General features: G+C 43.0%; 1 long non-coding RNA gene across 1 annotated transcript; it reads left to right on the forward strand.

Annotated features, from left to right (window-relative positions):
- Nucleotides 1-6,709: 6,709 nt before the first annotated feature.
- LOC140698511 (uncharacterized) lies at nucleotides 6,710-43,072 on the forward strand. The gene is made up of 3 exons (XR_012076321.1): nucleotides 6,710-6,764; nucleotides 7,098-7,178; nucleotides 42,784-43,072. It is a non-coding gene; the product is annotated as an uncharacterized lncRNA (long non-coding RNA).
- The last annotated feature ends 29,017 nt before the right edge of the window (nucleotides 43,073-72,089 follow it).

The raw sequence follows: 72,089 nt of genomic DNA on the forward strand, positions 1-72,089 counted from the left end.
GGTTTATCAGCCGGCGCCTTCACTGCCAGGAATGGCTCTACTGAAAACCAGACCCAGACGTTAAATTAAGGAACTCAGGGGAAGGGAAGAGAAGGCCCAGCAAGGTGAGGCGTCCAGGAAGGTAGAAACTGGAGGGAGAAAGGAGGGAAGCCCCAGTGTCAGCAGACAGGGTAGGGCGTCCCCGGAGAAAGAACCAGGCATGGCTTTTTCGACACAGGAATAGTTGCTTTGTAATCTAAGCCTGGCCACAGTGCTTGCCCTTGAACAGGGCTCAGTGATGAACCGTCTTCAGGGAACAAAGGAAAGTAGGAACAAAGGAAAGCAGTTAAGAAACAATAGTTCAGTGACAAAACAGAGTCCCAGTTCCTCCTCAAGGGACACATTTAACACTCGGATACGGATCTTTGAGCTGTTCTGCAGGAACTCGGGCCCCCAGCCAGGGGGAGGATGGTAACTAGCGCTGAGACCCCAGACTGGTCAGAACCTAAGGGATGACGGTTTTGACCTTTTCTGACCCTTGTGACATCAATCAACTAAAGCTTGAACACTCAACCTTTGCCCCAATTCTATGCGAAATCTCTCTGCTCAAGCCCCGTTGAAGGAGAATTAATAAAATGGCCGCGTTTAGGCTAACAGATTGCTTATTCTTAACGCCTGCCCTTAAACCAGTCAACTGATCTGACTGACCGGTTGCTTCTCACAGCTCCAGGCCCACTGTTAAAATAAAGCTGTTAATTTTACTGTTTCTGCTTTATTCCAATAATCAAAAATAATAATCATACTTGGTTTCTGAGTTGTTCTCCAGGGAGAAGGTCATGGAACTGTAACCTTACAAAATAGCCTGAATTACCAAGAAGACCACACCGTGGGCGCTCATGGGATAGAGATCAGATCGAAAAAGTGACAGCCACTAGGCTCTACAGAACTGGTCAACTGGAGACACCGTGACACGACTCTAAGTCTTATGACAAGAAAATGATTCTGTTCATTGTTATCGATGTTTTATTGTTTGAGTTATGGCTACACATCACCCCGCCCCATCCCCAAGGTGGGTTCCGTTTTGAAGCCACTGGCTTGCTGGGAGTCCCTTGTGCCTGGCAAAGTTATAAAGCTGTCTCTTTTCTTCTAAGCTTTAAGACCATGTCTCTGAGTTTCAATTTGGCTTGTCAGAGACGGGGGCCAATCTTCCGGCAGCACCTTCATGAGAATGCACATACCCTTAGCTTAAACTTGCCCAGATTTGCTGGGGAGACGCTGCTTTGGGAACGATCCCCGGTGTTCTGCTTCCTCGCTGCAAGTAATAATAAATCCTTCCTTCTCCCCGTCTTGGGCTTGGTTGTGTCTTTTGGCTCAATCCCCACCCAGAGGTGAACCCAAGGTCACCCTCAAGGCTCAGGAAGAGCACTGATTGCTCACTTGGAACATCCCAGGCAGCTTGTAGGTGACCTCACTGGTTTTGACCCAAGTGTGATGGGGACCTTTACCTGCACCCAATCCACAGCACGCTGAAGATAAACAACGTGCAGAGGCCTGTGGTCCTGCACAGAAAGCAGCATGGCCTCTAGGAAGTCAGGAGAGACCGGGAGGAGATGAGAAAAGGAGCGAGTCCCCGGGCAGCTCTGGGGAGTCAGCACAAGCAGATGTAGGGGACATGCCCTGGGGCTGCCTGGACTCCCCGTGGGCCCCACTCACTCCCTCCTGTGTCCCTTTCCCCTGTGAATGGTTCTTTTTTAATAGCACTACACATAGGTTCTCTGGGCACTATGTAGCTCCTAGCTTATTCTGACTCTCAAATATTTTCCTTTTTTGGTGACACATCTTCAGAAGTGTAACCTAGTAGTTAAAAGCGCGGGCTCAGAGCCAGATGACAGGGGTTGAAGCCTAGCTCTGTTGAGCATGGGGCAAGTCACTTATTTCTCTGCCTGTTGCTGAACCCAAGTCCATGTGCCTGGCACACAGTGAGGCTGAACAAACCAAAACGGAGTTTGGAGCAGAGGAAGGTCTCTCTCAGGGCTGAGCAAGGAGAGTGGGTGGCTTGTGCTCAAAACTCCCTGATGGTTTTCAGGGAAGGGATTTAAAGGCAACAACTGGGGTGAGGGTTGCAGGAGCATGCAGGATTAGCTGGAGGTGAGGTGACAGGGTGGTGTTCCAAAAATCTCAGCATCAGCCTTCTGACTCCAACCTGGGGTCTACACGCTCATGCTCAGTTTGACCTCCACCTGGGTGGGGGCCTTAGTTCCTACAGAACAACCCAAAGATCTGAGTCTGATCCTTACGTATACCCCTAGGGCTGTTTTTCATCACTGAACTATTGTTTGACTGCTTTTCTTTTGTTTCTGCATTCCCTCACTTTCCTGATTAGTATCTGCTTAAGTCTGCTCTTTGGAACTCAGGCCTAGGAGACTAAAGGCTTTTTCTACAAAAGAGAAACAGGGGCCAAGGGGGGGCTTTTGTATCCAGGAGGGTCCCATAGGGTCCTGCTGTTTCATGCTTCAGCATCCCCCTCTGTAAAACAGGAATAATGGTAATAGTATGTGCCTCATAGGGTCCGGATGAGAATTTCATGAGTAAAAACAGTGGCTGGTACATAGGAGTCACTCAGCAAACGTTTTGTGCCATTCTTAGATAAATTGTACTCATTCTGTACCCTCAGTTGTAGAGATGTCCTAAAAGCTACTTCTTTTTAATTAAAGCACATATTATAATAACCAGGGGGCTAAGGGATTGTGCTGTTGGGAGTTTCTCAGCGGTGTGTAAGCCCCACCTGCCCTGGGGCTGTGGTCGCCCTCCAGACTGAACTGGCTCAGCCAGCCCCACCCGGTGGGTCACTCAGGCCATCCTGACCGATGGTGGCACTCAGGGTCCCTCTGAGGGACGGGCCTGGGAGAGTGTTACCGAACCGAACTTGGGACCGCTTGCCCGCACGCAGGGAAGCCCATCTATTGACACTGGGTCGTGGTGAAGGAAAGTGCAGCGTTTACTGCAGGGCGCCCAGCAAGGAGTGCAGGGCAGCTAAAGCTCAAAACACCTGAGCTCCCCGATGGGTTTCAGGGAAGCACTTCTAAAGGCCTGGTGAGGGGTGTGTGATCAGCCTGTTCACAGTTCTGACTGGTTGTTGGTGAGGTAACAGGGCGGTGTCACGGGGCTTAACATGGTCAGTCCTCATGCGCCTTAGTCTGGGGGCCACGTGCTCATGGTCATCAAGTAGCTTTAGCATCTGTGCATCGGTCAGTGTCATCCAGGTCCTTCAAAGAGAAGCCACAGCACAGGATCTGGGGAGGGGTCTGACACAGGAAGGCCCCCTAGGGTCCTGCTTGGTTACAAGGGGAGGAGATAGGCAGCATCCACAGGCTTCCTGAAGTTCGAGTGAGGAAGGAGGTCTGTGTAACCTGAGACCTGCGTCACCCCGCAAGCCAGAGGTTCGTTCTGTGTAAAGAACACAGTGGACGCAGTCTTACCTACTTCACAGGAAGGTCCTGAGGACAAAGAGGGAAAACTACATGAGCACTGAGACCAGGGATTAAAGGGTCAGCGTGGTGTAATCTCAGCTGTGGCCTTGCAGCCCTGCTGGCTTCCCTGGCTGCCTGGGCTCCCAGGAGGGGTTGGGCTGTGAGCGGGGACTCTGATGTGCAGAAACCTCGGGATGAAGCGGGGGGCCGGGAGGATGCTCTGAGCTCCTGCAGACCACGGACTCCCGAGGGCTGGGAGGACCAGCCCAAGACAGCTTCCTGGAAAAGGTGGAATGAGCCTGGGGGCTAAAGCGTCTGCCCCACAGAGGAAGACTTCCTCCAGGGGAGGCCAGGGGTGCTGCAACAAGTTAGCACCTGGCTGCTTCAGGAGAGCTGGGCCCCAGGGCTGAGAGCAGGGACGCCCCTGTGGCCAGAGCACCACAGGAATGCAGCCAGGCAAGGGGCCATCACAAATCCCTGCTCGGCCTGTCCTGGCTCAGCCTGGAGGGGACACTCTGTGCCCAGCCCACGAGATGGGCCACCCCCTCAGGGCAGTCAGTCAGGCATGGCCTGGGGGACACAGAACGCGCCCCTCAAGAGCCCCTGGGAACCTTGCCTGGGGGCCTGACACCTTGAGGACTGGCCCCTGGCCCCTAGGCTCCCAGCCTCCTCCTCAAAGCCTCCCGCCTTTCAGAGTTTAGGACACTAGTCAGGTACAGGTGCAGGGGAACCCTCTCTTGAGGACAAAATAACCGAAGCAGCTTTGACAAAGAGCACTTCCGAAGCCGAGGGAAAAACTGAGACGGTGCCTGATGCAAGGCGTTATGTAAATGCAGCACATTAGAGCAATTACACTTGTCAGAGAAACACAAACGGGCAAAATGTTTTTGAAAGCCACCTGATTTAAGTCTTTGAACCACTCACAGGCACCAGCCAAATGCAAACAGCATCAGTTCTTAGAATCTGTGCGCTTCCCTGTACTTGTGAGACTTATTATGTAAGGCTTCCCAGAAACTCCAGTCTTTCCACTCCCTGTAATAAAATGACAATTTTTGTAATTAATCTGATCATTACAGTGGATTTATTTATTGTATTTCAAAGCCCTAAGTGTGACATCTGGGGGAAAGAAAATAAAGGAATCTAGGGGCTCCCCCGCAGGAAATGAGGATTGTGAGACGGGAGGTGGGGGTTCATGTCGTAAGTGGCAGAGATGGGGCAGCACCCGGAGTGTAGCCACGGCCACCACTCATGCCGCCCAGGGACGCCTTCCTGCAGGTCTGACCGCTCAAATACTAGTTCTCATAAGTAATTCTCAGGTCAGACTGCCCGGTTTTAGGCGTGGAAAATCTGGCTCCTGAGAAGGGGTTAGTTGCTCATGAGGAGAGGGAGGGGCAGAGCTCAGAACTGGCCAGGGCGGAAACCCCTTATCTTGGCTAGTGAGGGTTTTTCCTGATCGAATTCATGCAGCCAGTAATGAAGCCCATGCTAAGACTGGACCAGCACAAGTTTTGTTCAATGGCCAAAGAACGGAAAAGTGGGAACCTAGCTCGCAAATCAGAGTACTCAGAACTGCGATCAGAACTGAGCCAGAGTCAACACAAGGTCGATGAGGACTGTCACAGATAGACCAAGACCAGATCTCTATCTGTCTCTATCCGTCTCTATCCCCGAAAACCAGTTCACCGTGGCCACTGCAGACATGGATAACTGCAGGGACCTGAACTCGGTCTTCCTGAAATCAACTGCTCTGCCTACTTTGGGCGGAGACACCAAATACATAGGAGGGTCAAGGTAAAAGGGGGAATTTGAAAGAGTGGAAGGAATATTTGTGAGTTATTGGAGATCAGGGGTGTGGTTTGGGCCCGGAGCTGATGCACCCCTCCTTTTAGTCCTTGTATGGGCTTGCCGGGTTGTTGTCATGGCAACTGTCAACTGTCATGGCCTCTGTGGGTGTGCCACTTGGCAGCTAGTGCATTACAATGAGCATATAATGAGGCTCGAGGTCCACTGGAAGTCAAATCTTCCACCACCTTGCTATTTGAGGGAGGGGTAGGGGTACAATTTCTGGGGCGACAGCCTTGGTAAGAGAAACACTCACTGTTTATCCCCAAACAGTGGGCAGTGGAGGGGAGGGGTATAGCTCAAGTGGTAGAGTGCATGTTTAGCATGCATGAGGTCCTGGGTTCAACCCCCAGTACCTCCTCTAAGAGTAAATACATAAGTAGATCTAATTACCTCCCCTCACCAAAAGAATAAATAAATTAAAAAACAACCAAAAAAAGATAGTGGGCAGTGGCTCTTGCTTTCCTAACAATCACCACCCAGAACAACAGAGCTTCATGCGGCCTCCTCGGAGATTAGCTAGTCCAGCTGCCCGGTTTACAGCTCAGGAACCGCACCCGGGTTGGTGTGCTGCCCAGGTCACCCAGGTGGGGGCGGGACGAGGACCAGAACCTGCATCTCCAGACACCAGTCTCAAGAGCTGCCCCATTTCTGCACCTGCTCCCACCCCAGCAGCTGTGGGGAAGGGTTTGGTACTCTCACCCGCACTCACCCAGGTGTCAATGTCTGTGACTGAAAGTGTCTGAGGAAAGGGCTGATAAGGACAGCAAGTGGGTTAGCAAAGGATTTAGGGAGGCAAAGGCCCAGGCATTGGAGATGGAGAGCCCGAATTCAGGTGCTGTTCACTAGCTGGGCGTGTCTTTCCAGCAGCAGTAATGATGCCCTCTGCAAATGTTTGCTCATCTTTAAAGAGGGAAACAAGATTTTTGTGAAGTCAAAATGAGATGTTTTTGAAGAATACTTTAAAACCTAGTCAGATATGAAAATACAAGATATTATTAACTAAAATTTTGAAAATAGCTGAGGGAGAAGTAATAGTTTAGACCCCCCCTCAGGGTAATCCTTTATCAGGAGCAGCCAAGATTCTTCTGGGCCAGGAAGTTCTCTGGGCAAGGGATCATCACACCACCACTATTATCATCACCATTTTCATTATTATCTGGGAGGAACTGCCACTAGGGATGCAAAATGGTTTCAATCTAAAAATCCCTGGGCTGCATGTTCAGGTAAGTGTATGATCTTGAAGCAAGGTGGCTGTCGTGGCCTTTTCAATCCTCATTACAACCCCGGGCTGTCTCAGCGAAGACTGGCGTCGGCGTCTCTCTTCTGAAGAGCACTGGCGCCCTCTGGTGGACACTGCTGAGAGAAACAGTGCAGCGCCCGGAGGCGCAGCGGCTGGGAGGCCGCTAGGGGCGCTGCGGATGGGCCGGACTGCTGGAGCCAAGTGAGGGCACACGTTAGGACAGTTACCAGGTACACGCAGTTAGGCAATTTTGTTGTTGCAGATCCGAGCTTCATTATTAGAACGATGTCATTTTTAGGATAGAATTGATAGATTTTCTAAAATGGCTTTAATATGGCATAAAACTTTAATATGGCATAAAACTTGACTCAGCTGTCTGCCTATTTATCTGCAAAATGCATTTTGAAAGGAAATACACAAAAAGGATGCAGGACAGACACGAAAGTTGACAAAATATCCAAATAAAAATTCCTGACAGAACCACCTGAGACCTAGAAAGCATTTTAATACTATCCTTCAAATGATTAAGAGGTTTAAGAGAAAGAGCACGTCTGTGTTTACAGAACCAATGGAAATCACACTGAATGCAGAACAACTGCAGAGATCTGCGTTTCCAACTTTTCCCACCGTGATTCTCCATCAAGGTAAACTGGCAGTTAGGTTTCTGTCTGTTGATGTGTTTATAATGGGGCCCTGTGTTTATAATACAGGGAGAACTTGCTAGTTTGGTCCTAATAATTTAAAACGTGCCATAATCTCTGATTATCAAGGCCTAAGTTCTCTTTGTTCCAGCAGTAGTAAAAGCGTTTGCTAAACAAATTAAACCTATGATCCCTTCACACTCAGATGTCTGTTCTTAAAGTCCCTGAATGCCTTGAGAGGGAGTTTGGAAGAAGCAAGAGGAGAGGGAAGAAGGTGTTGGCAGGTGGGGTGGGCAGGAAATCTTATGTCCCGCTGGGGCCTCCTCTCCTACGGTCGCTCACCGAATGTCCAGGGTGGGCTCTGGCGCTGGTGGGAGGCCATCACAGGGAGGATGTGGCCGCCCGTCCCTCCTGAAGGATGGGTGACTTCTGAGCTGCAGCAGAGCTGCAGTTCCTCCTGCAGACTGAATACCCTGGGTGCAGGAGGGGAGGGGTCTCTTTCGGGTAAGGCCTGGCCCATCTTGACCCGTGGAGGCTCCTGGTGCTCACAGAAGTCTCTCTTGATCTGCTCACTTCGCTCCTCCAGCAAGAAAAGAGGTGTCTTCTTGGGCAACTTTCCAGGGGTCAGAATCCAGGACCTGGACCCTGTACGAGGGCCTCACCCTCTGCTCCCAGCCCGTCCTCAGTTCCCTCCCCTATCCTTTCACCTGACCCACCCACAGAGGGCGCTGACCCCCCTTTCCGGCACAATAGGCCCTGATGGTCCAGAAACCAGAGCTCAAGTCTATGCCATCCACAAATTCCTTCCCTTTTTCGCCAGCAAAGGGAGAGCTGGGTCATTCCTTCCTGCCACTAGAGTGAGCTGAATCCTAAGGCATTCAGGAAAAGAAGTGAAAACAAGGTAGCTGATCTCCAAATTAAACTAAATTGAAATTTATACTAAGTAATACTATTGATAATAAAAGAAAACTTTATCAAATGTCTGCGATATACCGGGCACTTCTGATTCAGTATTTCTAATCCTTAGAACAGCCCAGCAAGTTAAGTTTTATTTTCTCTATTTCCTCCATGAGAAAACTGAGAATCAGAGATGTTAAATGCCTTGCCCAAAGCCGCACAGCTATAGATACCAATCAAAATAGGCAGGTTAGGCTGCAGTAATAAATAACCCCCACGTTCCAGTGGCTTCTGACAAGCCAGTAATGGTTTATTTCTTGTAAACATTTCAAGTGCATCACTGACTTCTGCGTTGTCCTCGCCCTGAGGCCAGGACTGTTGGAGCTGCTGGCCTAGGGGCACTGCTGGGCGCTGAGTGCTGGGTGAGAGGCCAGAGAGCTCTGGGGGGTGCCTGCCAGCACCTGTGTGTGAGCCGCATGGGCACTGGCCCATAGCTCCCTGCCGTGATGGGAGCTCAGCCCCGCCAACCGCAGTCTACTCATGCCGGGGTCAGAAGCCAGGGGTGCTGCGTGTCAGCCCTACAGACAGGGACCCGGTGGGTCTATGCCCCCTCTCGCTCTGGGTCTCACTCACTCTCCACTTTCTCTCTCCCCTCCTTCCTTCCCTGTCTCTACATTTCTCTCTGCATCCTAATACAGCTCACAATTAGCCAAGCAATAAACACAAGTTCTCAGGGGGTCTCCCATTCATTCTCAATATTGCTAAGTAAAACTGACAATGGTTGAAAGTACACTTGATAGAATTTGGCACTGACTGAAAATTCACAGAACAAGTCTACTTGGGCAAGTTTATTAGATGTGATTAGGGAAAAAAAATGGTCATAAAAGAAAATTCACAATTACAGATACTCTAATAGGTAGAATATATGGATCACAAGGTGAAGAATCAACCTTATGATGTAAAATATAAATGGGAAAGAATGGTTGCCAATGAAATAATCTCAAGTTTATAAAAATGAAAAATGGAAAAAATTGGAAACAGTTCAGCTGCACAGTAGGGAAAATGCATTATTAAGAAGTTAAATTGGATTCAAGGAGTCAGTGCTGATAATGCTTGCTCACTGAAAATCCAGTGTGTCCATCTTTGGTGACCTCCGTGTCCATGTTAGTGACTCTTCCTGGCCTATAGCCCCTGGTGGCTTCTGTGAATGTCACTGACCCCCTCTGTCCCTTACTTACATGCAGAACAACTCCAGTGCCACGAACCAGACCTGGAGCTACACCTGTCTGTAGGCAATCTCTCTGTTGTCCACAGCCCAGTCTCTCTCCCCTTTCACAGATCACTTTCTTTCCCTCCCTTAAGTGCTTACGTTGCCAAGGGCCCATCTCCAGCTCACTTCTCTTTCCATGTGCTCTTCCCGGGCAATTTCATACTGTCTCATGTATGTTACTACTGCTTTGTACTGAGAACTCCAAAATTGATATCCTCAACTATAAACAGTCATGCTTTCACATAACAAAAAGGCTGGTTGACTTGAGCGAAAAAGGGAAATTTATTGGAAAGATAGGAAGTTTCTCAGGAATTGACCAGAAAGCTGAAGAGATTAGGCTTAGAAAATGAGCAGGTGGCGACAAGAAATCAGAAGCCAGAACCCCCACCAAAGTTGCAACACTGGGGTGTCAGGTCAGGACCTACTGTCTCCTTGGGACACCACTGAGTTACCTGAGAGGTTCTAACTGCCCTGCCTCTTTGTGGCACTTGCCTGAGAGCTGGGCTACACTTAGGCCACCTGTTCACGCTCTGGCGGCCAGAGGGAGGGGAGCGCCAGCCTCTGGTCCTGGTGGGGGGAGGGGCCCTTCCTCTCACCGCCATCTGCACCGGGCAGATTCTGCAAACCTAGGAAGGGGGATCAGGGCCACGGAGCCCACAAAGCCCAAAATATTTACCAGCTGGTCCTTTACATGAAAGTGTGCTGACCTCTGCTTTAGAGGTTGAACAGTCACAGACTTGAAGGTTGATCGGTCACAAGAATTTTCAGGCCAGGCTTGTGTTATCTTTGGCCCCCTGTCTGTTTGCTTCTGGTTAGTTCCAGGTGCAAGTACCAACAGCCAACTCTCTTGTCTAGACAGATTTTTTTTTTTATTGAAACAGTTGATTTACAATGTGGTGTTTCTGGGGTACAGTAAAGTGATTCAGTTATATGTATATACATGATTTTACAGATTCCATTTCATTATAGGTTATTACAAGGTATTAAGTATAGTTCCCTGTGCTATGCAGTAGGACCTTGTGTATCTATTTTATATATAATAGTTACTATCTGCAAATCCTGAACTCTACATTTTTCCTCCCCCCACCCCCCCACCATAACCATAAGTTTGTTTTTTATGTCTGTATGTTTCTGTTTTGTAAATAAGTTCATTTGTGTTTTAGATTCCATGTAAGTGATACACAACATTACTTGTCTTTCTCTGAGACATAGATTTAAGTCTGAAGGCTCTGGCTGTTTACTTACAGATCTTTGTGCTCAAATCATCCCACGCCCAGTTTAATGCTGGTTATCTTGAGGCCACTGGAAATGACTGGTTTGTAGGGGGAATCAATGCCCCTACATCCTGGGCCACTGAGTGGTTCTCCCGTCTCGGAGAGAGATCTTAAAACATGCTTGAGGAAGGTTAGGGCCATCCCACAGACCTATTTCCCGTTGCAAGGCTGTCTCTTAGTCTAGAAACACTTTAGTTTAGTGACTAGAATCAGCTTAGATTTTTGACCCACAGAAGCCCCCCATTCTCACCCTCTCAGGCAACTGAGACTGCAGGCTGCAGGCAGGACAGTAATTCTTCAGCCGAGTATTACTCCCCTCCACCCCTCGCTGCAGACCAACCAGGTTTCCCCTAGATTATTCTAAAAGGGATAGAGTACCCCAAACACGCCAACATTCTGATTTTTCCCTCTCAACCATTTCCTCCAGGACCACAGGCTTGGTTCACACCCCTCAATGTGCTGTTGGTGACAGTTTGACCAAAGGTCTTGCCCTGGAGACATCACCGGTTTTCCAGCATGCAATGATTCTTTCCTGTCACCCGCTAGATCAGTGCCATGCATTTTTCTGGGTGTAAGAAAGACCCCAAATAACAAGGACTTTGATAGGAGTGGCCTATTTCTCATGTCACTGTCTGAGGGCAGGCAATCTAGGGCTCTGCTTTAGGAGACTGTCTAGGGACCATCTGGTTCCTCCACCCTGCCTCAGATGTCGCCCCGTGTCCATGTGTCATTCTGTAGGATGGAGGCAGGTAACATGACATCCTCCCCGCCCCCTTTAAAGGCATGCCCTGGGAATGGCCCACCTCCCTTCTTTCTTCTCGCATCTCACTGGCCACAAGCTAGTCAGTAACCACACAGAACTGAAAGGAGGCTGGCGATGCAGTCTTTCTTAGAACAGAGTCGATGTTGGTGGACAATGTAATCAATTAGTCCCCACCAAATCAGGTCAGACCATCTTGATTACCACTCCAGCCCTGCAGCCTATTGGAACGCCCATGATTATCTTGTTTTTGGCAGTGAAGTGCCTGAAATCAGCTGCTTCTACTCTGATATCTTTCCTTTTCCATTCGAATCAAGGGTCCCATTTCAACTGCATCATTGGTTTATGGAAATCAGTCACAAAATTGCTTTTCAGAGATGCTGGTACTCTCCTCAACAACACATTTTGGTCCTCTGGGCTCTCTAGAGGATAGAATAGATGTATGGGCAGGGCACACATGATACATCTCCTATAGCATTTCTATATCTAAGTTTTTACATTCCTTCCTCCATTATTCCATAGAATTTCATTCTGCAGAAGTCACTCGAGTCCAGGTTTGAAATCAACAACTAACATGGCAATTAGGGCCACTCGCAGTGGCTGGAGCTAGAACACTGACTGATTTCTGGCCAGCAATACTCCTGATTAAATAATGACGGAAAATGGTGCACTCATGGCAAACACTGGGATGTGCCACTCAACCCACCTCTTAGGAATGAGGGACTGACTTCCTCAGCTGCTGGGCATGGGGCTGGCAGTGGGCCCTCCGCTGGCAGCCCACGTAGGGCCGCTTCAGGTGAGGAAAAGCACTGCCCTTGGTCAGGCCCCCTTCCTGCAGCAGCCACATCCAGGGGTTAGTCAAAGCTGGGTTATAAATGCCTGGACCCTTGGCCCCAACTTGCACAGCTCCATGGCCATCCCAGCTCCTAAGCCCGCCATGGGGCTGGCTGAGGTCTCTGCTCGACCTCTCTGCCCAGCTCTGCTTCAGTCCACAGACGTGGTCCCCCAAGCGCTTCCTTTATTAAAGGCCCTACATGCTAATCTCCATCTCAGAGTCTCCTACTCTGAAACACTTTTGATGAGGATTTAACTTGTTTTTAAGGTTATTTTCCCCCTCATCTCTATATTATTTTCTTTGTTTTTTAAAACGTCTTCTTTTTTATTGATGGTTTGTTGATTTACAATGTTGTTAGTTTCTGGTGCACAATGTAGTGATTCTGCTATATAAACACTCTTTCACATTCTTTTTCATTATAGGTTATTATAAGCTATTGATATAGTTCCCTGTGCTATACAGTAGGACCTTGTTGTTCATCTATTTTATACGTAGTAGTTTGAACCTGCTAATCCCAAAATCCTAACTTATCCCTCCCCTACACCTCCTTTCCCCCCGGTAATCATCAGTTTGTTTTGTAATGTCTGAGTCTGTTTCTGTTTTGTAAACAAGTTCATTTGTGTCACTTTTTTTAGTTTCCACATATAAGTGATATCCTATGTTACTTGTCTTTCTCTGTTTGACTCACTTAATATGATGATCTCTAGGTCCACCCATGTTGCTGCAAATTGCATTATTTCATTCTTTTTTATGGCTGAGTAGTATTCCATTGTATAAATATACCACAACTTCTTTATCCAGTCATCTGTCAGTGGACATTTAGTTTGCTTCCATGTCTTGGCTATTGTATATAGTGCTGCTATGAACATTGAGGTACATGTATCTTTTCAAATTAAAGTTCCCTCTGGATGTATGCCCAGGAGTGGGATTGTTGGATCATATGGTAAGCCTACTTTTAGTTTCAGGAATCTCCATACTGTTTTCCATAACAGCTGCACCAAACTACATTGCCACCAGCAGTGTAGGAGGGATCCCTTTTCTCCACACCCTCTCCAGCGTTTATCGTTTGTGGACTTTAATGATGGCCATTCTGACTAGTGTGAGGTGATACCTCATTGTGGTTTTGATTTGCATTTCTCTGAAAATTAGCAATACTGAGCATTTTTTCATGTGCCTCTTGGCCATTTCTATGTCTTCACTGGAGGAATGTCTGTTTAGGTCTTCTGCCCATTTTTGATTGGGTTCCTTGTTTTTGTTATTGAGCTGAATGAGCTGTTTATATATTCTGGAAGTTAAGCCCTTGTCAGTCGTATCATTTACAAATATTTTTTCCCAGTCCATAGGTTGTCTTTTTGTTTTATTGATGGTTTCCTTTGCTGTGCAAAAGCTTATAAGTTTAATTAGGCCCCATTTGTTTATTTTTGCTTTTATTACTACTGCCTGATAGACTGCCCTAGGAGAACGTTGCTAAGATTTATGCCAGAGAATGTTTTGCCTATGTTTTCTTCTAGGAGGTTTATAGCGTCTCATCTTATGTCCAAGTCCTTAAATCATTCTGAGTTTATTTTTGTGTGTGGTGTGAGGGAGTGGTCTAACTTTATTGATTTACACATGGCTGTCTAGTTTTCCCAACACCACTTGCTGAAGACATTGTCTTTTCTCCATTGTGCACTCTTGTCTTCTTTGCAAAGACCAATTGACAGTAGGTGGGTGGGTGGATTTAACTTAAGTTGACCCTTGAACAGCCCATGGGTAAGGGCTGCACAGGGCCTTTGCACAGCTGAAAATCCCGGTATGATTTACAGTCATTCCTCTATACCCACAGTTCCTCCCTATCTGTGGATTCAACCAACCACTGACTTGTAGTACAATGGTATTTACTATTGAAAAAAATCCGCATGTAAGTGGACCTATGCAGTTCAAATCCGTGTTGTTCAAGGGTCAGCTGTGATTATGCTCCACCCCTTTGACCCCTGCTTTGAGGTCATTCAGGTTGTGTCTGACTCTAGTTATAGACAGACTTATAAGCAATGAGTGACAGAGCGGGGGGAGGGCATCAGTAGAACTGGCTTCCTTCTGCAAGAAATGTGTGAAGGGGGTTATAGCATCTTCAAACTAGACATCAGACAGGGAGGGGAATGGGTTTCAGTTGGCAAGGGAGACCTAGTGGGGATTCAACGCTCAGTGTGCTCAGTCCAGATTTCCCCAGATATCTTTATTACAAAATTTGGGGGATGACAGTCTTTCCTGAAAGATGCCCTAGCCTTCCCGTAACATATCTAGGGAGTTAGTCAATTCAGTAGATGTTGAGATTTGACAGTAACTCTATGCTTGGTTTGCAGCTATTTTAGCCTTAAAAGACCACACGTGATAAGATAACACAGTATTAAAGCCTTTAAGTTGAACATTTACAGATGTGAGCTTGTCATTTTTCAAACTGTCCTATCCTCTTAGGAAAAGCCATGCTTCCAACACTCCTTACGATTCATGCTCTTCATTTTGTTCTATGCAAGTAGCAATGTGGTCTTCAAAGTTTCACTTTCATGAGTTCATCTTTCCAGGTGACTAAAAGTGATAACTTAATATTAGCAATTCACCCCTGAGAGCCAGGGGCTGCCAGATTCCCTCCCCTGGACATTAACTGGGTATTACTGCTCTCTCTGACAAGCCAGAGAACCAGTCCTCCAGCCAGCTCTCCAGTCAACTCTCCAATTCCTTGCACCTCTCTCCTGTTGTTGATTTCTTTACTAGTCAGTGTTCTCGAATTAATACAAGGCACCAACTCTGGTTGACTTCAGAAAAGGAACTGATTTAGCGAGGAACTGATACAGAGTCTACAGGAGGGCTGGAGAACCGGGTTGAGAGAATGAGAAGGAAACAGGGTAGAGTGGGGGGGGGTGGGTGCAGGACATAGACACGCTGCCTGGACCAAGACAGGACATTGCACGTTACTACTGGGACCACCTGAATGACAATTTTTAATTGTCCCAGGCTTTTAAGAAGTATTTTCATTGAAAATACTAACGAAATAAAAGTGTTGAGTAGAATTAGCTGATTCATTGCACTTGGGTCCTATGACCATTGGTCCCAGATATCACAGAGTATCTGGCCTCTTGGACTTTTGAAGATCAGTGGGGTGTTGCCTCCCACCAAACTCATACAATGGCAGATTCTCCAATATAGAAAGTGGGTTCAGACGTTGGGCAGCAAAATATCAAAACAAAACCAAGTTTGTTGCATCGACCCCCTCTCTCTCTTCCCTACACACCTGCTGGTCATCTCCACATGGACACCCCCGTAGATGGCTCAAGTCCTCCATGTCTAAACTGAAGTCATCTTCTCAGCTAAACATGCTCCTTTTTATTACACCCCAACTCAGTTGGTGACATTTCTCTCCATCTCAGTTGTCCAAGTTAAAATCCCATGAGGCTTCCTTAACTTAACTCTTATCCCCCACATCCAATTACCCCATCATTTAGATTCTGCTTCCTAGGGATGTATAAATTCACCTCTTCCTACTCTTTACTGCCACTACCTTATTTCAAGCCTTCATTATCTTCTCACTGAATTATTTCCATAGTTTCTTAACTGGTATATCAATTAGCTTTTAAAGCAATAATCCTTTTAGCAAAACACCAAAACTCAGTGGCTTACAACAACAAGTATTTCTCACTCATGTGCCTACAAATTGGCTGTGGTTCAGTGATCTAGGATAGGCCTGACTGGACTTGTCTCAGCTGCAGGTTGGGTGTAGGCCTGTTTCACTGGTGTGCCATCCTTTGGGCACTGTTGGCTGCCAGAGGGATGTGGAGGCACACTCTTCTCATGGCGGCAGGCAGGGGCACGAGTGGGTTAGCTCAACCATGCAAGTGCATTTCAAACCTCTGCTTGTGCAGTGTCTAACATCCCATTAGCCAAATCAAGTCCAAGGTTAAAAAGTGTACTGCACTCACCATGAAGCCACGGAAAAGGCATGGATGTGTAATGCTACTGAAGTGGGGTAAAGAATTGGGACCAATAATTCGATCTATCACAACTGGTTTCCCTGCCTCCAGTCTTGTCCCCCTCAGGTTCATCTTTCAAACTGCTTCCAGAAGTATCTATCCAAATGCCAACCTGACTTTGTAATTTTCCTGCTTAAAACTTTGATTTTTATTTAACAAAGCACAAAGATATATTAACAAGTCCTTCATAATTTGGCTGTTGGCTGCCACCATTAGTTTCACCTCTTGCTACCTCTACATCACCATCCACTCCTTGACTTGATTTAAGATCTAGAAATGTAAAGCCACCAAGATTTTGTCTTTGTATCTTTGCTTATACTGTTCCTCATGCTGCTCTGCCTCCCTTCAGCAGGCTAACTCCTACCCCGCCTTAACTGAAGAATCACTTCCTCCAGGTTGCTCTCTGCAACCCAGTCACCCTCTTCCCTAGCCTTTGTTGCTGAGCTCCTGTTATAGACTGAATGTCCTTGTCCCCCTAAAATTCATATGTTGATATCTGATCTCCAGTATGATACTTGGAAGTGAGATATTGGGAGGTGATTAGGTCACGAGGGTAGAGCCCTCAGGAATGGGGCTGGTGCTCTTACAAGGCAGCAAAGGGACCAGAGCTTTCGCCACCACGGGAGGAGGCAACAAGAAGGCAGCTGTCTACACCCTGGGAGAGGGCCCTGACCAGAACCCAAGCGTGCTAGCACTGGATCTCCAACGTCCAGCCTCCAGACTGTGAGAAGTAAAAGTCTATTTTTAAGGCACCCAGTCTATGGTACTTTGTTAACAGCCTAGCTGACCGAGACAGCCCCATAATGGCACCCCAGAAGTGTTTGTTGATTTCCTTGCCATTTTCTCCCATCATGCCATGAGCCCTTTAGATCTTCATGCTGGTATGATGTCTGGGTCACAGAAGGTGTTCAGTAAATGTTGATCTGAACTGAACTGCCTCACACCTATTGACTTCTTATACCCAGATCGCCTGTCTTATTTTTTTGAGGCCATCAGATTTAGAAAGGAAGGAATGAGCTTTGCAACTTCTTCAATGAGGAAGGAAGAGAAGTGTCCTAGGGTGGCTGAAGAATAACACATTAGGTGCATTAGGGCTTACAGTATGGAAGTGTGATAAGGAATTTTGATTTGGAAAGTTGGGTTTCAGCTGTTCACAGATGGTCATTCCCACTACGCTGTCTGGAAGCCAGAGATGGGAAATGTATTGTTCATAAAAATAGGTCAGGACTGTAGAGGTGTATTTGGCATCATCTGTGTTGTGTTGGGGTGATAATAGAAGCCATTAGAGTTACTTAGTACGATGGGGACTGAAGCCTAGTGAACCACCAACTGCTCTGAAGAACAAATGCTCCAGTGTGTTAATAAGTCTTGATGTTACCTGCGCAGAAGTGGTGGGTGAGCTGAAACATGAACTTTCTGAAGACAGTTTCTCACTCAAAGAAATAATTGATGGTGGACAATCTGTTCCTGGGATAGGGTTTTTGTGGCATTCTCAAATCCCATCACCTAGGTAGCTGCCAGTCAAACATTCATGATGTTTCCTACAATAATAGGATGTGATGTTTAAAGCCCAGGCCATGTGGAAATTGGTTTTGATTTATTTTTAATGAACTTGGAAGTCTCCAATGCCCCTACTGGATGTCTAAGATTTCTAAAAACAATCTAAGACTAGCAATATGTTCTTTCAGCAATTGAACCATAGCAATTTAATGAAAAAATAAAATCCCCAAACTTTTTTTTAACATGAATGTTTTGGGGAAACCCCTCTGAACCTTCTATGTCACAGTCTAGAAATGTACATTGCCAGCTGTTCCTGTAACAGGAATAGAAGATGTTCTGAAAAGTTCAAATGAAGAAAAATCAGTTAACTTTGCACTTGATTTCCTCTGGGTGCCACAAAATTCTTCTCTGAATCTACTCTAGATTGAAATGTTTGTTAAAGTTTCATCAATTGTGTTCACAGTTAGATGCTCTGGTCAAAAAAGTTTGTCTGCCAGTCCTGCTTTACTAGCTATGAAATGATTTTTCATACATTATTGAAAGCCCCAAGTTTAATAAAGCCAAAGGCATTGAAATGTTATAAATGCATAGAGCTGCTTTTCATGATTAAAGAGGGAAAGTTTGAGAGCAAAGCATGGAGAGCAGGGAGAGGTGGCACCCCTGCATCAGGGATGGGAGTGGGGAATGGGCCAGCCTCTTGGTTACACGTCTCCTTTCTGCATTAGAAGGAATAATTTTTTTGGTTCATACCACTTTCCTAATTTTTGTTTTCAGCTATGCACTGAGATTGGAGAATAAACAAATATGAGCAAGAAATGTGAAAAGGCTGGAGTTTGAGTGTTATTTTACTTCAGTTTAAGGGAGAGGAACATATCAGATTCAACAGACTTCAAGACAAAATATCACCAGTGATAGAAGGACATTTCATAATAAGATCAACTTGCTAGGAAAACAAAACAGTTGTAAATGCTCATGTGCCTAATAACAGAGTTTCAAAATACATAAAGCATAAACCTCTCAACAATTGATAGAACCACTAGACAAAAAAAAATCAGTAAAGATATAAATGATATGAACACTATCAACCGCCTTGACCTAACTGATGTTATGGAACACTATAACCTACAACTGCAGAATGCACATGCTTTTCAAACATGCATGGAGTGTTCACCAAGACAGGTCATTTATTAGGCCAGGAAATAAATTTCAATACATGAAGGAATTGAAATCATATAGAATGTTTTCTGACCACCATGTAATTATACTAGAAATCAATAATATGATATTTAGGAAAACTCAAGATACTTGAATTAAACCACATGCTTCTAAACTACATGTCACTGAAGAAATCAAGAGTGAGGTTAGAAAATACCTTAACTGAAATGACAAATATGCAACATATCAAAATTTATGGAAAGCAGCTAAAGCAGAGCTTAGAGGGAAATTTATAGGTTTATACAATTACATTTAAAAAGGTCTAAAAAGAGTAATAGTCCTCTCCTCATTAGTATATTTAATAAATTAATATCACTTAATTGGGTATATAGAACTGATTAGAACAGACATGGTTCCTGCCTTCTGGTTGACCAGTCTAATGAGACAGACAGATAAGCAAACACAGGTAAATATAAAATTAAACTTATAATAAATGCTATGAAGGCAAAGAATGAAGTACTACGGGGTGAGGTGACCTAAATTAGATTGGAACATAAAAGAAAGCCTCTTTGAGAAAGCAACATTTAAGCTCAGCAGAACTTGAGTTAAAAGCAAGAGATAGTTGAGCTTTGAATGAGGAAAGTGTTCCTGGTAGAAGGAGCTGTGTGTGGAATAAGTAGCTGGATATATGGTTCAGGAGCTCAGAAGAGAGTTTAATCATCTGAACAGTCAGTGTTCTGAATTGCAAGTGTAGGTAAGAATTATGTGAAATATTTATTTTCTATTCATTTCTCTGTCTTCTGCTTTGAGTAACCCAGGGGGTGGTTTCTCTTCTCTAGCCCACCCCAAGTACCAGCAAAGACTCAAAGATGCAGCAGGGCTAAGGGCCAGACAGAAACTTGAATGCTTGCAGAGTGAGGTTTTCTGCTCTCAAAGACTAATTAGGACCAGGGTTGGAGGAAGGGTAAGCAGAAGTTGGAAAGTCAACTTAGAAGGGAGAGGAGAGAGTAGCAGAGAGACCAAGGGTCATTGTTAGAGAAGAAAGGCTTGTCTTGTCTTGCAACGGAGCAGGAGCCTCTGGGGCCTTGCCAGGACAGGGCCCTCCCCCATGTCCTCTGCTGGAGCTCCTCTCTGAAGGACCTAGATGGTAGTCTCTGATGCACACTTCCTGAGTTGTCCTGCAGATGCTGGGACCCTGAACCAGATGCAAGAAGTTAATACATCCCCTCTGGAGTCCAGCTGGAACCAGGAAATATTCGCAACAACTTATCACCTTTTTACTTTACCTCACCATCAACCAGAGAAGTGTGCATGAACTGATTATATACCCTGGGACTCCCCTCCCTCGCCTCACCTTGCCTTTAAAAATGCTTTGCTGAAACCCGTCAAGGAGTTCGGACTTTTTGAGTGCTAGCTGTCCCAGACTCCCTGTATGGTGCCTTACAATAACACAGCACCTTCCTTCACCACGGCCCGGTGTCAGTACATACTGCACACGGGTGAGCAGTAAACCCCAGTTTGATTCGGTAAGAATTTTGGTGCCCAACATGGGGCTGCAGTCCCAAGTGAATGTCTTGCTCATGACGCATCAGCCCCTGGCTGGTGATGGCTCCCAGGTCCTGTCCAGGAGCTGCCTGAGCACCTTTGTCTCAGGGACAGCCCCAAGTGCTTGCCACCAACTGGGCATTGTTGGCCCATGGTGCTTTTGAATTCTGTCGTAAAGGAAATAAGGCACTTGCACTGGCTGGTTGAGATGTCTCTGGTAAGTAATGGAGCTTGAGGGGGACAACATTAGGGTATTCCTTCCTGTTGTGTTGGCTTTGCCTGTGGTGGAGCATTGGTTGGGATTTTCCCTTTGGCCTAAGGCTTGGTCATTCAGCCCCATCTCTGATGGGGCATTGGTTGGGGTTCTCCTTCTGGGGCTAGGAAACTGTGACCCCACGAGACCGTTTTGCATTGCATGGGTTTTCTTGTTTGCTTGCTATTTTCTTGTTTGTTTGATATTTGACAACACCGGCTATGAATAATTAAGTATGGGTATTGTCGACTGAAATAAATGCACAGCCTGAAAGTTAAAAGAGTTATGTTTTATTTGGCGGGAGGACTCGAGCTGAGATGACAGCCTCTCAGATCGCTCTGAGGGACTGCTCCGAAGAGGTAGGGGAGGAGCTAGGATATAGAGGAGCTTTACAACAAAGACCAGGTTGTCGGAACAATAAAAGATTGCTTGTTATCTAAAGAAAGCCAGGCATCTCAAGTTCAAGAATTTAGTGCTTTTCTGTGTATGGGAGGAAGCAAACATTTGGGCTCACTGAATTCATTCCTTTGACAAGCACCTAGCTATCTAGGGCCAGTATCCTGTCCTTTCTTAGGTTCTAAGTCCGCTCAGAGGGCACCATTGTGAGTGGCTGCAGAGCCTGGGCTGCAGGCCTGTCCTCACTGGGGGATGGCGGCAGCCGCTGATGACTTGGTTTCAGCATCCTTTGTTTACTGATGTGGTTGCAGTAGTTTCATTTACATTGCAGTGTTTTCGTTCACAGTAGTCAGAGCTCTACTCCATCTTGTGGTTCTCCTAGGGTGTACTTTGCAAAACTGGGAGAGCTTCAGCTATGCTCCCATAAAAGAAAGAAAATGTTTTTATTGTAACATAGTTTGGCCTCAGCTTTCCCTGAGATCTGGAGAACAATGGCCCCTAATGGCTCTGGCTGTTGTATCAAAGTGAGTTTTTGGAATTGGTTGGGCATTTATCTTGGGTGTGTGAGTGAACGCTATATATATTATGGCCTGTTACTGCTGTTTCACTGAATTGGATATTTGGAAACTGGAGGAAAAACTCCCCAGAAATGGCCATGATGACTAGTTTTTGCATACGCAGTTAGAGGAAGCTTGTTTTCTAGGAGAAACTTGCATTTCCCTCCCCATGCCTTTATAATGTAAATGTTCTGCGTGGGCTCTCAGAGACTTATCTGATCTTCTGTAGTCCCTGGGAATGAGAAGAGAGAGGCCTTTTTAAACACAAGCAGAAAAAATGTGACAATGAATATATATATGCTCATGTGTGACTGAAAAATTGTGCTCTACACTAGAATCTGACACAACATTGTAAAATGACTATTAATCAATAAAAAAAGTAAATAAAAATAAAAATAAACACAAGCAGAAAAACAGATCTCTGATTCTGTCTTTTTGTGAAAGTTAAACTTGTCAATGAGCTCTAATTAACCTAAAAGTAATCTCTTACAAGTTAAATACTTATAAATATAAAAGAAACCATCCAGAACAAATTTCAGGTTCAAGTGATCTAGGAAATAGTCAATACTAAATTAATATCAGATATTAAAGCTAACTCAAAACTTGTTGGTTTAATCAATAGAGACATCTTAGTTTTATGTTCCTAGGTTTACTGATAGCCAGTAAGTTCATGTTATTTGTTAGTTTGTCAGCAAAAACAAACAAACAAACCCCCAAAACAAACTTGGTATGATTTTCATAAATTATAAAAGTAAATGAGATAGTGGGAGTGTATAGGTCAGTGGGAGTGCGTGCTTAGCATGCACAAGGTCCTGGGTTCAATCCCCAGTACCTCCATTAAAAATAAATAAAATATATCTAATTACCCTACCATGTCCCCCCAAAACGTAAAGCAGAGTTTTCAGGTGAACTCTTTCAGGAATAATTATGTCTTGGGTATGTCTATCCAGAGTATTTTCCCCCAGAACTTTGGTAACTTGAGTGATGTGGGATAAGGTGGCTGGTGTCACGGGTGGTAAAAGAATTTACTAAAGGCAAAGGATAAGAATAGAAAAGGAGTTTATTAGGTTACAGCTGCTACAGACAACAAGGGGCCACACAGACGAGAGGTGCCTGTGTGAGCCCTGAGGGCTGCTTGTTGGGGTCTTTTATAAGGTCTGCTTGTGCACAAGTCTCTGGTTGGTTGTAAGTGAAGTAAGACGTTTAGGGTCCTTGAAGGGGGGTGGGGTCTATGACTCTGATAAGGTGGGCTGCACAGGCCAGCCTGAGCTGTTGTGAGATTAGGCATCACTTAGGGATGTTAGCTCTTTAGAGCAAACACACTCAGTAAAGAATGTACCGTATCTGCTGAGGGATCACAGGCAGACATTCCTGGAGAGCCCAGAAGCGGGGGTTGTTGGACTCTGAAGGACATCAGTTGCCCCACATTGAGTTAAATGATGATAATTCATTGACATCTAGGTCATTTCAAATAGTGGTTATGGACTATGTCCGTAAGTTCCAATCAGGAAGTACTGGTATGACAGACAGCTCACAATTGCTTGCTTCTTGGTGTTTGATAGAGATTAAGGTTTTTAGGGGTTAAAATGATAATGTGTAGTTAAAGCCACTAAAATAAGGGAAACCTTTCAGTATGTCAGAAAGGTAAGATGTGTATTTTTTGGAAAAGGTTTGAAAAATGAAAAGACATTTTTTTCAAAGGAAAAGTATAATCTGTATCCTAGAGCTGGTTGTTTCTGGATGGAAAAATAAGGGACAAACTAATGTGGATACAGAAATTTATGGAAGGTTTGTAATAAAGTGAGCCTGCCCTGAAAAAGGAGTTTTGTGCATCGTTGGGCTGAGATTAGATTAAATTTAATTAGGTAAGTGGATTTTGTTATTAAAAGTAGGCTGCTGCAGGAATAGATTTTGTTCCTTTTTGTTAAGAGAACTAAGTTTTCTTGGAATGCTGCTTTTGATAGCAGATTGTGTGAACTTCTTAGCTTTTATGTGATCTCTATTTGCTTTTGAAATTGAAAAAAAAAATTTCTTTGGAGCTTCTGGTTTCCCATTCCCCAACTTTTTGGCTTCCTTCCTGCCCTGCCCCCACCGCCCCCCAACAGCCCCCCACCATCTGACTCCAGCCACAGCCTACCCAGATCCGTGGCCCCCTGCCCTGACCCATGCTACCCTCCACCTCTGCCTGAAATGGTTTGTCATTTTGATTAAGTGAAGAAAATATTCAGTGACCTATGATCATATTTGACCAGGTGTTTTTTAATATAAACTTTGATATTTTTGACACACTTCTTATCAAATTCTAATTAAAATTCTTTTGACCTTCAGCTAACTTTGGGATGATTCAGAGGGCACCTAAGGCACCTCAGAGAGAAATACTTAACTAGAATTGTTTGATATGTTAAATTACATGGGAAGCATTGTCAAATGAGTGACAAGCCTACTCATATTATACTGTATGGGTAAATGTTATTAATACAGAAATTCTAGAAATTATGTAAAGTTCCTGAAATTTGGAAATGTCCCGGTATAATGCTATCAGTCAATTCTAGTTATCTTAAAATGTTTGTATAGCACAGAAACTTGGCTAAGCTTCTTTGTCGAAAACATTGTAATTAGATTTTTAACCTTTGCCTTTAAGTCTTTTGTCATTTCACAGACAGTTAAGCTGATGCTTTGCAAAAATGCTTCATCTTCAAGAAGATTCATAGAAAGGACAGTACCTGACAGGTATAGGTTTCTGATAACTTTCAGATGCTGCTGAACTGGGTAAGAAATTTAGAAAGTTTATTAAGAACTGATTTCATGAAATTTAAGTTAGCGAAAAGGGTTAGTTATATGGAATTGGCTAAACTGATGAATGTGATTATAATTTTTTGGCTTTGCCTGAAATATTACTGGCTAATTATAATGTCTGACTTCACTTAGTATGAAATTCTCTAGGTCCATCCATGTTGCTGCAAATGGCAATGTTTCGTTCTTTTTTATGGATGAGTAATATTCTATCATATAATGTGTGTGTGTGTGTGTGTGTGTGTGTGTGTGTGTGTATGCCACATATTCTTAAACCAGTTGTCTATTGATGGGCACTTGTGTTGTTTCCATGTCTTGGCTATTGTAAATAGTGCTTCTATGAACACTGGGGTGCATGACTTTTTGTGGGGTTGTATATTTTTATTGAAGTATAGTCCGTTTACAATGTTGTGTCAGTTTCTGGTGTGCAGTATAATGTAGCAGTCCATTGGATATATACACTACATCTTTATCTGATCACCTGCCAACGGACATACATTTAGGTTGCTTCCATGTCTTGGCGATTGTAAACAGTGCTGCTGTGAACACTGGGGTGCATGAACTTTCAGTATTTTTTTTTAAGAGTAGGTTTAGTATTGCTAAATTTTTTAGTTTTTGCATATCTGAGACATTCTTTCTCTCTCCATCTAAATGATAGGTTGCAGGTTTTTCCTTTTCAGAACTTTGAGTATGTCATGCGCCTCCCTTTTGGCTTGCAAAGTTTCTGCAGAGAAATCAGCTGATACTTAAGGGGGTTCCTCTGTATGTGACTTTTTCTCTCGCTGCCTTTTAGAACCTTTAACTTTTGCCATTTTAATTACAATATGGCTTGATGTGAATTTGTTTGGGTTCGTGTTGTTTGCGACTCTCTGTGCTTCCTGTACCTATATATCTATTTCCTTCTTTAGGTTTGGGAAATCTTTAGCCATAATTTCTTCAAATACATTGCAGATCCCCTTTTCTTGCTTCTCCTTCTGGAGTCCCTGTTATGCGTAGCACGCTTTATATTACCCCATCGATCTTGTAAGTGCCTTTCATTTTTTTCCCCCCATTTTCAGCCTGCTGTTCTGATCAGGTGATTTCCATTATTCTACTTTCTAGATCACTTATTTCTTCTTCTGTGTCATTTAGTTTGCTATTCATCGCTTGTAGGTTGGTTCATCTTTATAGTTTCTAGTTCCTTATTACAGTGATCTGCATTCTTTAATTCCTTTAGCATTCTTATTACCTCCTTTTTGAGCTCGGGGTCTAGTAGAATGGTGAGGTCTCTTTCATTATTTGTTCTCTGAGGGGATTTCTTTTGTTATTCTAATTGGGACTAAGTTCCTCTGCTTTTGCATTTTAGCTAACATTTTCTAAACTCATACAGTGACAGTTATCTACTACGGTCTTGAAGGGCTGTTTTGACGTGGAAGTGTCCCTGCGTAGACTCAGTCTGTTATTTTCGGTGTGAGGGCTGGTTTTGGTATGGGTTTCAGCTGGCCCGTTGACAGTGGTTGTGCTTGGTGTTGTGTCCAGAGCCCGCACTTGACGAGGGGCGGGGCCTTCTTTGTTCCATGGATGTCACCACCCTGTTGTGGGCAGGGCCTGCTCCCCAGTTGTTTGTTGGCGTAAAAGCCCTGAGAGCGTGTGCCCTGCCCCAAAGGACATGACCGCTGAAGCACGTGAGGCCTGTGTGGTCACAGTGAACCTAAGCGCTGCCTCTGCAGGTGTCGTGTCTGTGGTTCTGCCCAGCAGCAGCTTAGGGTCACATCCCTTTCTCCACTGTGTTTGTCCCAGATCTAGTGCTAGGCTGTGGTGTGGCACAGGTTGGAGCTGGGGGCCAGGGGCCTGTAACTGCAAGCATTGAGGTGGCTGTGCTGCCGCATGGAACCTGGGCTGCCTCTGTGCCAGACCTCTCTCCCAGGGCCTGTCCACCCCAGTTCCAGCTCCAAGCTGTGATGTGGAGTGAGCAGAGCTGGAGTGCTCCCACAGGAAGACAGCCCACTAAGTACTTCTGCCCAGGGCCTGTCTGCCTGACACTTAGCACCTAGCCACTCTGGGTGGCTGTGGTACCACAGTGTGTGCCCTGACAAAGTCTGCTCTGACCAGGCTTGCCCCTGCCATACGATGGTGGGTCCACGGCCACCCCTGCTGTGTGAGCACTGACAATGGGCTCCGTGCTTCCCCCTGGACCTCACCCTAGGCCCTCTGAGCTGTCTCTGCGCAGCTAGATTGAGTTTTCTCCCAGGAACTGTCTGCCTGAGATTCAGTGCCCTTTGCTGCTGAGTGTATCTGTGGCACAGCCCAGTGCCAGTGCTGACAGCATCTGCTCAGTTTGACCCACCACCCCTTACATGTGCTGGCAACATGGTTTGGCCTGGATCACACTGCAGTTACCCTGGTCTGTCTCTGCAGACAGACCAGACCTCTGCCCTGATCTCGTGCCAGGCTGTGGCAAGACTGGGGCATTCGCCCCTTTGGATTAGGAAGCACGGTGATGTGGCAGCCACCAGCTCTGGTCTCGCTCCGCCCTGACTGTCAGCAAACCAGCGCGCATGCACTCCTGGTGAGTAGAGTCTAGGCTTCTCCAGCCTCTCTGTCCCCACAGATTTCCCAGCAGACAAGGGGGCTGTCCAGGGCGAGGTTCTGCCTGTGTGAAACTTCTCTCCTTTCCAGGGGTGCCAGTCCCACTCTGATGCCTTCCTACCCAGTTAAGTGGAGATTTTTCTTGCAGCTTTGGTTTTATAAGATATCTTCAGCCAGTTTTCAGTTGTTTTCCATGAGAATTGTTCCACATATGTATTTTTGATGTGTTTGTTGGGAGGGAGTTGAGCTCCATGTCTTCCTGCTCTACCATCTTGATCCCCCTCTGTCTCTATTGTCTGACAAAGGAGGCAAGTACATACATTTATTGACCTAAGTGTGTGGGTTTATTTCCAGGTTCTCCATTCAGCTCCATTGATCTATATGGATGTCTGTTTTTGTGCCAATATCATGCTGTTTTGATTGTTGTAGTTTTGTAGTATTACCTTAAGTCTGCAAAGGTTATGCCTCCAGCTTTGTTCTCTTCCTCAGGATTGCTCTGACAATTCTTTTTTTTTTTTCTGATTCCATATAAGTTTTAGGATTTATTTTAGTTCTGTGAAAAGATGTCATGGGTATTTTGATAGGGGTTGCATTAAGTTTGTAGGTTGTTTTGGGTACTATAGCCATTTTAACAATATTAATTCTTCCAATCCAAGAGCATGGGAGATGTTTCCATATCTTTGAATTATCTTCATTTTCCTTTATCAATGTTTTATAGTTCTCAGCGTGTAGGTCTTTCAACTCCTTGGTTAAATTTATTTCTAAGCATTTTACTGAAAAAGTATATTGTTAAGTGCACCTGGCTGGCTTTGTTTTCTTCTGCGAGGGCGTGATGGGAAAGAACGCTCCTACTGCAGTTTGGTATCACTGCCTTGATTTGGGCCAAGGCACCAGCCATTTTACTCACCATTGCTTGTGTATCAGTGAAAATGTAACACTGTGAAAAAGACAAATAATGTCTCAGTAGTTTTGTGAAAATAATTTTGACCTTGCAGACCTCCTGAAAATGTCTCAGCAACTTCCAGGTGTCTGGGGGCCATACCATGAAATCACGGATACGGTAACTGAAAAGCCTAGGCCCCTGACCAAGGTGGGATGGAAGAGAGCCACCTGGAAACTTCCCACTGAGTAGGGCCAGTCATGGACAGACGACCATCAGAATGGAAACTTATTTTGGCTTACGTGGAAAAGACTGAATGGATGTTGGGTCGCTCACAGAATCAGCAGGAGGCCTGCAGAGCCAGACCTGTAAGTTGGACAGAAATAGTTAAAAAGAGGCTGTATGTTCAGAACCTGGTCCAACATCTCACCTGAAGGCAGGTGAGGGGGCAATACCATTTTGCCACTGTAGCTGCTACAGACATGGCATGTTGCATCTTGTATCCTGATAGCCCAGCCCTGGTCCCAGGAGGCTGCTGCCATGTTGTCATCCTCACTCTTGTCACCCGGAGAGACCTTGACTCAGCCCCTGAATGAATTTCTGATTGGCTGAGCCTGGGTCACTTGCCTCACCTCTAGCTTCTCAGTAAGCTGGGGAAGCCTTATCACCTGACATCTCCAGCTCCTCTGGCAGAGTGCAGCTCTGCTTCCCACCAAGACTTATAAGAAGGGGAATTCTCCATGAGTAGGGAAGAGTTTGGATGTACAAAGCAGCCAAAAATGACAAACGCTGAGCCCATTTCATCTGGAGCCAGAGATCTGGGAGTAGTCAGTCAAGCGTTGACCACTGGAGAGATGGCAAAGATATTTCCAAAGACGAGCGCATTTTAAAAAAATGAGGTAGAGTTGATTTACAATGTTATATAAGCGTCAGGTGTACAATATAGTGATTCACAATTTTTAAAGGTTATACTCCATTTATAGTCATTATAAAATACTGGCTCTACTCCCTGTGCTGTTACAATATATCCTTGTCACCTGTTTTGCACATAGTGGTTTGTACCTCTTAATCCCCTACCTGCACACCTTGCCCTTCCCCTTTTCTCTCCCCACTGGTAACCACTTATTTGTTCTATATCTGTGAGTCTGCTTTCATTATATTCACAAGTTTATTTTTTAGATTCCACATAAGTGATACTATACAATATTCTCTTTGACTTATTTCACTAAGCATAATACCCTCCAAGTCTATCCATGTTGTTGCAAATGGCAAAATTTTACTTTTATGGCTGAGTACTATTCCATTGTGTATACACCTTCCCCCCATACACTTCTTTATCTGTCTATTGATGGGCACTTAGGTTGCTTCCATATCTTGGCTATTGTAGTTAATATTTCTATGACTATTGGAGTGCTTATATCTTTGAATTAATGTTTATTTTCTTCAAATATAGGAGTAGAGTTGTTAGATCATATGGTAATTCTATTTTTAGTTTTATGAGGAACCTGCATACTGTTTTCCACAGTGGTTGCAACAATTTACATTTCCACCAACAGTGTACAAGGGTTCCCCTTTCTTCACATCCTTGTCAGCGTTTGTTATTTGTGGTCTTTTTGATGATAGCCATTCTGAAAAGTGTGGGGTGATATCTCATCTTGGTTTTGATTTGTGTTTCTCTGATGAGTAACAATGTTGAGCATTTTTCATGTGCCTGTTGGCCATCTATATGTCTTCTTTAGAAAAATGTCTTTTCAGATTTTATGCTCATTTTTAAATTGTTTGTGTGTGTGTGTGTGTGTGTTTAGTTGAGTGAGCTGTTGATATAGTTTGGATATTAACCCCTCATAAGTCATATCATTTGCAAGTATTTGTCAGTGGTTTACTTTGCTTTGCAAAAGCTTTTCAGTTTAATTAGGTCCCATTTGTATATTTTTGCTTTTATTTCCTTTGCCTTAGACAGATCCAGGAAAAATATTGTTAGTTTATGTCTAAGAGTGTTCTGCCTATGTTTTCCTCTAGGAGTTTTATAGTATCTGATCTTACATTTAGGTCTTTATTCCATTTTGAGTTTATTTTTGGATATGGTGTTAGAGAATGTTCTAACGGCATTCTTTTACGTGTAGCTGTCCAGTTTTCAGCGCCACTTATTAAGAGACAGCCTCTTCTCTGTTGTATACTCTTGCCTCCTTTATTGTAGATTAATTGACCATAAGTGTGTGGGTTTATTTCTGGTCTCTCTGTTCTGTTCTATTGATCTATATGTTTTTACGCCAGTACCATTCTGTTTTGATTACTGAAGCTTCATAGTAGTCTGAAGTCATGGAGTGTGATTCCTCCAGCTCTGTTCTTTCTGAATATTGTTTTGACTATTCAGGGTCTTTTGTATCTCCATACAAGTTTTGAAGTTATTTGTTCTAGTTCTGTGAAAAATGCCATTGGTATTTTAATAGAGATTGCAGATTGCCTTGGGCAGTATGGCCATTTTAATATTAATTCTTCCAATCTATGGACATGGTCTATCTTTCCATCTGCATCATGTTCAATTTCTTTCAGTATCATAGTTTTCTGACTACACTTTTGCTTCCTTAAGTAGGTTTATTCCTAGATATTTTATTCTTTTTGATGCGATTGTAAATGGGATGTTTCCTTAGTTTCTCTTTCCACTAGTACATTGTTAGTGTATAGAAATGCAACAGATTTCTGTATATCAATCTTGTATCCTGCATCTTTTAACAGATTCATTGATGAGCTCTAGTAGTTTTTTGGTGGCATCTTTAGGGCTTTCTATGTACAGTATCATCTGCAAACAGTGACAGTTTTACTTCTTTATTTCCAATTTGGATTCATTTTTTTCTTCTGATTACTATGGCTTGGACTCCCAAAACTATGTTGAATAAAAGCAGTGAGAGTGGGCATTCTTGTCTTGCTCCTGATCTTAGAGGAAATACTTTCAGCTTTTCCCCATTAAATGTGATGTTAGCTGTGAACTTGTCATACATGACCTTTATTATGTTGAAGTATGTTCTGTCTATACCCACTTTCTGGAGTTATCATAAATGTTGAATTTTATCAGACTTTTCCTGCATCTATTGAGATGATCATACGGTTTTTCTTCAGTGTGTTAAAGTGGTATATCACATTGATGATTTGTGGATATTGAAAAGTCCTTGCATCCCTGGAGTAAATCCACTTGATCATGGTGTGTAATCCTTTCAATGCATTGTTGGAGTCAACTTGCTAGTATTTTGTTGAGGATTTTTGCATTTATATTCATAAGTGATATTGGCCTGTAATTTTCTTTTGTGATGTCTTTGATTTTGGTATCAGGGTGATAGTGGCCTCATAGAGAAGAGTTAACACTTATCCTTCTCAAACTATTTCAAAGAACTGCAGAGGAAGGAACACTTCCAAACTCACTCTAAATGCTTGGTAGAATTCACCTGTGAGGCTATCTGGTCCTAGACTTTCGTTTGTTGGGAGTTTTTTAAATTATTGATTCAATTTCATTACTGATAATTGGTCTGTTCATATTTTCTGTTTCTTACTGGTTCATTCATTCTTTGGAATTGTACATTGCTAGGAATTTGTCCATTTATTCTAGGTTGTCCGTTTCATTGGCATAGAGTTGTTCATGGTAGTCTCTTGTGATCTTTTGTATTTCTGTGGTGTCAGTTGTAACTTTTATTCATTTCTGACTTTATTGCTGAGTCTGACTAAAGGTTTATTAATTTTATTTATCTTTTCAAAAAACCAGCTCTTAGTTTCATTAATCTTTTCTATTTTGTCTATTTCATTTATTTCTGCTCTGATCTTTATGATTCTTTTCTTCTAATAACTTTGGGCTTTGCTTTTTCTTTTTCTAGCTCCTTTAGGTATAAGGTTAGGTTGTTTGAGATTTTTTTTGTTTGTTTCCTTCAATAAGCTTGTATCGCTATAAACTGCCGTCCTAGAACTGCTTTTGTTGCATCCCATAGATTTTAGATCATTGTGTTTTTGTTTTCATTTGTCTCCAGGTATATTTATATATTTTGATTTCCTCAGTGACCCATTGGTTGTTTAGTAGCATATTGTTTTGCTTCATGTGTTTGTGTGTTTTGCATTTTTCTTGTAGTTGATTTCTGGTCGCATAGCTCTATGGTCAGAAAAGATTCTTTGTGATTTCAGTTTTCTTAAATTTACTGATGCTTGTCTTGTGGCCTATCATTCTGCTGGTTTTGGATGAAGTGTTCTATATATCTCTTAAGTCCATTTAAGGCCACCGTTTTCTTACTGATTTTCTGTCTGGATGATCTGTCCAGTGATGTAAGTGGGGAGTTAAAATTCCATATTGTGTTACTGTCAATTGTCAATTTCTCCTTTAATGTCTGTTAATATTTGCTTTATGTATTTAGGTACTCCTATGTTGGGTGCATATATATGTACAGTTGTTATATCTTTGTGGCTTGATCTCTTGATTATGTTATGTCCTTGTCTCTTGGAACAGTATTTTTTTAAATTCTATTTTGTCTGATATGTATTGTTACCCTAGCTTCCCCCTGACTTTTTTTTTTTAATGTTTTAAGGTTTTTATTAAAGTATATAGTTGATTTACAGTGTTGTGTTACTTTCTGGTGTACATAAAGGTGATTCAGCTGTATATACTTATTAATTTTTATATTCTTTTCTGTTATGATTTATTGAAGGATATTGAATGTAGTTCTCTGTGCTATACAGTAGGACTTTGTTCATCTATTTTGTATATAGTAGTTTGTATCTGCTAATCCCAAACTCCTAGTTTATCCCTTTCCTACCCCTCTCCCCTTTGATAACCATGTTTATTTTCTTTGTGAGTCTTGTTCTGTAAAACCTTGCCTTTTAAAATATCCAGATAACCCATTGATTATTTCCTCTAGTAAATTACTTGCAATGGTAGAAGGACATCCTCTTTCCCTGGACACATTCCCCATTTGCCCTGTGACCTTGCTGCCCATCCTATCAAGAGATGGAGTCTTTCTCCTCCCCTTAAATCTGGTTCCTATGAATTTCTTTGCCCAGGAGAATGTGGTAGAGTGACATTGTATGTTTTGGAGACAAGGCCTCCGGAAGCCCTGCAGCTTCCTGTCTTGTCCATTGGCATGCTGCTCTAAGATGACCAGGGAAAGTAGCCTAGAGGAGGATGAGAGGCCATCTGGACAAGAACTGAGGCTCCACTTGACAGACTCCATGTGAATGGAAATCAAAAGAAAGCCATGATATCTTTTTCCATCCCCTCACTTTGAAGTGAATCTCTTAGTAGTTTAGATGCAGGTCTTGTTTGTGTATCCACTCAGCTACTTTTGATGAAAAGTAAATGGGCTAAGTGTTCCAAAGCAATTGATATGTATATTTCTATTGCCATCTTAATTGTTTGGGGGTTGTTTTTGTTCTCTGGTGATTTGTTCTTTTGTTCTCTTGTGATTTGATGACTGTCTTTAATGTTATGTTTGGATTCTTTTGTGTGTGTGTATCTATTATATATTCTTGGTTCGTGGCTACCCTGAGGTGTGTATATAGTTATTTTAAGTTGCTGATCTCTTTAATGTCAAACGCATTTTTACAACCCTGCATTTGTACTCTCCTCCCATCATAATTACTGTTTGATATCATATTTCACATCTCTTGTTTTGCATATCCCTTAACTGTTTATTGTTGACATAAATAATTTTACCACTTCTGTCTCTAACTTTCCTACTAGCTTTGTGCATGGATGGTTTACTACCTTTACTAGGTATTTGCCTTTACCAATGAGCTTTTTTTTTTCCTTTTATTATTTTAATATTTCTAGTTGTGGCCTTTCGTTTTTTTGCTTAGAGAAATCCATTTAACATTTTTTGTAAAGGTGGTTTGGTGATGCTGGACCCTTTTAGCTTTTGCTTGTCTGTAAAACTTTTGATTTCTCCATCAAATCTGAATGAGCGCCTTGCTGGGTAGAATATTCTTGGTGTTGGTTTTTCCCCTTCATCACTTTAAATATATTGTACCACAAGCAAGAGAGCATCAAGTGAGATGAGAAGGGGGCCTAGGAATGTGCCTTGAGCCCTCCCAACACCTACCGGCTGAGTGGAAGAAGATGAACCCACCAAGGAGACTGAGAAGGAGTAGCAAGAAGGGCAGCAGAAGAGTGCTGTGTTTCAGAAGCCAAGAGGGGAGCGTGCTTTGAGGAGGATGCTGTGGTTATGGGTGTTGAATCCTTCTCAGAGGCCCAGAAAGCTAAGGCTTGAGAAATGTCCACTGATGAATTACAAAATGTCTCAAATCTGCTCCTTCCCTCTTCCTCCCTTCTCTGGAATGTGAATTATTGCTACCTCTTAAAAAGAGTTCAGGGAGATAGGGTGTCACTTCTTAATCACCAGATGTAGTCATTCCAGAAATAAAGGACGTGGGTACACTCTGGCCATCGTTCTCTAAGCACTAAGCAGTCTGTTCCGCAGCCAGTGCTCGGGCTGAGTCTTCACTGACAGGAAGCCTGACGGACAGCTTATGGGCGCTACAGAAAGATCTCTGTGCCTTAACACATTTACAAGGAGTTGTAATCTATTTGATAACACTTTGTGGAGCATTGCACTGCCTGTGCTTACTAAGCTCTATGTTAAGAATTGGGTGTTTTCTGGGAGGGGAGGGTATAGCTCAGGGGTAGAGTGTGCTTAGCATGTATAAAGGTCCTGGGTTCAATCCCCAGTACCTCCACGAAAAAATTAACCTAGTTACCTTCCAAGAAAAATGTTTAAAATGTGCAAAATCAATAAACGCTAAAAAAAAAAATGAATTGGGTGTTTCAGAGAAGACAACAGTCCATGAGATAGAACACAGACAAACATAAAAGCACATACAGAGCAAAACAAGAGACACAGAATTATAGTCCCACCTCCTCTCTGGCACTTGTTTCAGTTTTCTAGGATTTGGTCCCTGGAGCCCCTCAGGCCTCTTTGCCTGGGTCCCTACTGCACCCTCCCTTGCCACACTACCTTGGACTTGCCCAGCACCCACTAGATTTCAGTTTAGACATCAGTTCTTCCATGAACTGACTTGCAAGTCTGCTGAGGAGTCTTCCCAGGTGCCCAAGTAACGTCAGCTTCTGTCACCTATGTGCCTGTTTGCTGATCTTCCTGACTAAATGGCAAGTCTTAAAACGCTGGACGTTGTTTATCTTGTTTACTAATACAGGTCTTTGACAATTTGCAGCCCCAGCACCTAGCACGTAGTAGGGGCTCTATAAAGATGTATGAAGTGAGCAAGTGAATAAAGGCCTGGGTAAATAAGTCAGAAGCGCCTGTAAGTACTGACAAGCCTCAGTGCAGAGGGGGCTAACCTGAGCTGTGTGGAGGAGCCAGAAGGGCTTGTTGGAAGGTGAAATTCTGTGCATGCTTTTGGAGGCAGATGGACCCAGATTAGCAGGGGCCAGCGATGCCAGATTAGACAGTGATAGTTTTTGAGTGGGATGGGGAAGGATTTGCATTGCTGGAGGGAAGTGTCTATTTTGGGTAGTAACTAAGACTTTCTAAGGATTCCATGTGCTGTTGGGAGAGCGTGCTCCTTCCAAGGCCATGGCGTAGTGTGCTATGGTAAGTGTTGGAGTAGAAGCCCTTACCCTTCTCTGCCACCAGGCCTGTGTCAAGAATGCAGCCCTGAGTGGCAGTGGTGGTGGCTAGGGCGGGGTGCAGGTGTTCTACAAGTAGGGCCCAGCTTCGTTGGCTGAGGGCTGTGTGATGTGAGAGATCCAGCCAACCCTTGGCCATGTGACAGGAGCACCATCTGTACCCCAGGGTGCCTCGATTTTGCAGCTGCCACAGCCTACTCAGGCAGATTTGACACAAGCTTAGCAACTAGCTTTTCCAGGAGGTTTGTAAATTTCCAATCTGCTGTGCTACGTTTTCCCCTACAACTGCCACCAACCAAATGTTAATTTGGATCCAAGACCCGAAGGGTAGTCAGAAAGTGTATGGGCTCATACAGAATTGGAAAGGAGATTGGGGCTCAGGTGGCCCTCTGAATGGACCATTTCTAGAAAAAACAGATACGTAATTATCAAACCTTTACTCGTATGTCTGTCTTTACACAGAAGCATTCCTCTGCTATTGCATATAAAATTGAATTTGTTATTTTCAATTTAATTTTAGCACCAAGTTAATGCAATCTTTGTTATTTTAAGGAATTCTGCAATGAGTATTCCATTTGCCGAAGTCAATAAATGACCTTCAATTTGTCTTGAAGTCATGTATAAGTGTAGATACATTTATATTTGTGCTTGCATCTTCTGTGTGCCTATGTTGAGGATTATATCTCCTTTGAAAAATGCAGATGTTGGCTCCAGACTAGCTTTAAGAGCTCCATGCTTAATTTACAAGAGCAGAGAAAAGGTTGAGTTACACACACAAAATAGTTGGCACTAAGATTCCGTCTTCATTGTTATCCATACAACATCATCCACAGAACAAAAGACATAAATGCAAGATTGTATAGCATGCTGGGATGAATACATTACAGCTCAGAGCTGCATTTCAAATACAGTTTTTTGATATCTTAATACCCAAGGAGGTTAAGAGTATTTACGAGTTGAAGAGCTAGGGGACTTCATTGCTATTCCTGAACACAATCTAATTATAGAAAAGACAAGTTTATAAATATACAATAGAAATTTTCTGAGATGATTAGAGTCTCCCCAATTCCTGCTCTGCTTGACTGCAATAACCATTCCTCCCCACATGTCCACATTAGTTAACGAGCAACTTCTGCTGGAATTAGTTTTTCAAATGATACCGAGTTTAAATTTGGAAGCTTGAGTAATGTTTAAGTAACTAAGGTAGGGAGGGTACAGCTCAGTGGTAGAGTGCATGCCTAGCATGCATGAGGTCCTGGGTTCAATCCTGGGTACCTCCATTAAAAAAATAAACTTAAATACCAATACCCTCCCCCCAACCCCCCAAAAAGAGAAGTAAATATCCAAGTTCACATAAGGGTATGGACGTAGGGAGACCAGTTAATTTGGTTGAGATCTAGAGAATCACAATCCATAACTGTGAGCCAAGAGTAAAGCAAGTGTATTTTGAAGTTCTTAGATCTTGTACAAGTGAATTTTTTTTTATCTAGAACTCATCTCCACACTAGTGCTCCTGGTGGCCCCATGTAGTGCCCCTGATTGTAGACGTTCCTTTAACTGTAGAAGGTCCTGCAGTTCAACAGCTATTGGCAGGGGCTATGTCTAATCCTGTGCCCTCAGCAGTTAGTGCAGGGCACGGCACGCAGCAGGCTGCTCGTGAACAAGTGGATGAGAGAGCAAATGACCACATGAAGACGAGTTTAGGCTGTGGCAGTGTGACGCAGTGCTCTCTTAGGAGGGACAGGCAATGGGCATACACATTCTTCCCACTCAACATGAAGGAGATTACAATGGTGATGGGTATTTTTTTCATACCCCTGGCAGCAGAGGGATCAAGGCACTGACCCAGCCAGGATCAGTCCTTAATTTTTCTTGGCCTGAGATGCACTTTAGGAAAAGTGCTTTCCTTTACTCTTGAGTTGCTGAACAGAAAGATGTGACCTCTGGGTGGCTTGTCCTCACTGGTTGCCTGGAGAAAGCAGTGAATAGTAGGTAAAAATGCAGCTCACCCACCGAATGAGGGATGTAGAGCTGACAGTAGAGATGAAGCCTGGACCTGTCACTGGAGCCTGGGATCCAGCTGTTCTCAGTCCTCATACTTCAGGGTGAGCTGGTTATGTGGCCCAGTGATCTTTTGACTTAAGCTATTTAGACTGGGTTTCTGTCACTTGCAAATAAGTTCTGGATAATCTGCATTTTCTGATTAAATAATGAACATACATTGTTTTTGTAAAATAAGTGAACACACATACCCACAGACCCATACTTAGGTCAAGGGCTCAATTTGATTTCGGTGACAAGTGCTCCCAGGGGTCATCCTCACTTAGCTTCATTACCCAGCTGTGTAAAACCCAGATTGAGGAGTGGGCAGGCATCAGATTACTGCTGCTCTACCTTTGTAGAGAGATAGTGGCCAATCTTCAGTAAAATCCAAATTTAACAAAGCTGGGAAAAACAAACCAGGAAGCTATCAAACAGATGATTCTTCCTGTGCAGCTGACTGGAGCCAGGGCTTTGGGACAAGAGGTTATGTCCACACTGACGGGAGCCCAGTCTGCTCAGGACCCAACAGGAGGTGCTGCACCGAAGGAAGAGATGATGTGAGGATCCGTAATACAGGCCTCAACATACATGGATGAATAAGCAAACAAAGAATACAGAAGCTCCATTTCTGTGCCCTGCAAGACCTTCTCACTCCTGTAACTCGTGCAGCGTGGCGGACTCTGGCAACACCGGCCACAAGGCCCATGAGAAGACTCATCACAAGGTCACCAACAACACCCCACCATGGCCAGTGACCAGACCCATGCTGAGATTTTACAGCTGGTGGGCAATGTGGCTCCTATCACAAGAAGAAGAAACTAACACCCCAGCACCTGCAGGTGGCCATCTGCCAGGAAGAGGAGCACAACCATCTGCTGGGAGACGTGATTATCCCTGAGGGAGACGTCATGCCCAACATCCGGCCCAAGCTGTTTCCCAGGACCAGCACCCCCAAGCCACGGAAGGCACCCACCAGGGCAAGAAGTCCTCCCAGACCTCGGATGAGCACTGAGGGCACCTGCTCTTCCATCCCCACCGCCCAACCCTCCCCAGCCCAAAGCCTCTTTTAACCCCTCACAAAAAGAGCTCTCAAAATAAATGCATTATGTTTTCACAGCAAAAAAAAAAAAAAAAAAAAAAAAAAAAGGTAAAAGAAAAAGTCTTCTTCCATTGGATCTTCCTGGGTCTATGGCCTTATAAACGTGACCTATGGAAACTTCCCACTCTAGACAGTCCTCATCTTTGTTTTCTTAGCAGGGTCTTTTGAGGAGCAGAAGTATTAGATTTGACCAAGTCCAATTCATTATTTTTTTTTGATTAGTGCTTTCTGTGTTCTAAGAAATCTATGCCTACCCTAAGGTTGAGAAGATTTTTCTCCTGTGGTTATCTTTAGACATTTCATTGTTTTTGTTTGTTAGTTTGGTTGGTTGGTTTTTTTACATTTAGACCTGTGATCCAGTTCAAGTTAATTTTTTTGTATGGTGTAATGTAAGAATCAAGGTTCATTCCCCTCTCCATATGCATATCAATTAGTCCCAGCACCATTTGTTGAAAAGACTATCCTTTCCCCATCGAATTACCTTGCCAAAGTGGTTGAAATTCTATTTCTGGATCTTCTTATATTCTATCATTCTACATGAATAATGTCAATAACAAATTATCTTGATCACTGAGAGTCTTGAAATTCGGTAGTGCATGTCTTCCAACTTTGTTCTTTTTCAAAACTTACGTGGCTCCTACAGGCTCTTTGCATTTCTATATAAGTTTTAGAATCAACTTGTCAATTTCTATCCCAAAAGCTTACTTTAAAAATTTAGATTGTGTTGAATTTATAGATCAATTTGAGAAGATGTATATTAGCATCTTAACAATATTGAGTCTTCTGACTCATGGACATGGCATTTCTGGTAATTTACTTAGATCTTTAATTTCTCCCAGCAATGTTTTATAATTTTCAGTGTACAAGCAAATTTCAAAGTAAATTTTGCTAAATTTATCCATTGGTATCTTACTCTTGATATTATTGTAAATGGTATTTTAAAAATCCAATTTCCAGTTGTTCATTGCTATTTATAGAAATATAATTGATTTTCAAATGTTTCTCACATCCCGTGACATTGCTAAACTCAATTCTGGAAGCTTTTGGGTAGATTCCTTAGGCTTTTCCATGTACATGAACATATCATTTGTAAATAAAGGTAATTTATTTCTTCCTCTCTAATCTCTATACTTCAATTATTTTTCTTTCATTGCACTGATTTGGCATTCCAGTACAATGTTGCATAGAAGAGATAAGAATGAACAGCTTTGTCTTATTCCTCGTATTTGAAAGCATTCAGTCTTTCATCGAGTATGACGTTAGCTGTAGGTTTTTCATAGATGTTCTTTATCAGGTTGAGGAAGTTCCCTTCTGTTCCTAGTTTGAATTTTTTGGTTTTATTTTTAAACCATGGATAGGGGTTGAATTTTGCCAAATGCTTTCTTTGCATCAACTGAGGTAAGTTCTCTCTTTAATTCTAACATGGTTAATTATATTTGATTTGTAAGTTTTAAACCAATCTTGCATTTCTGGGATAAGTTCCACTTAGTGTATTATCCTCTTAAATTGTTGAATTGGATTTGTTAATATTTTAAGAATTTTGACTTTTATGTTCATGAGGAATATTGGTCTACAGCTTAATTTTGTCTTTTCCTTTTTTTTTTTTTTGACATCAAGGTAATGTCTGGCCTCCAAATGAGATGAAAATTGATTATTCCTTTTTTTTCCTGAAAGTTTGTGTAGGATTGGCATTATTTTCTCCTGAAGTGTTGGAAGAATTCACTGTTTGAACTAGAGTTTTCATTTCGGGAAGGATTTTAATTAGGAGTGTGAAATAAAATTCCTGTTTTGTGGCAAGATAAGAAAAATTTAAACAAATTCTTCTCTGCCCTTTGGCCTCCTCTCTCCCCACACTGTGCACTGTGTATCTGCATTATCCATTGGCCAAACCTCCTCCATGGGCAGGAATACTTGCTCAACCATAAAGAGCAATATTCCCCTTACTTGTGGGCAGGCTTGGAAACAGCCCCTGCCAATCTGTCAGTCTGCCTTTATCTCGGGCATGTTGGTTTCTATCAGTTTTCCAATGATATGACCATTTGGCCATGATATTTGTTGACTCATCTTATGACCCCAAAAGAGTCAAGTTTCTGCTCTGAACCATCCTCCCACTTTAGGGGAAAAACTAGGAAGATGGTTTGGTTCAGGAGCATTTTGGCTTAAACTTTCGCTAATGACATTGTTACTCCTACCACCAATTTAAATTACAGTTTGTGGAACTTAAGGCGATAATTTCTTGCCTTTCATGTGTCACCTGCTGGTACTAGATTAATGATGTCTGAATGAATTAAAACTATAGATACACTCTAGTTCTCTATAAAATGGGCATACACAATGCACACATGCAGAACATTGGCTCAAAGTCCCTATTGGACAACCTACAATTGGCCGTCAGTCCTTGCTGAACACTTGCTAGTACAACCCCCCAAAAAGTATTGGGCTATTACAAGCTGCATCAAAGGACATGATGGGCACTGGGGCAGGCAAGCCTCCATCTTAACTTTGAGGGACCAAATATTTGATCACCTAATGCTTTCTATTGAAGAAGAAATCTGATCAACAGGGGAAAATTATGAAATAAAATTCCTACTTTATGGCAAGACAAGAAAAATTTAAACAAAAAAATTCTTCTCTGCTCTTTGGCCTCCTCTCTACACTGTGCATAGTGTATTTGCTTTATGCATTGACCAAAACTCCTCCACAGGCAGGAATACCTGCTCAACCATAAAGAGCGACATTCTCCTCGCATCAACAAGACAGCTCCTCAAAAGATAACACTCCTTCTTGATCTTATAAGGGGTCACATGACACACCAGGATGATGCTTAAATTCAGGTTATGTAAACTGTCAATAATACATCATTTGATGTACAGCCCTGTCTCAAAAGACTTCTAACTGTGCCTTGATTTCTAATAGCAGAACAGTTCTGAGCTTTGAGATGCTCTTCCCAGGTTATAATCTTCAAATTTGGTACAAATCATTTCCTTCTTAGATCGACTTTGTCAACTGGAGTGACATTTCTTTGATGCTGATATTTTAATTTCTATTTCTTATGTCATTTTTAGAGTATCTCTTTAAATTTTTTTTCTATTTCAAGTGAGTGGTCAAATTGGCATAGAGTTGTTTATAACACTCCCTTATTTTTAAAATGCCTTAGGATCTGTAGTGAACTCTTATCTTTCATGGTATCAGTAATTCTCCCTGGAGTGGGGTTATTAGAGTGAATGATGTGGAAAGATAGGCAGTAGGATATGGTGAGCACAGGAGAAGGCTTGCAGTTACAAGCACGGAGCAGGGAGGGGTGAACTCATTGGTAATGACAAGCAATACAGCCATGGGAGTGGGTGGCTGAGGTTCGGCAGGAAATAAGGTCATTGCAAAAGAGGCGGTCAAGCAGCTGAGAAGCCAGAGTATTGGAAGGAAACCTAAGAGTGAAGGGAAGAGTGGTGTAGAAAGACAGCGAGCCCAGGGCTGAACTCAAGGAATGAAGGGGGCGAGTTGGAGGGCTGTGTGAACGGAGCCCCTGGGTAGTTTATTCCGGCCTGAGTCAGAGGAGCTGGGGGCTTTAGGGAGGGGTGGGGGAAGCGGCCTGTAAATAAGTGTGGAGAACTCCTCCCCCTCCCCCAGGCCCAGTGGGAAGGTTTCAGGGGAGGCCACATCCTCAAGGGAGAACCAGGTATCAGACAGCAGTAGGGGGACCCAGCTGTACAGAGAAGAGGGAGAGGATCTGGGTTTTTGGCTGAGGGCAGCTGAAGTCCCAGAAGACACAGAGGAAGATTTAGGGAAGCCTGAGAGAAGGGAATGTCAGAGCCATAGGAGGATGAGTCTGGGTGCTCAGGGGTGAAAGGGGGTCGGCTTTGTGTGGTGACTGAGATGAGGATAGTGGCTTGGTGGGGGGGGGGGTCCTGTTGGGCACTGGAACTGACCAGGACCCTGTGGGGCTCTCCTGGGCATAAAAGCCTTTCTGTGTCCCCCTTTTGCTTTTGGTAGGAAAAAAGCTTTCAGTCTCTTAGACGTCCCCTGAGTTCCCAAGGGCAGATTTAAACAATTACTAATGAGGAGAGAGACGGAACACAGAAGCAGTAGTGCAGGATGGGGCCGGGGCCTGGCCCCTCCTCGGGGGATGTGCATAACAACATGATACAGATCTGAGTTCTTCTACAGGAACCAAGGCCCCCAACCCAGGTGGAGGTTGGGAACTTCAGGCTGAGCACCAGCACGTGGACCCCAGACTGATTGGAACCAGAAGGCTGATTGAGGTTCCCGGACCACCACCTTGTTACCTCAACACCAGCCAACCAGAGGACGGTTTACACACCCTCCAGATGTCACCCCAAACTTTGCTTGGGAAAAACATCTTCCCTGAAACCCATCAGTGTGTTTGGGCCTTTGAAGCACGAGCCACCCCGTTCCCCTGGCATGGCCCTGGCAATAAACCCTCCTCTGCCCCCAAGCTCCCAGCTCTGACATTTTGGTTTGTTTGGCCTCACCGTGTGTCGGGCACAGGAACTTGGGTTTGACAACCCTGTGATGGAGAGCCTCTGAGTGCAGAGGGGAGCTCCCGGGCCCGCTTGCTGGTGGAGTTAATACTTGAGTTCTAAACTCCGCGGGAGGAAAGAGGGTCTCTCCGTCTCCGGGTTTGTTTCACCTTATCGCAGACCAATGAACTGAAGCTGTGGTTGGTTTTCTAAGCAAGTGCTCCAGCATTGAAGACCCACGGCCTCCTGAGACTGGCCCGGTGAGTCACCGCTCACCACCACCCTTGGTGGGACACAGGGGGCTCCGCTGCCTGGGCTGGGGAGAGCCCCCTAACTCCTAGCTCTCAGGACCCTCTCTCCTGGCTTTCCATGTTCTGGCATCTATTTCTGCTACTTTTTTTTTTTTTTTAAATAGAGGTGTGAGCTACTGTTGGCGTTTCACTGGCTCTTCTGTTCTCCCTCTCCTCTCAGCGAGATTCTAACAGTTTAACCTGTATCTTAAGTGGTCTGTTTTGTTCCCTAAACAGGTGGAACTTGCATGGCTGGCTGGAGTTAGATGCTACCCGTCCTTTTTTCCCCCCTTTTCTGTCATTTACAAAAGATAAGTCATCATTTTGTCTTTGAAATCTCCCAGAGAGAAAGATAGGAAATCTTTTTTGTCTTTGAAATCTCCCAGAAAAGGTAGGAATTTTTTTTTTTTGTCTTTGAAATCTCCCAGAAAGATAGGAAATCTTTTGTGTTTGAAATGTCCCAGAGAGAAAGATAGGAAGTGAGGCCTAAAGGTGCTCAAAAAGGTCCTCTGACAGATTATGACCATCCTCACCTTCCTGTAAAGTATTCCCACCCCGGAGTCCCCCACCAGGCCAGCAACAATGCAGGCCTGGTCTGTTACTGGCTTGTCTCTCCCTCCTGTACTTGGTCTTCCTTTAGTGTCCCATGACTAACAGTTCCACAAATTGACATGTGCATTCCCTCAGGACACAGGCCCCAGTTCATCTCCCCCTATGATGACTGCATGACCCTGAAACTCAGCCTTTTACATGAATTCCTAGTGTTCCTCCCTTAAGTTGATCCAGATTTCCCTAGCTCCTTGGTCTAGTCGTCCCAGCCTACAAGGCGGTTCCCCCAATGGTTCTCTGCAGAGCTTTTAGGTGTTAGTTTTAAGAGGGGACGTCTTGAGAGTTTCCCAGACCCCAGCTGCTTCTGGTGACGTCTTCCAGCTTTCTCTCTCTCATCTTAATCTCACTTTTTCTGTTAGATTTCCCTGGGTGTACGCCACGCTTTCTGATCTAGTAACGTGTAAAACTTCTTCCCCCACTCTCCCCATCCTCTTTTTGCTTCAGCCCAACTAATCGTCTGAGATTTCAACTCTCCTTCAAAGTGTTACCGAGCAAGGGCTCGCTACCTAACCCGCATAGAAGCTGAACTTTGAGAAAAGAAAGAGTTTTATCGTGAAGTTGACTGACAGAGAGACAGGAAGCAAAGCTCTAAAATCTTTCGCCTTGAGCCAGGGTCCGGGCTGAAACTTAAGGGGTTAGGGGAATTTCAAACTTGGAAGCTGATTGGCTAGTCTTGAATTAGCTTCATGAGCTACTGGTGCTGCTGAAAGCCAGATTTTCCTTGTAGAAGGACTTCTTAAAGCGCTCTGGTGGCAACATGTCTGTTCTTTGAGTTTCCTAGATTGAAGATTCTTGGTTCTAGGTCATCCTGGAGACCTGGGTTCCCTCTTGCACATGCGTAGTGCTGTCTCTGTAAAACAGCTCCAGGTTTGATTAATCAGCAGCCCATTTAAGGAGGCAAAACCAGCTTAAGCTGGTCAATGTTTTATGTGGTGTTTCACAAGGATATCTGTCTCTTTCTATAGTTTAATTAGCCTTTATTTTCATTTTCAGTATTTCATTCTGTACGTGTGAGAATGAGGCATTTTAAAAATATTACTCTTCTTTGATTTCTTGAGAAAATCTGATTCCTAAAGTCGGAAGATTCCATGCACAGGCCTTTTATGTTGCCTTCTTATTCTTTGGTTTTGTAATAATTTCACAGATCTGTTTCTCTGCCTAACCCCAAAAGCTGCTACATTGTCTTTAAAACAAGGTCCCTCATCCTTCTTGGTTCCTTCATTGGTAAACTGTCACTCATAGGTGAAGCCACATCTGGGTCTCAGAAACCCTAAGGCATAGCTTGAGTCTGTGTCGACAAATCAGAGCCAGCTGGAGACCACATTGGGCCCCTTGAGCCTGTGGCGATGCTGCAGGAAGTTAAATTTGATGCCTTCCCAATCTCACCTCTTGGCACAGAGGGCAATGTGAAACAGTCAAAGAGGAGAACTGAATGCAGGGCAGCTCCTCTCGTCCTTGCTTGTCTATGTCTGGTGCAGTAATTTAGAGCTGGAACCACGCGGATGCTCTATGATGATGTGGAACTCCGCCATGCCCTTGCACGTGGGGAAATGAGGATGCCCACCCAGGCCACGTGGCTTCAGTATAAACTGGCGTGACCATTCGGGAGAACCAAGTTGCAGTACTTCGTGAAATTAGGTGTTCATCTGCCCTGCAACACAGTAGCTGCTCTTCAGAGAAATTCTCATGTAGGGGAACACTAAAATATTGTTCCTGGAGAGGAGATGGAAGCAACTAAGAATCCTCCATTAAGGGATGAATAAGTCAAGTGCAGCCTAAGAAGTATTACACTGCAGCTAAATGCAACCTGCTAAAACTAGGGTGATTAAAATGCAACATAGATGGCTTTTTAAAACAGTGTTGAGTGAAAAAGGACACTAATGCAATAGTATCTATGCAAACTAAAATCACATACATAAAGCTCACTTCATATTGACAAAGATATTTATAATTCTAATCAAGATATATATCAAATACTTTAGAATAAATTTGTAATGGGGGAAGGGAGTGGCAGTGGAAATTAGGGGTTGAATTAAGCATGTCTTTTTCTTCTGACGTTTTTGTATCTGGGGTCTTGCCGACCCCAGGGCTTGCTAGCTCCTAGAGAGAACGAACGACTTACAGGGAGTGCACCTTTCATATACAGGTCAATCGACCCAGAGCCCACTCTCCAAACACCTCCTTTTTCAGGCTCTCATAGGGCTCTTACACACAGGACCACTATCTGCCTGCCCTAATCACCCCACACTGGTACCAGGCTGCAAGAGACAACCCCCGAGCCCCAGAGCCTGCTGAAATTATTTCAAACTAGCCAGTCCTAAGCCTGCTTACCCAGCCTCGCCTTGCCGTCCCTTGAAAACCACAATACAGGCTCTTGCCCATGTTGTCCCCTTGCTCCTTCTGCCTCCAGACTTGTTCTGGTACCTCCTGTGCGGCCCTGTGCGGCCCTGTGCGGCATGGCATCCCTCCTGTTTCTAGGGATCTGTGAGTACAAAACTTCTTCCTTCATGAGAGTCATTTCTGTGTCTGTGTATCTTACCATGACCAATTAAAATTAGCCTGAGGTAAATTTTAAAACAGGGGTGAATTGAAAAAATAAAAGCAGAGAAGGGTCTTGCTTTGATTATGGTGAAATGGGTCATGTAAAAGAAAACTAGTCCTGTGTGCTCCTCGACTCACAATACACTCATACTTCACTTCTGGCCATCAAATTTGTGGGGGTTGCTCCCACAGCAAACATTCTCGGCCTCTGGCTACTAGCTGGGTGTCCTACAGTTCAGTTCCGTTATGACACTATCTACCCAGAGATAATGTCAGATCTCACACGTGATGCTCAGTCCTACAAGATTGCCTCCCGGCCCCCTCCCCCACATCAGATACCAGTTGCAAGTCCAGGTTGTTGTTACCTGTGCTTCTGATTGGCCATAAATTGGAGGTTCCTACAACCCCCTCCTCAGGTTCAATTAATTTGCTAGAGGAGCTCACAGAATTCCAGAAAACATTTTACTAGATTATCAGTTTATTACAAAAGTGTATAATTCAAGTACAGCCAGAGAGAAGAGATGCATAGGGCAAGGTGTGTGCAAAAGGGTGATGGAAGCTCTTTGGACATGCCACTCTCCCAGCACCTCCACATGTTTGTCACCTGGGAGCTCTCTGAGCCTGGTCCTTTTGGATTTTTATGAAGACTTCATTACATAGGCATGGTTGATTAATTGGGCCAAAATCACTGGACTTTAGTGGTTAACTCCATGTCCAGTCCTTGTACCTTCCCCAGTGCGGGGTAGCCCTCTATTCACAAGGCTGGTTTCCCTGGCAAACAGCTTCCAAACTTAGGGGCTTTCCAAAATTCACCTTATTAATATAAACTCAGGTGATTGAAAGGGGCTTACTATGAATAACAAAAGACACCTTTATCACTCATCACTTAGGAAAATTGCAAGAGATTTAGGGGCTCTGTGCCAGGAAAGGGGAGAAGACCCTTTTATATTAGATACGAAATATATTTCTTATTCTAAATCCCAAGATCACAGGTCATGAACTGAGAAGGCTAATTAACCCAAAGTGCTGCAACTAAGAACCAAAAGAGACCACCACCACCAAACCAACCCCCAAGAAACCATCCCTCGGCCTTCCCCTGAACACAGGTTCCAGCCTCATACTCTGCAATGGGCTTGTCCTCATACACTGATGCAGCTTGTCCAGAGCTCACTAGGTAAACCAGTGGTTCTAGCTTCATTTCCACTAAGGCTCGGTTAAGTAAATCAAACCAGTTCATTTACCGCCAGTCTTCTCAGAGTTTTGGTACACTGTGCGTCTCCAGGAGGGCTACATAATATGAAGCATTTCTGAAACTTGTTTTCTTAGACAGCTTGATTTTGTGTTCTCTGAGTCACGGTTGGTGACAACTGTGCTGGTGAAAGTAAACTGAGGCATGAGATGAGCAATAAGATCTTGGCTCACAGGAATGCATCTGGCCACTCCTCAAGTTTCATTAGGTGGGTGTTGTAAATGACACAACTCAAGACACATGGATAACCTTTAATAAAAAAGGATGTGAAAACGAATATATCAATATATATGTATGACTGAAACACTATGCTGTACACCAGAAATTGACACATTGTAACTGACTATACTTCAATTAAAAAAAAAAAAAGACATATTGAGAACTGAAAGACCAGACTAGGACCTTGGCCTTCACTCAAGTAGGAGAACATTCTAATACATGGTGATGTTTTCCCTAAATGTTTAAGTAAGCATTGTAAAAACTACTAACTACATGCTATTAATTCTAGTATATGATCTGTAGCATCACATTTTATGATATGTTTGTGACAAAAGTTTCTGATTTTTTTTAAACGCAATAAATACAAGCTGGTTAGCCTGTATGTTTGGAAGTTAGCCTGTTTTTATACAAATTTCCCAAACTATAAGCTTTATCAGAGTTAAATATTTACCTTTTTGAACACTTTTCTGTTTCTCAGATCTATCCGATATTGATCCCCAAATCATATTTTAAAGGTTGGTGTTCTTTTTTTCTTTATTTCTACCTGTTTGAGATAATCCCAAAGGACAAAAAGACTTAAGTTGAAATATGACTCCTACCTACAGCAATAACTCACTGTTATCTTAAGTTTGGGGGAAAAGAAGAATTAATCAGGAAATCTGATGTAAGTATCATGAGGATTAATGGAGTTAATATATGTTATTTGCTTGGAACATTGCTTAGCACAAAGTAAACACTATATATAAATGTTTGTTAAAGAAATGCAATAAAAAATTGAAAAAGCAAGATAGACAAAATTGGTGAAGTGATGACAATTTCTTATCTACTCTCCAATAAATACAAGTTCCACAGAGGACTTTGAGAGAGTAAGAGTTTTCTCCTTTTTTATAGTAAAGAAAGAAAAGTCTTTTAATGCTGACTTTATTTTTTTTTTTTAATCCAAGGAAAAAACTCCCCCAAGTCTCAAAGCTTTAAATAAAACTAGTTTCTTTGAACAAGACTTGTTATTGCTTGGAAAGAAAAATCAAATAGTTCTCATTTCTCACCAGCAGAGAAACCACATGATGTGAGGGTATAAATATTGCCTATTAATAGTGAGTTGCCGGCCGGCTCTCTTAGTTTGAAGGCATTGGCTCAGCCAGCTTTACAAACCACATCTTCTTCCAAAGAATCTACATTTTCTTTATTTACCAGAAATGTCATTAGGTGGAAATCTTCTGAAAGTGACTGTCAGATCTTGTGACCCCAAAATGTCCTCTGCAGTGAATTCTAGTCCAAGACTCGTCCACTTTTGAATATTGTATGTTCATAGAGTAACTAGTAATTGAGAAGAAAGAAAACCCCTGAGGTCATTTTCTGTACAAACATAAAGACTTGTGGAACTTGAAAAACTGGACTGGGAATATAAAAATCTTGATGTAAATCAGTTACTTTTGGCATCACCTGGGAACATTATTTGTCATGGTAAGACTTTTGATAGCAAGTTTTAATAAGTAGATGTTGGGAGATTGGGAGGCAAGGTTTGATGAATATTTTATTTTATATCCAGAAAGTTATTCTTAAACCACCAATTCTTTCTGTGAGAAAAAAATTCTGCTTTACCAAAGACAATATATTTCAGAGAGAATAATTTAGGGATTCCGAGGACCTCAGAAACCATCAAAAGAGGCAAAACAGAGTTGTCTAGTGGCCACAAACCCCTCGTTGCCTTGGAGAGAAAACAGCAGATGCAGTTCATAAAGAAAACTGATTTTAGTATGTCAAGTTTTACTCCAGTGGATCTTGCCTATTTTTTCATGTTTAATGTTTCATGGAGCCAGTCCTGCAAAAAAGCCCTTTGTATGTGCGTAATATTTCCAAAGCCTTTAAGGAGAGAGATGTCTTCTGATCCATGAATCTAGGCTCAACATTCTATTTCTCATATGATGCTAAACGTGCTTTGTAATTTAAAGAAGTTTATGGAACATGGAAAACTTGACAGGAGATAAGAAGGTAAAAGACTTTAGTAGCTCTTCGTGAAAAGGAATGAAATATGGCCTTAAAAATAGGGATTTTCAATCTTTTTGGAGATGGTACACCAAGTTGATTTTATGTCTCTATCTCATGCCTTGCCACTTAAGTCCTTCATAGAAATATTCTCCAATTTCTTGTTCAAGTTTATTTTGTTTGGATAGTTCCCCTGATAAAATATTTTTTAAAATCTTCATCGCAATTATTGAATATAGCCTGAGTAGTTTCCAGAATTAAACCTGGATATGACTGAACTACTTAAACCAGTGCTTTCCCTACTAATTCACATTGAGGAGCTCAGGTTTCTTCAAGCCCCAGCATTTTTGATTATGCGTAACTGCTCCTTCATTAGCAAGACTATTTCAACTGGAGCTTCCAGTGAAGAACTGTCCTGTCTGAACATTTTGGTTGTACCAGAGACTTTTCCTTTTCCTTTAAAATCCTGTGATGCTATTTTGATTTTTAACAGCAACAATACATGTGTATTATTTTTTTAAAGCCCTAAAAAGTAAGATTTGTGGTATTTCCTTGATTCTAAGATGCCCCCAAGAATTTAATGGAAACTTTTTGAGAACTGCCTCTCTCAGATATGAGATATCTTTCAGTTTCAAAGAGTCAAGTTGCAGGGAATAAAGTATGGGTGATAAGAAATTATAGTACATGTACTGACATGGATAAATGTCTGAGATATATTTTAAAGTGTTATATGAGCAACATGTTAGCTAGTATAACAAATAGACCCCTAATGTGCACAGTAGAAGCATACTTCTTGTTCACATAACAATCCTGAGCAGGTGAACACGTTCTTGGGGTGACTCTCCTCCAAGCAGCCCTGCAGAGGTCAGACTGAAGAAAGCCCTATCATCTTCAACATGGGGCTGCCTCCATCCCTGCCAGCTAGAAGCATGTATTTATGGGAGGTTTTTACGGCCAGCCTAGACAATGAGCACGACACTTCTGCTCATGTCCCATTGCCTAGATTTAGTCATATGACCACATCTAAGTGTAAGGCAGGCTAGGAAATGTATTCCAGATGTGTTCTCAGAAGGAAGAGAACACGAATTATACTCTAGCAATCTCTAGTGTGTGTATGGATATATGTCTTAGTTAAAAATACAGAAGTGCTAGCTGTATGAGGGTTCTCCAGAGAAACAGACCAATAGGAGATAAATAAGAATATATACATATATGTGGAGTTGGCACACACAATGATGGAGGCTGGGAAGTCCCACAGTCTGCCATCTGTAAGTAGGAGACCCAGAAAAGCCTGTGGTGTAGTTCAGTCTGAGTCTGATGGCTTGAGAGGGGTCAGGGGAGCTGGAGGTGCTGTAAAGATGAGAGTGGAACTACATTCCACAGTGTTAAGAGGAGCTGGTAACTAATAGAAATTCTTGAGCTTGTCTTACAGAACAACAGATAAGGGAAAATCTTGTTAAAGCCCCTTTGCTTATAAACTGCCTTCATTAATTAAGCTCACTTTAGTTTTTTTTGTTGTTGTTCTTTTCTTTCTGTTTTTCCCCTCTAATTGCGTATCTTCCCAGCTTCAGGTAGCCCAACTGTTTTACAGGAACTTGGAGTCTGCTCTTGCCCAGTGTGAGCCGGCTGGGGCTGGTTGAGACTACTGATCTCTTGACATGAGAGGGCTGGAAAACTCCACCCTACAACCAGGCTAAGCAGTTCCATTTGGAATATGCGGAGACACGTAACCCAGATGCACCTGCGCAGAACACTGACTACCTCACTTTTCCCTGCCTCTAATCACCTTTCCCATGCCTACCCCGTAAATATCTCAGCCCCTGCTTTTAGGGAGTTTTGGCCACCTTGTGAAAAAATTTTTTCTTGGCTACAAACCTTGGCCTCTCGGCGTTTGGCTTGCTGTGCTTTGGGCAAAGGGACCTGTTCTGGTAACAAGATGTCCCAACTCAACAGTGAGGAAGGAAAAAGGGGTGAATTTCTCTTTCCTCCTCCTTTCGTTCTGTTGAGACCCTCAGTGGACTGGATCATGCCTACATATTAGAATGGCAGTACACTCTAATAAGCCCATGGATTTAAATGCTAATCTCATCTGGAAAGACCCTCATGGACACACTCAGAAATCAGGTTTAATCTTGGCATCCCAGTGGCCAGTCAAGTTGGCACATAAAGTTAACAATCACATTAGCACATACATAAAATAAAAATGGAAGGCTATGAATGAAATTACTTATCATGACTTCCTCAGCAGAAGGGATAGGAAGAAGATTTTCTATTTTTATTTTATTTATTTTTAAACATTATTTTTAAAATTTTTTATTGAAGTATAGTTGATTTACAATGTGTTAGTTTCAGGTGTACAGCAAAGTGATTCAGTTATTACATATTATTTTTATTTGTTTAATTGACATCTTTAAAAAATTTTAGAAGCAGAAAAAATTGATAGTGTTTTTTTTTTTTTTTATAATGTAGAAGGCTACAAGGACCCTAGTGGTGAAATGGAGATAACTTCTCTCCATCTAAAGTTTCTAAGGCTTGGCATCTGGTTAAGACTGCAAACATGTTTACCTATTTTTAAGCAATATTTTGGTCCCTGTTGATTCAGTAAGAAATACCAGTGACAGGCTTCCATAAAACTCATTCACATACGTGTAGATGTGCATTTCTTATTCTTCCACTGATTCTTTTCAGTCCCAGGAGTGAACGTCCTTCTCAGACTATGTGAAGAAGTGACGTGGGGATACTGAGCACTAAGACATGGCAGCCCGTCCGGAAGTTCCAGATAGAGACACCCTGAAACTGAGAAAGGACTGGGATTCCGAGCCACCTACTAGTTCGTGATCAGTGACCTCAGGCAACTCACTTATCCCAGGGTCTTTCCATCTCGACACAAAGACATTTTGGGTCAGAAAATTCTTTGTGTGGAGGCTGTCCAGGGCACTGTAGGATGTGTGACAGTGTCCCTGGGCTCCACGTACTGGGTGGCAACAGCACTCACAGCCCCCTCCCCCAGTTGTGACAACAGCATCTCCATGTATCGCCAAATGTCGCCTAGGAGTCAAACTCACTGCTGGCTGAGAGCCATTGACTTAATCCCTATGAATTTCAATTTCCTCGTTGGTAGATTAGGGATAATAATACTTTTCTGGTATAATAGGTTAAGAAAGCAACACTAGCCTTTATAATAAACAATCCCCAAATCTCAGTGCCTTAGCACAATACAAGTTTATTTTATTTTTTTTTTGCCTGGGTTCCATCAATGTGAATATTTGTGGTCTGGTAGCTTTCTTTGTGGACAAATTCTGGGACGGGCTCCTGCCATTTTGTGAATGATGTTGTGTGCCCTCCTCTATCTAGGCTCTTGGAATTCTCTCCATTCAGCTGAGAGATGGAAAAAGAGAAGGGGGGAGGTCACAACAAGTGGGGTTTATTATGGGCCTGGAAGTAGCACATATTTTTCCTGCTTCCATTCCATGTGCCAGGAAACACCTGACACTATCCGCATAAAGGTTTGGATAATTTGTCTACTGATTGTGGAGTGTGTGCGTCTGTGTGTGTGTGTGTCTGTCTCAGGTTTCACTCAGTGGATGGAACAAAAGAGGTGACTTTGACATTGACATTGGAACCTCTAGAAAAATGAAGGATTTCAATCCAACAGTCATTCAGTCTCCCCCAGCTGTTTCTGTGAGTCTCGAGGGACAGCTCGTAGGTACTCAGGAGGAGTGACCTCAAGTTCGTTTGCTTGATCGTCTCTTGGAAGCCCATGGTGCACATGGTGCACCCTCGAGGGAGGTTGCTGGCCTCTGCTGCCGCTGGTGACCCTCATGAGACCAGGTCTGCTGCCACTAGGCCATGAGAGTCCCCACTGCAGCTGCTCCCTGCAGTTTTACAGCCCCTGCCAGACCCCGCTGGTATGTTGTGGTACAGAAACAGGGGCAATGACCCCTCTCCCCCAGATTGGCTGTGCTTGGGTGCCACAGCCTCAGTTGTGCCCAGAATTTTGCCAGAGCTTTCATTAAAGGTGCTCCTTTGCCTTTCCGTCCGAACGCTTCTCTCCACTGGAGATCAAATCTAGTCTGTTAACCCGCACAGTTGGCAGGAGCTGGCCAAGGCGAGGAGACTGTAGCAGGGACAGAAACTGCCCCTTTCCTTCCTTTTCTCTGCTACACTAGCACCTCTGGCCCTCCAGAACTCCTCCCACCATCAGCCCATGCAAATAGACGCCACAGGGGTCACCAGCCCATCAGTTCTGAAACAGCAACCTGGGTTGGCTCAGCCAGAACTGCTGTGTGTATGTTAAATTTACGTGTAGATTAGATTTAGCAGCATCCTTCCTGAGATTCCCAGAGTGTACTCAAAAAGGATGACGTTGCAACCAAGAACATCTAAATGAAGTGGAAGACATTTCAGGGTAATAAAGCGGCGTCTGCTGTGTCTGCCCAGCGACACAGACTTACTGTTGATTTAGTTCACAGGAACTTTAGGGCTCTTTGCACTTAATAATACTTTGGTTACAGCATATTAAGCACACATGATAAATCAGATGCTATTCACACTTAATTAAAGCTGTGGCTTTCTAAAATAAATCACCACCAGCAGCAATCTCAGGGAAATTAAGCCACCCACCTCACTTGCCTGCTCACTCATCTGTCCTCCGACTTAGAATGGATACTTAGCTCAGTCACCTAATTAGGTTAACAAGTGTTTTTAATGAACTCAGTTTCTATTACCTGCGGTAAAGATCATATCTGAGATTTCTAAAACTCAAATAGAAAATGTGGGGCTTGACTTCTATTGATTCAAATATATTTAGCAGACTGTAAATTTAGTTCTTTGGTCAGACGGATGAATGCAATCAATTACTCTCCTGTTCTCACACAGGCTGTCTTCTTTTGACCCCTGGAGTTGGCTGTCCCTACATTTTAATTGAGTTGGCTACTTTCCAGGCCACTGTGATAACAAATAGGATAACATTTCAGAGCATTTCTGTGACTGAGGAGATACTGTTAATTGATGCCTAAGAGCTGGAGTGGTTTTTTTTCTTTTAATAGGGAGAAGAGTTTAACAAGAATGTGTTTATGAGTGAGGGTGTATGTGTGTGTGCATGTGTTGTGTGTCTGCACATATGTTAGAGTGTCTGTGAGTGCTCAAATGTGTGTGTGCACTTATGTGTGAATGTGTATACCTGTAAAAATATTTGCATGCTTGTGTGAATGTGTATGATCTTGAATGAGGAAGAAAGAGAGAGAGTAAGTGCTTAGGGGACTAAAAAAATCAATGAGCTGACTGGTCTCAGCTGGATCAGTCAGTGCTCCTCTTGGAACCCCCCAGTCAAAGGCTTTGTCTCTCACATGCCTTTGACTCGGTTGGCTCATTTTGTTGAGAGGAGAATGGAATCTGCTCTCAGAGGGCTCCTAGGTACCTATGACTCTCTCTCAGGGCTCCTGAAGAGACAGGAAACAGGGGCTGGGTTTTTTTGCTCATGGATTAATCTGGATTCACAAGTCTCTACACTCAACCTGCATCTTTGTCCCTAGAATAAATACACAAACAAACAAAGCTGGCTTTTACTATCCCAAGTCTGGAAAAAGAAGAGATAAAGGGATTAATATTTCCTGTGTATTTATTATTCGACAGGCACCATGTTGGCCACTTTGGAGGTGAAGAAATGAGGCTGGATGAGGTTAAGTACTTGCCCTAAACCTCACAGCTAGGAAGTGACAGGGCTGAGATTAAAATCCAGCCTACACCCTTTCCATTAACTACATTGCCTGGCAACACCTTGGGGGAGACTCAGATTTTAAAAATTTTGATTGTGCCCCCAAATCTTGGCCAACATGCTGGTTAGATTAAATGTAGCTCAAATGATGATAATGATCTTCAAAAAATAAAAGGAAACAGAGAAATTTTAAAAAGCAAGATCACAGACTCTTCCTCGGCAAAAATTAAATGTAAACACCAGCAGAAGCTGCAATAACAAAACAACCCAACCACATCAAATAAACCGTAACGTAGTTACAAATTCATGCCACAAACTTCAAGATTAGATGGTCAAAGGAAGACATGGAAGACGCTGGTGAAGCTCAGTGAGGCTGCGTCCCAATCAGTCAGAATTATTACTGGGGAAGGGATGGGAGTCAACACAATCCTGAGAGCTCTCTGATCCTCCCTCAGTCTGGACAAAAGTGGTCTGAGGGGGTGAAGAGGAGAAGCAGGGGAATGTCACAGGGAGAGCGGAGGAGGGGCTCCAGCCTGAGAGAACAATAAAGAGAGGAGTCAGGACAACCTTATCCACACACACGCGTTACCCTACTACAACCAGGAACTCAGCATTCTTGGAGACAAGAAAATGGATGAGGCAAGATGCTCAGGGACCTACAACATAATGCCATTTGCAGCAACATGGATGCTCCTAGAGAATGTCATTCTAAGTGAAGTAAGCCAGAAAGAGAAAGAAGAATACCATATGAGATCGCTCATATGTGGAATCTAAAAAACAAAAACAAAAACAAACAAACAAACAAAAACAAAGCATAAATACAGGACAGAAATAGACTCATGGACAGAGAATACAGACTTGTGGTTACCAGGGGGGTAGAGGGTGGGAAGGGATAGACTGGGATTTCAAAATTGTAGAATAGATAAACAAGATTACACTGTATAGCACAGGGAAATATACACAAAATGTTATGATAAATCACAGAGAAAAAATGTGACAATGAGTGTGTATATGTCCATGAGTGACTGAAAAATTGTGCTGAACACTGGAATTTGACACAACATTGCAAAGCATAAATACAGGACAGAAATGGACTCATGGACAGAGAATACAGACTTGTGGTTACCGGGGGGGGGGGCGGGGTAGAGGGTGGGAAGGGATAGACTGGGATTTCAAAATTGTAGAACAGATAAACAAGATTACACTGTATAGCACAGGGAAATATACACAAAATGTTATGATAAATCACAGAGAAAAAAATGTGACAATGAGTGTGTATATGTCCATGTATGACTGAAAAATTGTACTGAACACTGGAATTTGACACAACACTGTAAAATGATTATGAATCAATAAAAATGTAAAAAAAAAAATAAAAAAAATAAAATGATTATAAATCAATAAAAAATGTTAAAAAAAAAAAAAAGATGCTCAGGGGATCAGGAAGCCAGTCAGAAGAGCACAGGGACCCTGAGGCAAAGTTCCTCTCCTGCTGTGGGCACTACTGACACAGGGCTGACCCCAAGGATGCCTTCCCCTTTCTTCATCTCGGGTAGATAGGTGAGTGAAGTGGGGAAGTGAACAATTTGGGGCTGACACTGAAGCAAGGGTCAAGGATTCCCCCCATAAGGGATAGGATACCCCTGTTGGGTAGAGCACAGGCTGGGAATGGATTTTTAACAAAATCGAAAATAGAAGAGTTGAGTCCAGACTTTTTAAACTTTTGATCTCAGCTTTTCTATTATTTATACATATGTGAATGGGGAATGATCTAGTGTCTTTCTTTTTGTTGTTAATTGAAGTATAGTTGATTTGCAACATTATATGAATTTCAGGTACACAGCAAAGTGATTGTTATACATATATATGTATATATCTATAGTCTTTTTTCTATTCTTTTCCATTCTAGTTCATTACAAGATATTGAATATAGTTCCCTGTGCTTTACAGTAAATCCTTGTTGTTTATCTATCTTATATATGATAGTGTGTATCTGTTAATCCCATAATAGTCTAGATTTTTTAAACAGGATAAAGAAAAGGTTTTCATAAAGGCCAAGCATTTATGTATCACAGACTTAATTTTTGCCCCTTTCAGGTGCCATCTCTTCTATCTATCATTAATAATTTCTTTAAATCAGCTCACTTTTTTTAACCCATGAAATTTATTAAAAAAAACTATATCACCTCAGTAAGTGGAAAACCAATATAACTTGTGAAAATAGAATAAAATAAAAACAATGAAAATAAATGAATATGATTAAATTCTAGCTCTACATTGTTGCCTGTTAAAGGTGCTGAACCTTAAGGCCTGCTTTGTTAAAAAGGAAGATTAGACATTTTTGGAAACATGGAAGATATACTAGCATTGACTTGAGACTTCCTGATTTAAACAGAACTGAAAGAGAGTAAAAAGGAAATAACCTTTCCACCACGTGATTCAGTATTAATTCAATCTCCATGTACCAACTGAGAAAAGTTGACAAAAAGAAAAAAGCTTGAGATAACAGTAAATATAAAGCAAAAAAGACAGGGAGAGCAAAGCAATTAGAGAAACAATATTTGATAGTACCTATAAACTCTTCTATAAACTCTCCCCTCCCCCCCAAATGACAGGGAGGACATGAGGTTAAAATCCATCAACCAAGTGATAAAATTAGGAATTGAGAAGATGTAGTAAAAAGTCTCATGGTACACACTTTACCATTTACATGTGGAATTAAGACTAAATAATCCTGGGATTTTTAAAAATAGCTAGAGTCAATTAAGATGTTCTAAAAGTGAAATACATAATTGAGGAACTCTAATTCTTAAACTTTTCACCTTTTTTCTTACCCACCGAGGGATTTTGTTTCAGTTATCTATCGTTGCATAACCAACAGTCTCAAAAGTCACTGGCTTGAAATACAACCATCATGTATTTGATCACAATTTGGCTGTTTGGGCAGGGCTCAGAGTAGGGACAGTTTATCTCTAGTGTACCTGGTGTCAACTGGAGCAGGAGGAGGCACTTCCAAGACGGCTCACTCGTTTGGCTGGCAAAGTTGATGCTGGCTGTTGGCCGGGACCTCAGTTCTCCATCTTGCTGGCCTGTCTGTGCAGCTGCTTGGGCTTCCTTGCAGCATGGTGGCTGGATTCCAAGAGGAAGAAAGTACACACTTCTAGTTCACTTAGGGGCGAGGCCCCGAATCAGAACAGCGTCACTTTTATAGTATTCTGTTGGTCAAAGCAGCCACAGGCCAGGCTCAGATTCAAGGCCATGGAGAAACACCTCTCATGGGAGGAGTGACAAAGAATTTGTGACCATTTGCCACTACAACTGTCACTATATTTTTTTTTGTGAGAGGACATTTCCTGTTTCATTTCTATTTCTTTTTCATGTTAAATTTTGAAACAATATTAAATTTGATATTTTACCAAATGAACATATAGACAATAATCTCACTTTTCAAAAATTATTTCCATCTACCTATCCACATCTTTTTTAGTTTTTTTTTTATTGAAGTATAGTTGATTTAATGTTGTGTTAGTTTCTGGTGTACAGCAAAGTGATTCAGTTATACATATATGTTCTTTTTCATATTCTTTTCTATTATGGTTGATTACAGAATATTGAATATAGTTTCCTATGCTATACAGTATGATCTTGCTGTTTATTTTATATATAGTAGTTTGTCTCTGCTAATCCCAAATTCCCATTTTATCCTTCCCTCACCTTCTTTCCACTTTCGTAACTATAAGTTTTTTTCTATGTCTGTGAGTCTCTGTTTTGTAAATAAGTTCATTTGTATTATATTTTAGATTCCACATATAAGTGATATCATATGACATTTGTCTTTCTCTGACATACTTCACTTAGTATATTATCTCTAGGCCCATTCATGTTGCTGCAAATGGCATTATTTCATTCTTCTTTTTAATGGTTGAGTAGTATTCCATCACACACACACACACACACACACACACACACACACACATACACACATACACACACACACACACACACACATCCCATGTCTTATTTATCCAATCATCTGTTGACGGACGTTTAGGCTGCTTCCATGTCTTGGCTATGGTAAACAGTGTTGCTTTGAACGTTGGGGTGCATGTATCTTTTTGAATTAGAGTTTTCTCCATCTATCCACACTTCTAACTGAATACATGCACAAAGAGATGTCTAGAATAATGTTTAACAATATTAATAATATGTATATCTAATTAATAGTATTTGGGATGATTTAAAATTTTTTTTAATTTTATGTGCTGTCCTATTTTGTTTGAATTTTTTATATGTATCACTTTTTGGTTTCTTCTGGGTTTTTTTTTAAGACTATTTTTTTAGGGCAGTTTTAGGTAGGTTCACAGCAAAGTTGAAATGAAGGTACAGAGATTTTTGTAAACTTGTTATCTTAAAAAAACCTAGAAGGAAGTGAGTCGTTGGAAAATCAATTTGCCTCTAGTGAGAGAGGCAACACTCACAATGTCAGTGGGTTGGAGGTGTTCCTGTGGACCACCAAGTGCTATTTCATTGTGTAGAAGAAAATGAGGTCCAGAGAGTGTCTTGCATGGGCTCACAGGTCTAACACTCAGGGGGGTGTTCGGGAGGCCAACTGAATGATTGTTATTGAGTTGTGTGTCACATCCTTTTCCAAATGTGAAGGAGTGAACTGGCTTGGATTTTATCTACTAGGAATCTATGCATGTGGACATACCACGTGGAGCAATAAACATGCTGTATTGGAGATAAGAACAGGGGATGAACTCAGTTACCAGTTTGATTTCTGGGCACCTTTGCAAAAACTTAGAAAGGTTTTCAATTTAAGTCCCTTTCCTGGAGGTCCCCCTGATGCATGAACTTTTCAGAGGGGGTGGTCTACCTGTGACATGAAAACCACTGTGACACATTGAAGGATATTCCCAGGGGGAAGAACTTAAAAGTCCCTTTGACAATGGAAGGCACTGAGGTGGGAGGTCTGGCCAGGCCCTGCTGTTGGTCCAGACAAAGGGAGAGCACATTTCAGGGGCCTACTGAAGTCGAGCAGAGCGTGTCCATCTGGCTCCATGCTGCCAACTGTAGTTGCTCCTCTTCTGTCATTGAATGACTGGCTCCTTGGGTTTTGCTGGTAATTTCTGCAAATTGATGGCAAACAGGATGTCTGGGGCTCCTGCTGTGGCTGGACGGCTGGCTGTAGGGATGACCATGATGGACTCTCACCCTCAAGGGCCTCTTCCACTTGCTGGGGTTCCTGGAGAGGCACTTCCTTGCCCAGCAAGACTTGGTCTCCCAGGCCTGGTCCGGCCTGCCCTTGCCTTTGCAGCGCAGCCCTGGGCTCCACGTGTGTGGTCTTGGCTAGCTCTCTGCTCCTCACTGAGGGGCACAGCACAGAGTTCATTGACACTAAATCTTCCCTGACATTTTGCTGAAGTAACTATTTCCCAGCATCCAGCAGCTCTCTGGTGACCTTAATGGGAAAGGAGCCAGCCTCCAGCAAATCTCTTTTTGAGGCAAGAGGAACATGACCACGAAGCCGGCAATAAATAAAGCCCCAGTGCAGTGAGTGCAGCGAGGATGGAAACCTGCTGTTTTTGTCCAATTGCATCAAGAAATAAAAATGTCCATGAATCTATCTTGTCCGATTTGGTTGCTGTTCGTTTTCCAGGACATTTCCCTGGAGAGGCTCATTCTCTTGTTTTCATTCTTGCTTCCTTCTGCCACCACAAGAGGGCTGGAGAGGTCTGGCTCTGTAATCTTTCCACCTCTCCCTGTCCCCTTCAATGACCAGCAGAGATTACTTCAGGAGCTAAGGTGCCATCTTTTGAAAAGTCGTGCCTCATTCAGAACAGGTTTGAGAACACTGACAAGGAACTGTGTTTAGCAGGGGAAAACAACTCATCCTTTCAACAACTAACATTCCAGACACTTTAACTGAGCGCATTCTGTATACCGGGTATTGTACTCGGTGCAGGGCGGCTGCTCGGAGGAGGGCAGGGAGGTGTGGAGGGCTTACAGTATTGGGGGAATTAAAAGTACTCTGAATAGCTAGAAGAAGGCTGCATATAATTTTTCATTGTTTTCAAAAATGAAAAAGACAAAAACATTTCTCCTCATGGAGTTCCCATTTTAATGAAAAAGACAGAGAAGAAAATAACCAATATGCTATGTTCTTTAATAAAAGTATCTGCGTGCTGCTTTGGGAGCTGAGTAGAAAGAAGGACTGAATTAAATCAGCTGTGGAGGGAGCTGGAGGTTGGGGGGAGGGCAGGGAGGGTTTCAGAGCACAGAGGAAAACTGAACTGAGTGTTGATGGGCGAGTAGATTTTTCTGAAGTCAACAGTGGCTGAGAGGGAACTCCAGACAGCAGAAACCAGACGTGTAAATGCTGAAATGTGTGAAGAAATATTGCTGTGGGGGAATCGCACATACAATGCAATGGTTCAGCCAGCATGGAGATTGTGGATCCTGAAGGACCTCGTGAGTCATGGGGCACTAAAAGCCATGGCTCTGGGGACAGCGCTGAGTTCACATCTGATCCGATAGCCGGGTAGCTGGGTGACCTTGATCAAGGGAGTGTCTCTGGGCCTTAGTTTCATCCTCTAGAAAATGGGTTCAATAATATCCACGTCCCAGGGGTTGTGAGACGTAAACGGATGCTCTAAAGTGACTAGCACTGTGCTAACCTCAAAGAGCGGCTTTTCTTCTCTGACTTCTCTTCCCTGGGTGTGTGGGACCCAGGTTGCCCCTGCTGAAGGGCTGGGCTGGGGGCAGGCTTCCCCCCAGGGTCAGGCCGGGTCCAGGGCTGGGCCTGCAGCAGGGAGACCAGGGAAACAGAAAAGCAGCTGGACTGACACCTTCCATCCTGGGCTTCAGGGGGCTGTGGATAGACCAATACCCACAGCCACACCCAGCAAGGACATCTCAGAGCTCCCAGTGCATATTTACTCCGGTGATATTCAGGGCCCCGGAAGGGAAGCTGTCAGCTCTTTAAGGCAATGCCTCATTTTAAGGGGCACCAGCTCGTCTGGAAATCTCCCCAGATACCTGTACACTCCCACCAAAGCCTGCAGACAATTTCAGGGTGTTTGCAGACCCCTCTGAGGCCCATCCCCGGCCCGCAGGTAGCCGCTGATGACTTCACAAGCCGGGGAAGAACCGTCCTCCAGCCTCCGGGGGGGAGGCAGCTGTGTCTCCGGACAGCTTGACGCCTTCCCGGTTGGCAAACGCCCTTCCAGCCTCACACGTCCCTGGACTTGGTCACCCAAGAGACGCAGCTGGAGAGCACCGGCTCTCCCGGGCTTCTCATGCTGCCGCCTCTTGGCCTCTTTATTCAGTTTTCCGAGCGGCAGAAGCGCACATTAGGTCACTGGAAGTGATTTCATTTGCGCGCAGCAAGCGATGGCAGGAAATCGCTGGGCCGCCGCAGCCCCGCGCGGGCGTCCGCGGGCCATCGATCCGGAGCAGCTCCAGGACCTGACCTCGCTTCATGGGCTCGGGCGCTGCGCTGGAGGGAGTTTTAATTAGAACACTGAAGTGCATTTGTCTTCTAAAGCACATCAGGGATAAAATATTAAAAGGGCAAATACTCTTTTCCAAGAGAATGATTTTTCCTGCCAGTGTGTTTTATTGGAACAATAACCCTGACAAAATCAAAGGAACACCCAAGCTCCTGCCGGGAGAAGCTGATGAAAGTAAAGGCATCTTTGTCATCACAACAACTACCCTTTGTTCAGTACCGAATATGCGCCAGCCAACTTCTACATTTATCGGGTTATTTAACCCTCCTGATGACCCTTCCAGGACCCATCTTACACCTGGGGACATTGAGGCTCAGAGAGATTTGTCCAACACTCTTAAACTACCCTTCAAATCCGTATTCAGAGTTTACATTCTCATGATGGTTAGTCACAGATGAATCATGTGGGTATTCCAATTACACTTCCTCTCTCATTCATCTTTTTGTTCCTTTCTGTGTGTTCACTCCTTACTTCCTGGATGCCATATCGTCTTCTTTCTGATTTTTCTTTATTTTTGTGGAGCTCATTTTCTGGTAGTTTCCTGAGAGAAGGTTCATGGACGTACATTTTTTTCAGACCCTGCGTGGTTGAAAATGCCCTTCTTTTACCCTCATACTTTACTGATGAGTTGGGGAGGCACAGAATTCTATATTGAAGACAATTTTCCTTCAGAACTTTAAAATCTGTGTTTCATTGTCTTCTAGCTCCCAGTGTTGCTACTGGGAGAATCATTGTCATTCTGATTCCTGACAGCTTCAGAAAATCGCATGTGATCTCATTTCTAATTTCTCCGCTCCAAAGCTTTTCAGGATCTTTTCTTTCTCCTTGGTGCAGTGAAATTCCATGACTATGAACTTTGATGTGGGCTTTGTTTTTCATTCATTACACACTTGAGGGGCCCTTTCAGACTGGAGGCCTCTGTTCTTCTGTTTTGTGAAATTTTCATGTGATATTGCTTTATTTTTTTCCTTTTTGTCATCTTTGCTTCCTCTTTCTGGAATGTCTGTTATTCAAATGTTGATCCTCTTTGATGGATTCTCTCATTTTCTTATCTTTCCTTTTTACATTTATTTTTCTTTTGATTCACATTTTCTGGGAATTTCCTCGATTTTATCCTTAAATATTCCCATTGGGTTTAAATTTTTTAAGTCATGTTTTTAAAAAAACTATTATTTTCTGAATTTTAATTTTTTATAGAGTCTCTTATTCTCAAATTCAGGGATGCAATTATCTTCCCTTACTCCGAGGGTAACGTTTATAGATTTTTAAATGTTTTCTTCTGTTCTCTTTACTGTCTCTTCTTTCTCTAAGTTCCTTTTATCTACTGTTTTTTTTTAAATTGAAGTATAGTTGATTTATAATATTGTGTTAGTTTCTGGTGTACAGCAAAAGTGATTCGGGTGTGTGTGTGTGTGTGTGTGTATTCTCTTTTTCATATTCTTTTCATATGTAGTAGTTTGTATCTGCTGGGAGTCTCCAATTCCTGAGGCTTCTAGGGATCTGCCGTACAGGTAGGTTTGCTTCTTCTTAACTTCCTCCCTCTCTGCTGGCTTTGTTCCTGGTTACTTCGGGTCCATCTGCTCCTCAGCTTTAGAAATTGTATAGGCATTTATTATCTGCTGCATTTCCTCCTCTGTTTTCTTAGTTTTGCAAGTTTTTCTTTTAATGCTATCATCTTGGCGAATTTTTGGAGGGAAACAGAGATGAAAGCATGTGTTCTAGTTGCTATGTTTAACCAGAAGTTCCCCAAAGCAGCCACTCTTCATTCCTGGGTTAGAAGAGGCCAATGGGGAAAAGGCCTCCTGGTTGTAGAACTCGACCCTATCTTATCCCCAGGCCAGCCAGCACTGCTCGGTTTGACAGTACATGTGAGATTTGCTGTATTAATGAATCTTTTAGCAATGCTCTTTGTGGCTCTCTTTCTGGAGAGGTTCAAGAAGTCAGATTTTAAGCACCAGGTAGAGCATCCTTAATGGAATAGAAGTCATTTGGCCAAGTAGGCTGTAAAGTGAATCCCTTTCCCCATTATTCTGTTGCCAGCTGGCTTGGCTCACCTACCATGTGGTTAAACAGCTAAAGTGGCTGGTCCACTGTAAATGGCCAGCAGTCAGCTCTCTCGGACTCCTTGGCAGGTCTCAGAAGCAGCATGTTGCTTTGGTCGCAGGCAAAGTCCAGGTTTTAGCTTGGCCGAGTACAGCTTTATCCCTGAGAGTGAAAAATCATCTTGGATGCCTGTCTAAATACAACTCTCTCTTTTTCTGTTTGTTGTTTGACAAGCTTCCCATTTTTTAAGGTCCAGATGAAATGTCAACTCTTCTCCAGCTCACTTCCTCTAGTGCTCATCCCCATGTCCGCCGGGTGCTTTTTAAAGCCTGGGATAACCTTTTCTACAGGATTCATTTGCTTGTTTATCAGTTGCTCTCGCTTGTTGGACTGTGAACTCATCGAGGCCAGGCATTTGGTCTTCCCTTTTCCCCAGGGCCAAGCCGGGTGCCTGACCCGTGCACCGTGGCAATCCATGTGTATTTGTTGACTGACGGAGTGAGGGCCCCTCTATCAGCAGAGCCTGTGTATCTTTTGGCCAGGAATGGTGAGGCATTTCTACTGACCTCCCTTTTGGCTCCACACTGTAACCTCCAGAGGCAACTCAAGGTTTTCCATGGCAACACCCTCTCCCTTAACCCCCTGCAAGGAGAAGGCACTTGGGTATGAGTCAAGAACAAAATCGAATACCAAGATACAATTAGCCTCTGCGGTGGGGTGCACTTTGGAGGAAGGATAGGAGATTGGGCTCTATGCTTTTTGACTCTTTCCTTGGATCCACCTCCTTTGGAATGAGGCTTGCTCCTCTGTAGCTGGTGTGATGAGATGGGCCTGGGTGTCCCTGGCTTCCCTTGTTTTGGCCTCTGTTGTGATCAGCAGCGTTGGACTGTGACCTGAAAACATCCTATGCCAAAGGAAGTCATCAGCCCTATGTTATCTACTCCAGTTGGAAAACTCCTTCATTTCAAGGCATCAGGTACTGGAAAATGAATGATTTCCCTACGTTAGCATTTGGGCTTACCTCTAATGAGGCATGCTTGTATACAGGATCATAATGGGCTCTTTGCTGTTGTGTTAGAACAGACTGTCTTTTCACAGGGGCCCCGCAGAATGTGTTTCAAAGGACCCAGTTCTTACTGCAAAGGAATATTTCTGATAAAGATTAACAAAGAGTGTCTTCAAAGAAACAGGATCGACCTCCTTTACCTGGAACATTTTTAAAAACAGGCCAATAAACAATCCAAATGTTCACCAGCTGGCGAATGGATAAGCACAACGTGGTAATATAACCAACACCCCTTAGCAGTAAGAAGGAAGCACCACTGGTACATGCAACGACATGGATGAATCTCAGTAACTCTATGCTGAGTAAAAGGAGCCAGAAGCAAAAGACTACATGGTGTGTGAATCCATTTATATGAAATTTCTACAAAAGGCAAATCTATGGAGACAGAAAGCTGATTAATGTTTGCTGGGGGGCTAGGGGTGGGAGTGGGCACTGACTGCCCATGGATGCAACACTTCTATTTGGAGTAATGGAACTGTTCTAAAACTGGGTTGTGGTGATAGTTTGCAACTATACAAATTAACTAAGAATCATTAAACTATACGCTTTTAGTGGGGAGTTACATGATTCGTAAATTATATCTCAATGAAGCTGCTACATATGAGAAAAAAAAAAAGCCAGACCCCCAAATTACTGAAAAACTCTTTTTCCAACTTAGGAAATGGATGGAAAAGAATAGTTGGGATGCCACAGATCTCTGTTGATCTCAATTTTAGGTGTGCATCAAGCTTAAAAGCTTTTTCCTCTTCATTTAACTACTCTGCCTTTTGCCCTTGGAGAGGAGGAAATGGCACAGAATCCTCCTTCTGCTAAAGACAGTGGAATCAGGAAAGCAAAGAGAGAGGAACACATTTGGCTCCCCTGAGCTGCCTCCCCCACATGCAACCTCTTCAGCTTACCTGGCCCAGAAGTGCCTTCAGCTCCTCCTTTAGCCGTGACTTTAGTCATCCAGCACAGAGCACAAAGACCTAAATTATCAGTGTGAGCAAGTTCAACCTACACACTCAGCTCCAGTCTTTTAAAGACCCTTGTGCTTCCTTGAGAGACAGTCCCGAAGGGGCAGCTCTAAACCAGGACACGAGGAGGGGGCCAATCAGCCTGAGGGAGGCACTTTGTGGACCAGTCGCTGCTGTGACTGGCTGGACAGTGGACCAAGGACCCAGATCCATGAAGTCCAGACCGCAGAGAAAGAGTCAGGCCCCCCAGGATGGAGAGCTGAATAGAAGTAAAGGAAGAATAGGATTCTATTTCCTAATATCCTCAGGATAACAGCTCACATACTTTGCAGAACTCTTTCACATTATCTTATTTAACCTTCACAAGCTCCAGGCAAGGTTGCCATTAATATCCCCAGGAAACTGAAGGAAAGAGGTAAGATAATCAGTGATAGGTGGGGATGCAAAGTCAGCCTTTTTGAGTTTAATTATGTATACTCTGCTATACTATATATGTGTGTATATTTATGCTATACATAATATCTGTACCACACATGTATACATATATATGTACATACATATCTATGTGTGTATATATACTATATGTACTATATATATACGATGTATGGTATATGTACTACAGTATATACTATACTATATATTTGATATGTGTACCATACTATACTATATATACTATACATATGGTATATGTACTATATATGTATACACATACCGATATATGTGTGTATATATAGAGAGAGATCAATCTATCTATTGACTTATCATCTATTTTTATCTATCCATCTATCCATCTATCTATCTATCCATCTATCTATTTTTCTATCTCTACCTATTGTGTATTAGGCTTTGTCTTAAGCCCCTTACATTGAGTCTTGCCCACAATTCTGTGAAGCTGGTACAGAGGAGGAAACTGAGGCACAGAGAGATTACTTTGCCTAAGGTCACACCGTGCCCAAGTGGCAGAGCTGCAATTTAAACCCACACCGTGCAGTGTGCTTTTCACGACACCATGCTGCCTGCCTCGAGGCCTGCCATGCTGGTGCATTTTGGATTTGATTTCAGGGTACAGACTGCACGCCCATCCTGGCTTTCGCAGCTCCAGCCTGTCATGCCTTCATCTGCAAGGACTCCACTTCCTGCTATCACGGCAGCTCTCCTACCGTCAGTCTCCTAAACACTTAGCAGTTTCTCTCACTCCCAGGCTTGGCTTCTGTTTCCGAAGCTGCCAGTATCATGGTACAGTCCCAGGAGGAACTGGAAAAGTATGTGGATTTTATGAGCCTATGGATTTTTGAAGAGATATGAGTGTTGATTTATTAGTTTCTCTGCATGTTGAAATGATTGTCTAAAAACTTTATAGATATATTTACATGGAAATCTTCCAACTAAAGAATGTATGCTGATACAAAGAGATTTGCTGCCAATATTGTTTCATTTCAAGTTTACACTGAATCAGGCCTGAGTAAATATTTATGATTTCTCTTGAAATGTGACAGACTCATGACATGGTAATTAATTTTACTGTAGGCTGAATTCAGAATGACTTTGGTAATATATGAGTAGGTGTGTAAAATGCTTATAGGGCTTTCAAAAATAAGCCCAAGGCTTAAATGAAACCTTAACCAGACAGCCGAGGAAGAATAAAATTGCAATTCTAATTTTGCTGGTAGAATTTCTGTGGGAAGCAAGGCATTTTAGCAATTGATATTCATTGCAGAGAGTCAGCACACATCATATATTTTATGTACTGTTAGACTATTTGGAAACTTCAAATACACTTTTCAAGAAATGTAGGCACTGAGCAATGGTTAAAAAAGAAAGGCTAAATATAGAAAATTGGCTTTGGTTTAGGGCAAAAGCTGCAAGGAACACATATTTCAGAGCTCTCTACAAGAGGCCAAAGGGTAGTGGTTCATCCAAGGCCTCCAAATTTGGGTGCTTCTTTCTCTCACCCCTACATTGAATCTGTGAGCGAATTCTGCATTTTCTACCTTAAAAAGATATCCAGAACCTGGTTACTTCTCATCACCTCCACCTCTCATTACCATACGGTCCAAGCCCCATGATTTAACATCCCCTCCCTGATCTCCTCACTACCAAGCTCCCCTTCCCCACAGAGTCTATGACTGATATGGCAGCACCATGACCCGGTCAGAACATAGCTGAGTTCATGTCACTCCTCTGCCTCCACTGACTTCTGGTCTCACTCCGACTATGAGCCAGATAAGTTCAGAGCCTACGGGCTTTTCCACTGTATCTTGTTGTACTTCTCCCAGCTCACTCATCTCCCCCGGTCACAGGCACCCTCCTGTCTCAGGTCTCTGCAGCTTTGGTCCCTCCATCTGACAGGCTTTTCCTCCAGTATCCTTCTGGCTCCATCCTCTCCTCCTTCAGGTTTTTATGTGCATGTTGCCTTTCCAGTGGAACCTTATCTGACTGCCCTTTTAACATGTGCAACCCGCCCCTCAACCCCACCCAAATCCCTGCCCACCTTGTCTGCTTCACTATTTTCTTCAGCACTTATCACCATCTGACATTAGACAGCCTACTTATTTATTTAGAATGTAAGCTCCATGAGGTCAGGAATCTGTGTCTGTTTGGTTCACTGTTGTCTACTCCATATGTACAATAATGCCAGGTACATTGTAGGCATACGAGAGAGCATGTTATTTATAGAATGGATGGATGGATGGAAAGGAACTTTCATCATTGCTATGTAAGGGATAGGAGTTCTGAAAAAGAAGCAAAATGCTTAGTAAATGTTTGGGGAGGGACCATTGAAGGCGTGTGGAGACCTCTGGAATCTCAGTGTACAAGCTGCTGAATAAATGAGTCACTGGTTAGACTACATCTATGGAATAATAGCAGATGTAGAAGCATCAAAAGAACTAACAAGGAATGTGTCAGTTTTAAAGCTGACTCTAGAATCAGGACCAAAAGGGTAGAGGGAATGAAACTATACATCTTACACCTTATCTGAGTAATATGAATTCTCATAAAAAATGGCTTTTAAAGTACAGAGCCCAATGTCTTCTGCACCCCGCTGAGTGGCAACAGAACCTGTGCATGCTCGGGACTTGATATTTCTCAGGAGCTTAGTTTCTACTGTGGAAACGGAGGAATTCAAAACCATAAATTAACACACTGTTTTGCAGTTTAAAAGCAGTATTGAAAAATATCTTAATAAAATTGCTCAGTGATTGAGCAGTTATATTATCTTACACGATAATGTGTATATTTATTGAGAAATTACCCTGTGCTAAATGGTTTACTTACAGTATCTCTCTTGATCCTTACGGGTTATTATAATTACCTCCAAGTCTCTATTTATTCAACAACATTTTTTGAGCACCTACTATGCTGGCTACCATCCTAGGCACTGAGGCTGCAGAAATGTATTGGTCCTGCCTCAGGAGCCTACAATCTCGTGAAGGAGACAAATGCAAAACATCAATTACTGCAGCCCAGGGTGATATGTGTTGTGGGGAAGGATGAGGCATGACTACATCAGAAGACCTGTGGGAAAAAGGAACAATAGCTTTTTTTTTCCCCTCTTTTAATGGAGGTACTGGGGACTGAACCTGAGACCTCCTGCATGATAAGCATGTGCTCTACCACTGAGCTATACCCACCCCCTGGAACAGTGGCTTTTTTAAAAAAAAGTTCCACTATCCCCTTTGTCAGTCATGTATGGTTATTTGTGAATTTCCTCTGTTGCTTGGTGAATGGAATTTTCCAGGGAAGTCAGTTAGTCTACAACCACTATTTTTATTTACAATGCCCAGAAATCAGGTTAGTGGCTGCCCAGTGGCTAAGGGTGAGGGAGGGGTGATAGAAAACCTTGTACATCTCCTCCTGTCCTTTCTAGAGTCTTTCCAAAGAAGGCTTTGCTACCATGATGCAAGGTTTGAGATCTCTTTGTAGGTGACCTGACTCAGAGGGGGATCAAACCCTACCAACTTACTGACAGACGTGGACCTCAGTGGCACCTGAGTCCACGAGGACATGGCCCTGATACTCCAGAGTGGAAACTGGGCAGCTCAAGAAGTGCAAAATGCTGTATCAGGGATACAGGAAGAAAATACTGGAATGCCTGCTAATATCTCAACTGAAAATAAGCAAGGTGTCAGTAAGATTTAATTATGTTTAATATACAGAATGACCCTCTTCTTTAGTCTGTCTGTTGGTCCCATATCACATAGACCTCGAGAGGGTATCCTGAGGCACACTGAGTGTCACACACACAACACACACACACATACAGACTGATGGTTGTACCCTCCTTCACACATCTGCTTTCAGAGTATCGTAGCTCCTTTGTGCTACTGTTGACACGATTTTAACTAAATGAGCCCTCACAAAATGGAGGAGTGGCTTAAGAACAGTACAGAGAAAGAAAGAGTGTTGAAGATAATACCAGTCACACAAATCCAAGGAAACAACAAGAAAATGACACTGTCCCTAATCTGATGTAGACTCATTGTCAGATACATTATGAAGTTAGATACAAGGACCATCTAATTAGATCAGACATGAAGTTGGCAGAAACAAATTTGGAAATTATTAAGAGGACAGTGACTTTTTCTCTACTAGTATTTATAAAAAGCCTCACACTAAGTGTATATTAAGCCTAGAGATATTAGCTAATGATAGAGGTACATTTATCTATAATTTATAGATAAATACAGTATTTATATTGGGTACCTGTACAAATATTTTCACTGCTAAAGTTGTGTGATTGAAAAAAAATTGAAGGGCACTGTGTTAGGGAATTAGATTTGCTTTAAGAAGTCCTGGCCCTTTAAG

This window comes from Vicugna pacos, chromosome 9, assembly GCF_048564905.1.
Source record: "Vicugna pacos chromosome 9, VicPac4, whole genome shotgun sequence".
NCBI lineage: Eukaryota > Metazoa > Chordata > Mammalia > Artiodactyla > Camelidae > Vicugna > Vicugna pacos.